This window comes from Cyphomyrmex costatus, unplaced genomic scaffold (assembly GCF_001594065.2).
Source record: "Cyphomyrmex costatus isolate MS0001 unplaced genomic scaffold, Ccosl1.0 scaffold142, whole genome shotgun sequence".
Lineage (NCBI taxonomy): Eukaryota > Metazoa > Arthropoda > Insecta > Hymenoptera > Formicidae > Cyphomyrmex > Cyphomyrmex costatus.
In genome coordinates, this window is record NW_017275413.1 from 626,674 (window position 1) to 698,762 (window position 72,089).

General features: G+C 35.8%; 1 protein-coding gene across 1 annotated transcript; it reads left to right on the forward strand.

The window, feature by feature from the left end:
* Positions 1-4,869: 4,869 nt before the first annotated feature.
* On the forward strand, positions 4,870-43,951 carry LOC108783146 (uncharacterized). The gene is made up of 5 exons (XM_018551637.1): positions 4,870-5,294; positions 39,443-39,586; positions 41,601-41,923; positions 42,635-42,909; positions 43,204-43,951. The coding sequence occupies exons 1-5, from the start codon at positions 4,982-4,984 to the stop codon at positions 43,949-43,951; spliced, it is 1,803 nt and encodes a 600-aa protein (XP_018407139.1). The 5' UTR covers positions 4,870-4,981.
* Positions 43,952-72,089: the final 28,138 nt, after the last annotated feature.

Genomic DNA, 72,089 nt, shown 5'->3' on the forward strand with positions numbered 1-72,089 from the left:
TAGAGTAAAAATAAAAATATAATTATATATATTCTAAAAATATGTTATATAATAATTTCAAAAATATGTTATATAATATAATTTTTAATTTAATTATGCATAAGTACGAAAATACGATCTATTTATGCATAAAAGTATAAAGCACAACAAATTTTACCAAAATTACCAAATTTACCAATAAATTATTATTTTATTGTAATTTTACCGTAAGTAATTGTAAAATTGAATTTGACAGTAATTTTGCATCTCTAGTCGTACGACAAGACTTTTCAAGCCTGTTGGTTGGTTGTAAAATAGAAAGGTTCTCGGATCTCTCTATTTTGTGGTCAATCAATGCGTTTAAAAAAGTTTAAAAAACAACTAAAAACGAACAATGCTTGCATTCGGTAAAGAAAACTAATCAGTTTTTCTAGTGATTTTTTAATGATTGATTCTTGCCTTTAATTAATTGCTAGATCTAACCAATCATATTATAAAATCGCTATACGCTAATTGATTAATTTTCTTTGCTGAACGCAGCCAATGTATAGAATAATGATCTCTAAAAGAAAAGCAGTCAAAAATACTAAATAGTCACTTGGTTAATTATTAGAATTTTTCACAAAGAAAACCAGTGCAAATCATAATGGTTCACATATTTTCAGTGTTGTTAATATATAATTTGATCTTTTCAAGATTATTGTGACAACAAAGAATATACCTATAATTAAAAGGAATAAATTATTTATTAACACTGAAAATATATGATTTGAATTCAATTACACTTAGAGTGAACCAGTTGCACTAGTTTTTCCAGTGAAAGATTCTTTATATCTTTTAAAAGCAAAGCAGCCATAGGTTGGTAATTATGTAGTCGAATCTTAAAAAATGTATAAACCAATCAGTGGCCGTTTGTATTTCAAGACCGTCTTAAATAATGTCTTAAGATTGTACTCAAGACAGTTCTTTAATTTAAGAATTTACTATAAATACCGGTTACAGAGCGATATTAGCATCTTAAGACATTACTTAAGACGGTTTAAAATAAAAACGGACTACGAACATCGATTATATTTATTGACAAAAAGGTTATACATAGTCTAGACACTCTAGACATTGTGATCGTTTTCTCGATAACCGTGATAGATACGGCTTCAACATTTAAGAACTTTCTCGTAGATCTTATCGAGAGGAATCAAAATAGTCCCATGGCATCTTGCCGTATTTGTCATCGTTTCCGAGATAATAGCACTTCTGTTCAGATCTGTGTGTAACTTTTTTTTATGAGAATAACAAAATGATAAAAGTATACTACACACTAAAATTTTGAACCATTTTCAAAAGATTAACTAATTGTAAGTTATTATTAAATTTTATTATGCGCTTTATTATATTTAGTTATATGTGCAAAATTTGGAACCTAAGTTACATTGTTTTAATTGTTAATTTATTTTGTTACACTTCGTAAACGTGTAAAATGTTAATTAGCAGCGATCAAGAATTTTCAATATTAGACTCTCGAACGATTTACTTTCACCGCTAAAGCAAATTGGATCAACTCACGGAAGGTGTTCTTATTAACTTATACACAAATTAAAATCTCTTGCTTTGTTTCTGGTATTTAATTAATCATCATATCATTAGAAAGTTGCGCGCAACGCAGAAACTTTCATAAGCTTGATTAAAATCGCTGGCAGGGTTACGTGCTTGGCGGCACGATAGGTCTTCTGTTAGGAAAATTACGTCAGGGATGTTCGCAATACACACAACGCGCGTGGAAACATAAAACATTTGCAGCTTAGAATAGCCACTAATGGGCGGAATTGCTAAATCTGCACTTTCACTTCGTACGATCTATTATGCACAGAAATGCGGCGAGGCTTTTTAGCTTAACTCTCCGTGAATATGGCTTAATTACTCGATATCGCGAATTCTCGCAATTCGTTTCTCGTCAGGTTTGCGTCTACTTACATCATGTTTGACAAAACGGACACTTTAACACTTAACTAACGTCTATCATACATGACGAACGTCATCTTTGAGTTGCAGACAATAGATAGGAGTCAGAGTCTATAGAGAGTGAAATCAAAAGTCTCGACAAAAGAGCTATTCTCGTCACAGTTTGTAGTCTCTTTGAAAATTTCGGTTGGAACGTAATTGTCCGTTATATACATACGTGTGTAGCAGTAAAGAAAAAACGCGATTTCTGAAAAAGATCTTGCACACGAACGGAATAGCAAATATTCGTTCACGTACAAAGTGCATACTTCGGTGCATACTAAATTGCGGGGGATCCATATGACAAACAAATGACGCAAGAAACATAGAAAAACGTTTGAAGATGCGTATACGCGTCATAACCGGCTACCGTAATAATTCACGATGCCTTCGTCACGGTCGTTTTAGTAGCAGGTAATTAAAACCCCATTACATGGCGATTACAGAAGTTTCACTGAGGGGGACATTCTATCGTAAATAACGAGGAAGAAGTCGCGGGTCGGGAGAAAAAAAAATTCCCCATTCTCATGCGTATTCATGACCGGAATCGTGGATAATGCCTGTAGTAGTCTCCTCCCGCATCATACCTTACATATGTAGAATATTAATTCTCGTCATTCGTATGCAATGTACGCAATATCGCCGCGAATGCGCGTAGCCGTGGAATGTCGCAGGTGCAAGTCACTCAAGAAAGTGCATTATGGACTATGTGTATGACAGCGAACATGAATAAATTATATTCCACGTCGCTCTCTCAGACCTGCTAACAGACACAAATCATCGTTCCTAATTACATGAAAATCCCGGAGATACAGAATCGGAGAGTGAATCGGATTAGAGGCAAAAATCTTTGTAGAGCTTAGAGAAAGTATACTGATTAAGCATATGAGTAATAGCTTTTAGGCGACTAATATTAATATGAATGAAATAGATCGAAACGAAAGCAAAACTGACACTTTTGTTTAGCGGTTTATCAAGATATCAATTAGAAAGATTAGGAAAATAATATTGAGTGAATATCGGATAGTGGTATATATATATATATATATATATACAGGATTAAAGCATTCAGCATTTATTTAATACATACCGTACGCAGTATCATCGTGTCTGATTTACGCGGTTTTTTATTTTCTAATTATCTTGTGGTATTAGATCAAATCTTGTAATAATGTAAAAACGAGTGTAAAAACTATATTTTTCCAGCTGTAGTTAATTACTAAATTGATAGTTTTGTAATGAATAATTTTTAAAGTTACCATAGCTATCATTTAGTGATTAATTATTGCTATATAATATTAAATGCTTTTTTAACTTTAGGCTTGTTCTTTTTAGCTGTACTTCTTTCGTACGGTTAATTTCTCCTCTTTGTCTTTTCATGCTGTAGAGAAAAAGAGAAAAGATGAACTGTGCACAAGAAACTAAAAAAAAACAGACGTCTTTACAAGACGGAAGAGTCACTGTAATAATGCTGAAACAGTGTCATATTTTGAAGCAAGGAATATAATAAAATAATAAATTATAACAAATTTTACTTAAGCCGATATGTAATCGTCTTATATTTGACTGTTTCAAATATACACAAGCATACATTAGCACCCCATTTTTAATTAAGTTAAAAAAAAATATCGGCCGATACATTATCACATTTACTTGTCTTAAAAAAAAAAATAGTTGTTAAGCAGAATTTCTATTATAAACTACAGGGAACTCTTAGTTTTTTCAAAAGAAAGCAGAAAATTTTATCAGATCTATTGTATTTAAAAATTAATTTTTCAAAAATTTTTTATTTTCTTTGGAGTGGGTCGGAATTTTTTTTAGTATCAGGAATTCTATTTATGAAATGAAGCTATTAAGCCATTCCGATTTCGAATTTCATTGAGAAGTTAGCACCCCATTTTTTTAAATTAAAAAGAAATAGTTATCTAGCAGAGCTCTTGTTCTGACCTACAGGGAACTTTTCCTCTCTTCGAAATCAAACGGGAACTCTAATCAGAACTATGGAATTTCAATATTGAGGTTCTTCACACACGTAAGATTTTATATCAAAAAATAGACCGCGCCGTCTCTAAACGTTAAATACCCTGTATAATGATATATAGGTCTGTTCTTTTTGGTTGAACTTTTTGCACCAGTTCATCTGTTTTCCTTTTTTCTTCTCCTGGAGAACCTTATAAGTTATCCTGGAAGACCTTATAAGTTATCCATTCACTCTGATGTATGTCGTCTTCTTTCTTATCGGCAATGCCGCATTTCTGCTGTTACGACTTCAAAGACGATAGGCGACATTTCGCAAGTAACAGAACGTCCCGCTTTACCATTCCGCCCACGTTTCTCCGCGACATAGAGCCGCTCATCTGAAAGACAAACACCGGTGGCGACACACTGGTATGTCACGGGAGATAATCATCGTCATAAATTTATCATCATCATCAAGACGCCCGGAGCGTAATCACTCACTTGTTTGCGCGATTCGCTGTTAACGCATTGTTAAGACTGTCATGCCTTACGAAATGACGAACGAATTCCATCGAAGATGGTAAAAATGACGAAAAGGGGAAAGAAAGTATACATTTTGTTCCGACAATTGTTGGAGAATAGAAAACAAGCTACTTATTGCGAGAATTGCTATACTTGCGTTATATCAATTTCTTGATATTCTTTTCATCACATTATATTATATAAATCGCTCTGAATTTATTAACGGTAAGAATTGTTTTGAATAAGATTAAAAATCTTTTTAAACGATTGACATAATACGATTGTTTTTTTTTTTTAATTTAAGATTTTACGAGTTATTTTCGTGTGATACAGTGTCCTGTCTTCATCAAGAATGCGGACAAAGAGTGATACATCTGATTTCTGATATTTGAAAAAAAAAAAACGAGCAGAATTGTTCGACAACGTGAAATGCATACATTCCATTGTGGGGACTGGTGAAATGTAAAAGAAACGAAAAAGCGAGTTTGGTGCAAACTCCTACTGTGAGAGATACTGTATCGCGATGTCGTCGACTGGTGAATTTTCGACGTTGTCGAGTGGCGAAGCTACCGGAACTGGTGAGGACTCATTGCCGAGCTCAAGAGAGGCTACTGCCGAGGCCGCGGGTTCCGGCGGTGGTTTCGTGCCATTGCGCGAGTTCCTGGACAGATTCTCACTGCCAAGAGTGGTCAGGGTCGAAGGTGCTGGTGGAAGGCCGATACTGCTGTATAAGCAACAGCAGAGATCGCTTAGAGTCACGGCTACACTGCTGATGCATCGTTACCGTCACGATGTTAAAGTGGGACCGGAAATAGTCATCCCGGAAGGTTATCCTGGTGAGTACAATCTCAGACAGTATGCTGTGGATTTGCTTATATTCTTTTAGGACTGGAACTAAAAGTTTTCCGTCTAAGTCCCTGCTCATAATAAAGGAAACTGGGTAAGATTATCAGATTTTGACCTGAACGTTGGAATCTTTCTTTCTTGTGTATGTTTTCTTATATTCTTTGATGTGCTAAATCATTTACAAAAGTTTATTTCAAACTGATATAATAAGAACATGTTGAAAATCGCATTAAAAATAGTACAATTTTATCGAGATCTGATTTTCAATTTTCGATACTTTTCCCATCAGTTTAGCTTGAAATTAACGTAAATGATTCATCATTCTATCATTTAGGTAAAAATCCGGTAATTTTACCCATCCTCCTTTGTATTAACCTAAAATGTTAATTTGACTACATATTCTTTCGTCAATTTCATAAGTCATAATAAAAGAGAAGAAAAACACGAATATAATTAAGAATATAAACATCTGTACAAGAAATAAAGAGTAAAATATATAAATGTATAGTTAAAGTCTTTTGTAATTGAAGGAATCTAATAGTAAGTAAATTTTGAATCCGTACATGAAAGAAAGACAGTGCGCTATGCCAAGCAAAGAAATATTCTACAGATTGCAAATTCAACCTGTATATATTTAATCTTGTATAGAAAAATCATTTTCATGCAGCTTATTATACTTTCGTGTAATCCCGCGCACGATCAAACACACGTGTTTATAGTCGCCTAGTGATTAATCCGTCCAGCGTATTATTGACTAATACCTTAACATAAATCGCTTGGTGCATGCAACAGGGTTGCATTGGGATTAAGGAAGGCTTCGTTAGTGAGCGATTGTGACTAAACACGGAGAATTATGACACAAACTCTGATAAAAAAGAATATGATAATAAAATGGCAGAATTTTTCATTAAAAAAAAATATATACCCGTACATCTAGATTGGGCAAAACGAAGCATAATTTTGCAATTTTTTAATGAAAAGACAGAAAATAGGGATCGTTAAAAAATTTTACTTTAAAAATTATTTTCTAATGTCCAGGAAAAATATAAAATTGTAAATCGATTAGTCGAGCCATCTTGAAAATATATGTTAATCACGCGTTATATTATATATAATATATTTAAAATTGTTTCTAAAAAACCGCGTTTGAAGCTTTACTTTCAGTTTACACAACATTTTAAAAGTTTTACACTTGAATCGTCTATTCCAGGGTTAATAAGACTTTGAAATGGTCTCTGTGAAGTTAGCACCTCAACTTTAAAAATCGGAAATTTTAATAACAGTACTGCTTGCACCCGCAATGGTTCTAGAGTTCCTGATAGGTTTCATCAATAGTACTGTTGATTTAGGCCAAAAATTTTAAAAAATAAAAATATGCGGTGCTAACTTCGCGTGGCACCGCAAAATTTGAAAAAGCCGATTTTTATGATGGAATCTTACAGTACTCGAAGAGTACTACAGTTCCTGATCGATTATAATAATAGTACCGGCCATTAAATATTTTTAAATAAATTTTTAAAAAAAGAGCTCGCACCTCAACTTTCAAAAAAATTTTTTTTTTTGCGCCATTTTGTAGTACTCGAAGAGTACTACAGTTCCTGATCGGTTTTAATGACACTACTCACCTTTTTAATATGTTCAAACAATTTTTCGATCCGCGCGCTGACACCGCACGTCAAGAGTAAAGTACCCCTAAACAGCCAGTACTGGCCGACTTTTCGACTTTTTCCGACAGTACTACAATAGTTCCGAAGAAATATGCAGGTGTCGACCCGAGTCCTCCTTGTTTAATATGTTTAAATAATTTTTTTATTTTTCCGCTGGCACTGCACGACAAGAGTATAATGCCTCTAAACAGCCAGTATTCACGTCGACACCTGCATATTTCTTCGGAACTATTGTAGTACTGTCGGAAAAAGTCGAAAAGTCGGCCAGTACTGGCCGTTTAGGGGGGCACTTTACTCTTGACGTGCGGTGCCAGAGCGCGGATCGAAAAATTGTTTAAACATATTAAAAAGGTGGGTAGTGTCTCTAAAACCGACCAGAAACTGTAGTACTCTTGGAGTACTACAAAATGGCGCAAAAAAAAATAATTTTTTTGAAAGTTGAGGTGCGAGCTCTTTTTTTAAAAATTTATTTAAAAATATTTAATGGCCGATATTATTGTTATAATCGATCAGGAACTGTAGTATTCTTCGAGTACTGTGAGATTCCTTCCTAAAAATCGGCTTTTTCAAATCTTGCGGTGCCACGCGGAGTTAGCACCGCATATTTTTATTTTTTAAAATTTTTTGCCTAAATCAACAGTACTATTGATGAAACCTATCAGGAACTCTAGAACTATTGCAGGTGCAAGCAGTACTGTTATTAAAATTTCCGATTTTTAAAGTTGAGGTGCTAACTTCACAGAGACTCGGGTGTGTTAAGTTAGCACCCCAACTATAGTACTCAGGAGTTCTGATTAGAGTTCCCACTTCTTTTTGACGAGACGAAGAGTTCCCTATAGTTAATAACAAGAGTTCCGCTTAATAAACATTAAAAAAAATTTTTTTTTAAATGGGATGTTAACTTTTATCGAATTTCGAGTTGGAATAGTTCTGAGTGGCTTAATAGCTTCAATTTGTGATTGCCTAGATTTCCTGATATGTAAAAAAAATTTTGGAATATTAAAAAAAAATTAAAAATTTTTGAAAAATTAATTTTTAGATAGGTACAGTAGTTCTGATGATAATTCCTGCTTCTTTTTGACGATACGAAAAGTTCTCTATGATTTTTAATGACATATGCGCTTAATCATTTTTTTATAATTTTTAAAAAACGGGATACTAACTTTTTAACGAAATTCAAGATCGCATAGTTCTGATCAGCTTAACAGGACTATTTTGTGAATACCTAGAGTTCTTGATATATAAAAACATTTTTGAAGAATTATTAAAAAATGATTATTAAGCGCATATGTCATTAAAAATCTTAGAGAACTCTTCGTATCGTCAAAAAGAAGCAGGAATTATCATCAGAATTATTGTATCTAAAAATTAATTTTTCAAAAATTTTTAATTTTTTTTTAATATTCCAAAATTTTTTTTACATATCAGGAACTCTAGTTAATCGCAAATTGAAGCTATTAAGCCGCTCAGAACTATTCCATCTCGAAATTCGATAAAAAGTTAGCACTCCATTATTTTTTAATTTAAAAAGAATGTTTATTAAGCGGAACTTTTGTTATTAACTATAGGGAACTTTTCGTCTTGTCAAAAGGAAGTGGGAACTCTAATCAGAACTTCTGAGCACTATAGTTGGGATGCTAACTTAACATACCCCTGTTGATCGATGGTTTGCTCAATTATTCGTATTTTTAAATATCAAAAATATCTTCGGTTAACAGCTTGACGCATTCGAACCTACTCGACTAGAATTAAATGTTTAAGAGTCTTACCGGCCCGTAGGATCTAACCTCTGACTAAGTATGGCTCGTGATCCGTCTTGACTCGTCTAAGCTCGTCACAGAATCAATCCCGAAATAGATATAAAAAAGGATAAAATCGCGGTCCTATGGCACGCCGAGCTAGGCTCATAAGATTATAATAGCTATGGTTTGGCGAGCCTTTACGCATAAGAACGAGGTGGAACTCGCTATTATTCGCCATGGGTCACGACTCGTGACTCGTGGCTCATCGGTGTCACTCCAGTGTATTTTACAAATTTGAGATCTTCATTCTCTGCTTCGGTTGTTTATTGCCTTTTTTTTTTTAAATAAAATAGTACTCAACTTTCGCTGTTGTCTTGCGCGAGCAAGCGAATTGCGCTTGTCAGCGTAATCTCGTCCCACGCCAATCCTTGCATTTGTAATTCACGGCGGCTCATTGAAAAAAGTATTGTCAGGCATTATGTTAATACGAGCGGGGTATTATTCACGGTCGTATGTCACTGACCACCTACCCGTTCCCGGTGTACCTGAATAATACGTTAACGCGTTGTTTGTCTCTTCTAACACGCGTTTTCCTGTGTCTTTCCTTTTTCTTCTTTGAACCAAGACCAGATTTTCTTTCTTTCTTTCTTTCTAATACTTTCCTCGTTGTCTATTTTGTTCGATGCATCGAAGAATCGTCGCTAGATTCGCGTACGTTTCTACGCACAGACATTATCACGAACGTACTCGCGTATTATTACAAGTCGGGACGATATTAAATTATAATTCGCGACACGCTCTGCCGCGTTACCTCATACTTTCCTTCACTATTTATAGGCCGATGCTCGCTCCGCTCGTTCGTTCGTACTTCTTGCCAGCGAGAGCTATGAACCGGCGCCGAGAGAGCACGCTAATACTCTCGCGAGTGCGATTACGGCCGTGAGAAATCGTTGCCGGTGTGGCAGATGCAACGTGTGTGGATACGCCGCACCCGAGAAAATTGAAACGTTCCTATGTAGATTATGCGCGAGGCTGCGTCTATTTCTACGCGTTGAGTAATACCTGCCCAACGATCCTTCTTGCTACATCATGTCGCATCTTCGAAGCATTTTATGACAATATTCAATATCTTTTCAAGAAAAAAACAGATAATATTATCAAAATTAAAAAAATTAAAATAAATCGCAAATGTTACATTTATTTAATTGACAAAATATATGATGGAAAAAAATGTTTATTCGTAAATTAATTAAATTATTCAATATGTATATTTTTTTCTGAATTCTTTTTACGTCAATGTTTATTACAAATCGTTGCTCAAACTCGCGTGCAGTTCCTATCTCTCAGAACAAACTTGGTTTCATTGTTAAATGCCACCCACAACCATCTGTTACTTTCTTTTTACGGGTTTAGGTTAAATCACCACTGTGCCTACTATAACTTGATTATATACGTAGTGAGACGTGAATAAATACGCGGATAAAAGCGCATGTGTATCTTTCGCCTTCTCAAACCATGAGGAAATGTCGATGTCATATATAGATATGTTACAAAAAATATGATTGTTCAATTTATCTTCTGATCGCTAGATAGAAATGCAATCGTGAATAAATTCGTTCGTTAAATAAATATAAATATTTTTAGAAGTGAAAAAAAAACGTTTAAATATCGCAGTTGTTTGCAAAGAAATCTGTTTCTAGTCAATCCATTAGTTGTAAGTTGTAACATACTGCACATGCTCTTATGCAACATAACGTAATCGTTTTAATCCAAGATTGAGTTTCCGATACAATTCCGCAAGCACAATCGATCATCATGATCGATACGCTGAGTCAAAGGCCGGAATGCGACGGATAGTTAATTCTATACAGCATCTTCGTGTACGATTTGCTGTTCATTAATCGCATTTTTCGTCCCGTATTGCAACGCAATGTATTTCGACCTTTTACTTTAATTTCCACCAATAAAGATTAACTTTAATCTCGGTTTAACTTACTGTTTATCTTTTTCTAATTTTTATAACTAGAAAAAGACAAAGAGTAAATTGAACCGAGATTAAAGTTATAATCTCCATTGGTGGAAATGAGCATTAATCAATTACATATTTTTTAAATGTACAAAGACAGGATTTTATTTCGTTTAGGCCAAAATCCGGCAATCCAGTCTCCTTTATTATGATCAGGGACTTAGACGGAAAACTTTTAGTTCCAGTCCTTCTATCGCAACGCTAGGTTTATGTTTATGTTACATCACATGCGAACGATACATGGAATTACCAATTTTCATGTTTCCATCTAATGTATTGTATATCAATGTATCTATCTTTTTCTATGTTTTGTTCGAACGTTCATGTACGTTGCTCTTCTCACGTGTTATAGACTTTGTTTCTTGCTTCGTTTTGCATCACGAAGGAATAACTTTACCGTCGCACTGTTAATTGATAATGAGTATTTATGTATAGAAGATAAAGGTTTGGTTTGGTACAGGCGATGCTGGAAGTCGATGAGATTATACCTTTAATCTCATGCCACCGACTTTAAGTCGGTTCAACACTACGCCTTCTTCGTCGTCCTGTTATTATTGAAATTTACACAAGCGGGATAGTCGCGTGATGTTGCCGTAACATCTGGTATTACTTGGCGCAATTTTATTAACACTTTTTGAGAAGAGGATTTCCGTGAGTAGAGCCACGACTAAACCTCTTTGACCCTTCGCTCGGGATCGTTTTCTTTCACGTCGTGCCGGATCGAGTTGTCTATCAGCTGCTCATAGACTTGACTTTATGCGCTCGAGTCTCCATCCGAGTTGCACGATGGAGAAAAAAACGGATGTATCTTTATGGCCGAGTAAATACATCGTGAAAGCGCGTTCGTGACTTCACCGTGACGTGGGAGTGCCCCGCTTCGAAAAAAAATATTAGATCGGCTATAGTTTACAGCGGTGATTTGAACGAAATTACGACAATTTTGCCAGCTAAACTTACGATACAGTAACAATATTCTTTTTAAAAATGATGTGAACTGATTTTTTTCTTTCTTTCGATTGTTCCGCTGCAGATCACTCTATTAAACAATCTCAATATATATTTTAATATCTGATTTTATTAACTCAAACTTGAGTAATTTATCTAAAATTACCAGGAATAAAATAAATTATGTTTTTATTCTAAATTATATAAGAATAATTATAATACAACACCAATCGCACGTGTGATTAATTTTCTAAAAATGTTTCTATATTGGCTAAAGACATACATTTACCATACAATAATAATTTAAATATTTGTAATAAAATTATGATTGTTGTTATATAATTTAAATACATTTTTTAAAGAAATTCTCACGACATGGAATCTCTTTCCACAAACTCTTATCGAGTGATGTTGCGTATGAACGCTTTAGTAACGCAGACTTAACGAGTTTATGGAGCTTCGAGCTACCTTTGCATGCTAATTAAACGCGTCTCGATAAATAACAACATAAAGAACAACATGGCCAATACTCTACAGTACTTCGCGGTCGGAGACCATTTGTCATGACCGAGCGATTACACGCAGCCTCGAGCGCGACTTAAGTCACTCGCAATGTCGGAGTTCAGTAGTGGGTGAAGAGGAACGTTGCAAATGCTAAACGTTGTCGGGCGGAAGTGGCGGCCGCGCTCTGTGCCTTCTCTATGCATAACTCGTTGATTTACAGCCAGAAATACGTCGCGAATGCGCGCAAACGCTCATATATATGGACTTCCATGCGAATCTTGGACTCATGTTCTCTCTCTTCCATTCTCTTTCCCTCCTTCTTTTACCCATACGTCTTTCGCGCACCACCTCCAAGATTTGCATAAATCTCGGAAACGCGAAGGAGGCGCGAAATCGAAAGTTCAGCATCGCCGTCCCGCCGGTATTAACCACGAGGGGCGTATTCCCGTGCCTTTTACGACCGCAAGCCGTGCCAAGGGAATTCCATCCGAGACGCAAAGACGATCGCTTCACGGCGGCGGCCACGAGGAAGCCAACGGCGCGGCGCGGTGTCGGAGCAGCGTGGAAGATGCGTTTTATAGCGAATAAAATCGAAGCTATTTGCGATTTTATTTCTGTTGTATATATATATATAGAAACAATGATCAGGCTACGATCTCGCGCGCAGTGAATCGTACCACGACTCTTACCGCTCGAATTTCGCGTGAGAATAGCATATACACTCGAGATGTATAACGAATATTTTACGGGCGGAACTAATTAATCGGACGTTAATCTCTCGATGTCCGGGGGTTTATAAACTTGCGATCTCAGGTATCGCCGGGTAAAAGTGCCCAATGCTGAATGCAGCCGAGCACGCACGCGGTGGAAGAGCAATCGTCGATTTTTATCAATTAGCGTATTAACGGATAGTGGGAAACCGCGGGTTTCCGCAATTGCCAAGGTATCTCGCGATGATGGGATTATAGCTGCCGCGGAAAAGTTAGCGGAGCATTAATTGTCGTTTACCTATACCTTGCATTAGTATCCTTCGATAACTGTCTTGCACGGCCAATGAAAATACTCTTGCCTCCACGATACCTATATGCAGACGATACGATACGCGCAAAACGGAAGGTCATGCTGGCTGCGTCGGCAGACTCAACAGTTGAATGAGCGCTCTCTGTTATTGGTGTGTTCTTTTAGATCATCAAATTTTAGATCCAATCAAATTTTAGATGTAGAAGAATCAATAGCAGCAGCGAGCATTGTTGAGTTAATTGTCGAGTCTACTGAATGCAGCCACTATTCGCACACAGACTTTTAATACGACGTAAATCATCGCGTAATTTGCGATCGGTAAAAGTTTATGAGAACTAAAAATTTATCGAAAAAGTGTATATACAAAATACGATACACTTAAATTACATTAATTACATCTTTTACTTGTTTTTATTTGGAAAACGATTTTCTTTCAGATCGCGTTTTATCTTTTTCGTTGACGCAATCACGCATATTTTATCGTTATCTTATTTAAATACTGAATGCGTGGTAGTTAGGCAAATAGCGAAAACCGCGGCGCGTTAATTGTCGCTTACGTATATTTCGCATTAGTCTTACCCCGATAAGCACTTTGCGCGCAATTCTCGCCTACGTTTTGTACTTGAACGGAGAGTTCCAATCTGTGTATGGAGCTTTTAGACGATATCTCGCGGAAGTATTACCTCGTTAAAAGACGACTCGGGTTCGTGGCTTTGCGCATAGCTTTGACTCGCCACTACTATCACAATCGCAATTGTGTTTCGCACAACTACAATTTTCCAAGCGATTAAATATACTTTTAATAGTTACGGTCTAAAAGATAGAGAAGAATTACGGGGTTTTTCGCTTTCATAACGATAACATTTACTTTACTGTGAGGTTTCGAGAGAAAAGTGTTTACCTTTTTGTAGTTTTTCACGGAAGAGTGAGCATCGCGTTGTGATGTCTGCAAATTATTGCGATGTCTTTCTTAATGATATACTGTTACTCTCGGCCAGTCAGCATCGCGGTTTATGCGACTGCGTGTCCACAGATTATAATTTTAATTGCTATAATCATCGCCCGTGAAGACAGCACTTTAGTGCCTTCATAGTATTTTATGACATTTATTAGCCGGATATCGCGACTTTTAGAACACTTAAATGCACTCTTCTTATACGTTACTCTTAATCCGCTTGCTTTGTTATCTCACGAGTGAGATTTTAATCATTACATGTTGAGATATTTATCGATAACGTCATCGATGTTCACGATACAACACACGACGTAACAACTTAGAAATGTGGCTTGCATACGAGGGTAATTTAAGTTACAAGTGTAAACACCGGTTTGAAAAGGGACAAGCATACATTGAACCCGTTTGATTGCAATGCAAAAGTCGAAGATTATGCTACTGAGAAAATCGAATGGCAGTTCTTGGAACACAAACGTGACAGCTGAACCTTGAAATACATACATCGAGCAATTGATTAATACTTTAATGTATTCATTATATGTATCCATTTAAATGAACGATTCTCTCTCTCACAAGAAATATTATGACAAAAGAAAGTCAAAACTAATTTATAAATGTGAAAAAGGACTTTTTTCATATTTAATTATATGAAAAATTGGATCGAAATAAAATTTAGTTAATTAATTAATTAATTTTTACGTTTAATGTAATTTACAATATAGCAAATAAAAAATTGTCATAGACACAAAACTCAATAATAATGTATAGATTTTGAACTATGATATATTAAAAGTGCTTTGAGCACATATATATAAGTTTTACTTTTAACAAATGATACTATAATTTAAAAACTAATATTGAGTCATGTTTCTAGATCATTTTTTGTTCACTACATTACATGAAAATTAATTTATTCCACCGAGATCCAATTTTTCATATGATTAATGCTAAGTCTTTTGTTCATTGCGTTTTCCCTCTAATTTCATTGCAACGCAACGTCTGAATTCTTCTTGATTCATTGATCGCGACGTAGTCGAAGCCAGTTTAATTAGCATTTGCAAATCGAATTAACACATTCGGCCTTCAAACAACTCAATTTGCGTTAATACGCATTTTCGGAACGCTTCCTGTGAGATGTTATCGAAAAAAATTTTAAAGATGAATAGCCGTACTCTTCGTCGACACAGAGCTATTGTGTCTATTGTGCCTCGTTCCTCATTCAAGGCGCGAAAAGAAGCTTTTCTACGTGAATTCTCGTGTGTGAGCAGTACTGTATTAGCGTGCCGCGACGTGCGCTAACATCGAGCTTATGTTCGCTGTTCGGTAAATGAATTATTGTGTCGAGTACACAAGAGGCGCGGCGTTAGTGTTGTGTAACGCGAAGAGAAGGCCATTCCGGCTTCTTAGAATTTTACAACTCGCCCGGTTCACGTCTTGGACCCTCTCCGCGGCAGTGCAGCAGCCTTTCATGATCGATTTTAATAGCCACACCCATGAATTTTTGAGACAGTCCTATCGTCCCATCGATATACGTAAGAGACCGATTTCCGACATCGAGAACGACCGAGTCTTTCGCAACAGCTATTTTCGACATCGGAGATGTCTATTTATAAAATTATATCCTGGATTCCGACGCAGAATTGCTAAAGCCAAAAATTAATAAGTCCACACGAATCAAACACTGAAGAAAAATGTAGAAATATGAAGAATCTCCTTTCTTTATATAAGATTTTGCAAAAAAAAACAAATAAGCTATATCAATTCTAAGTATCGTCAAACGTTCGCGATTTCCATTAACTAAACATCCAGATTAGGACACGATAACATACATATATCGCAGGACGCAATAAATCTCCATGTCCCTCCTTCGCTCATCTGTAACGGAGTGTTCCCGGAGGAACGATTAAGTTCCAGCTTCCGGCAAATGAAGTATTCGATCGCGACTTAACATCACGTGCTCCCACTGTGAAATTGGAGCGATCTTCCTCGCAGCAGGAAGAAGAATCACAGTAGAGATCCTGTTAACCCTATACGTGCATCGTGCAGATAGCTATTTTAGCGAAAAGCCTTCACCACTACTATAGATGAACGAGAATGAGCCCCGATTTAGAAAAGTTACGAATGTGGCTGTATTTTTGAAAAAATAATTTTCGAATCTTTACGATATATACTCTTCATAAAAGATTTTTATTTTTTTTTTTTATATAATTTTTTTCATTTTACAAAGAATATAAAATAATACCATAAGAATTTGTATATTGTTCTACTTATTTTTTTTTTAGACTTTATTTAATTATAAATTTATTTGGTGAGATATGTTTCGGACATCTTTCGTTTTTTTTTACAAATTTTTACATACGCGCGCGAAAAAATTTAGCAAAATTTATATATTAAAAGAACACACACAAAGGGCAATCTATAAAATAATAATTCCAAAAAAGTTTTATATTTTTTATTAAATTAATAGAGATCTTTTATAGAGAGAACCTGATCCGTCGTCTTCCGTGTGTCGTCATAATAGTTGAGAAAAATGCTGCCAAGCATGAAATCAATATTACTTGTGATAATCGAAGCGCAGTTCCCGCGCACGAGCGTTCGTTCCATGAATGCACGTTCCGTGAATTGCATTAATACTCCGGATACAGCGTTGAAAAGCCGCAGCGAAATACCTGGCTCATAATTTCTGCTGGGCGGAGGAAAAAGACGTTACGAGTCCGCGCGCGTGATAACAGACGGGCCGGTGAAGAAACTCAGCTTGGAAAATCGTACCGGTTCCTGTTAAAACTCCGTGCGCGTGTGCACATCGTCTCGAGATTGCTACCTTTACGTGCGCGAGCGCGTATTCCGCGATTCCGCCACCGCGGAGGGTTTCGCTCGCACACGAAACGCACACTGTATAATCCCAACGATAATTCTCAACGTACCTGGCGTTACAGCCGCGGTATTCGCCGCAGATGTAAATACCCCCGGGCTCCCGTGAGCCCTGCGGGTATTAAACATACGTTCCCCGGGTAGTCGACAAATTGCTCGCATGAACCAGAATAATTAGCATCCCTAGCCTCCGGTGGTGTATGCCTGCTCGCCTTCTCTTTTTCCTACTCTCCCTCCCCATCCCGTTTCCCGCTTCGTCCTCGCGTGTATCCTTTCTCCTTCTCCATATCTCTCCGACAACTCTTATACCGCTTGAATCAGGATGGCACGTCCGGGGAATACCCAGAACGACCGTCTTTCTGCTTCTCTCACTCTCTCTCCGTTCGTCTCATTGTACCGATGCACCACGTTCCGTGGTTGCGTTTAATCAGCCCCGCTGACTTGATGCGCGCCATACCGTCCGGTCCCTGGCGTGCGTGCCGGCTGCTTAAGAATGTAATTTAATATGCGACGTTACCGCGGGCCCCGCCGTGTCATATTTATAGGTATTTATGCATCAGCTTCGCGGGCACATTTGAGCCGCGCGTTGTGCGCGAGCTCATTGAAATTGCCTCCCGAGGAGGAGGTATTGCCGTACACGTATTCAGCTGGACTTTCATACTCTCGTACTGCGTAGGTGGGAGGAATTTATCGTTGTTTATCGCCGGTTAGCCTTACGCACCGCCGCCGCGCCGATTCTCTCCGCGACGTTCCGCTCTCGACGTGGAGGAGAGAAAGGTGGAAAGGGATAGTGAGAGAGATGCATCGTAGCTACACCTGCTGTTAACATAATTTATTCCAGCCCGCCGCACGCTGTGCTCGTCAACCTTATACATCAATCTCGAACCACGTGGATTTATTTTTGAACTGAACCTAGTCGCGATCCCTCTCGGTTACTCTCGGTTTCGCTCTCTTCGTGTGATATATACTAGCTCCACGTATTTCTTAACCCTTCAGAGACTCCAGCTGCATATATATACGCACACGTACGTAGCTGGCGTTGTCTTAGAAAGACTGACATTGAAAATTAGCATGTAAAATGGACGCATGCGAGTCAATTCTTTATGACTATCCCATCAACGTGACGTATAATGTTGGTCCGTACTGTATAATATCAATTATTAATAACTTCAGATTATAGCAGAAACCTGCCATAAAATAACTACAATACTTACTGTCTTGGAGGGATAAAGTGCATTAACATTCTGAGATACATGCGCGCCAAAGGCGATGAATTTATAGCAGAATAATGTATAATACGAAATAAATCTGATTAGATCGTTGAGCGCGAAGTGATTATCTAACCACGTTTTCACAACTCTGTGTGTATTATATTTAACGCGCAAAATTGCAGTTTGTTACTCTTCCAATTTATAGATGAAAATACGTAACAAGCGAAATGTGTCATTACGTAATGCTAAATATAATTTAGAAATTAATCCTGTGTGTACTAGTCAGAATCTAACATAGCGTCTATATCACACTTCGTTTAGATTTCACCGAGGATTTCACGGTGATGTGTGTGATAGAGAAATCTAATTTTTATTATAGCCGCGTATACGAGTTACAAAATGTATAAACTCGTCTGAGACACACGTGCATGAAAATGACGATGCAATCACGGCGAAATTACGTTCCTCGAGATGTCTCGCGGTGTCAGGTCGCAAGATGTAAGCGTAAGCTTCATTATTATCGTAACCATTTCCTTTTCTGGGACGATGGGGGCGTGAATACACATCGTATCGATACCGATATATTACATAAGATTAATCGATGTAATATCTACCATCGATACGCTCAAGGTGGGCGTCAAGGAAGACACGTACTGATGACACATTGTGTCTCGTATGATGAATACTAATGGTATGTTCCAAATTTACTATCAGCGCTGAAAATCTACTCTCTAAGTTCTTTAAAATGGAATCTCACTTTAAAGAGTAAAAATTGCCAGCCTTAAAAAAGAATGACTTAATTTTCAATCTTTAAGAGTGAAACTTTACTCTTCAGAGTGACAATTTATTCTAAAAGTTTTAATTGTCAATTTAATTTGTGCAGATATTACATAATCCAGCTTTGGGATTTGGGATTGTGTTTTAATCAATAATCGGCGCATAGTTTCTTTAAACCGAAGTTGTAAAATTTAGACAAAAATATTATTAAAAAAAAAAATTAGGCACCAAGATCCACTTTGACCCACTTTGAATATAGCTTCCTTCGCTTATCTGTACCGATAATTTATTTGATTAGCCCATTCGTCTTTAGATACTTGCGAACACTTCTTGAAATACTCATGGAAGAAGCCGCCGCGGTTATGGCATCTTTTCAGTGTCGTCGCGTGTTATTTATAAAGCAACCTGTTTTGTCGTGTGGTGCCACGAACATGCGAACGCGTCGCTAAGAATATAATTTTCCGCATTTTCCACGCGTTTTCTCGAGTACGAGCAGATTCACGCCGACGACGCGTCGACGCCGTCGGCAAAACGCCCTAATGATGCGCTATGCATGCGCGCGTATATTCGTCGTCCTGATCCTTGCATATGGTGTAATATTGTTGAAGTGTCGAGCCATGCCGAAGAGTAGGTATTGGTAAGAGAATCCTTCCCATTAGTTAACTCGCGTATTTGAGAGACTTTACTTCTGACAGAGATGGCGATAGCGAAATGAATATGAAATTGAAAACGTTTATCAATTGCCTGACTAAAGATTTCTATTCATATTTTCCGAAATAAGAAGGAAAACGTTAGTAGTTGTCTAATATAATAATAAGGAAAGAATGATTTTGTTAGAATATAAAAAAATTTAAATTGTCAGACTGTCAAAATAATTATATAAGAAATTGAGATATGATAAGTAATACGATAAAAAAATGTTGACATTATATCAATCAAATTGAACGTCTTATTTTGATGATTCAAAAATTTATTTTCATATCTGCGTCTATATAAATAAATTTTTAGATACTTTACCAAAATTTTCCACTGTAATTTTTCGCTTTTTAATTTAGAAAAAATGACAGATAAAAACGAATTTATTGAAAACTTCGTGAGCAGCTATTTCTTAAAGCTATATCATATATGTCACTACTTAAAAAAATAAAAAAATAAAAAAAAAAAGAGATCGCTGCCTATGGCAGACAATAAACGTTCAAGGACATTACTACTCGCTTGCCAAAAGGTAGGATATAGGCGATTTATAGCTATCGTCAGCACTAGAGGAAAAGGTTGAGAGAGACGTGCGCGCGCGGCGGAGGACGTTCGATTCGAGACCGAGATTGCTGGCGGAGCCTTGAGGCGCGATCGTAACTCATAATTGATGAGCGGCACGTCGAGGATCCAGATCTCCGTGGATCGGCGTTGCCTCGAAAAAAGTCGCCCGAGTCGGCACTGAGAATAGCACGCGTGCCCCCTTGCCCATGATGACTTTATAATGTCGTATCGAGGGGCTCCGACCGCGGGCAATTATTATCCGTTTCGGTCCGCACTTTTCCGCATCGGCATCGCGGCCGACAACGCTCGCGGCGGCAGCCTTAATTACAAGGATACCCCGAGACGGCAAAGGAGACCCCGCGCGAATTCCCGGGCGTACATTGTCGTTGCATCGCGAGGGATTACGTTGCAAATCTGCGGCGCGTCGATTCATATCCTGCTCTGGAGAGAAAAATAAAGAAAGAGAGAGAGAGAGAGACCCATCGTCAGTCGTAAACACAGCTGTATTATTGCGGTCGTAAAGAGGATACGATCGAGAGCGTGAGTTTCATCGTTTCTCACCGCCGGTAATAATTTCCAAGATTTTCGATAAATCGTTATAAAACAAAATCTTATCGCTCTATCGAAACGGACCCCCGTCTCTTTCTCTCTTTTTCTTTCTCGAACATCTAAGATAGACAGTATAGAAAGATCGACAAATATAGAAAAATGTTGACACTGCGTATCTTCATCTCCCAGTTTCTTCTTTTCCGATTACATATATGCGCGCATAGCAAACAGCGTATACTAAAGATGTATAGATATTTGTTATCTTGTTCTTTGATTCTACAATTTGAGAATTCTTCAATGTGAAACTCTAAAATCAATCATCAATCTTCTGATTTCTTTCGCGGACGCGTCGAACGAGGAATGTTTTGCCGAACACCTGCATTTTCACTGCCGACAAAATTATCAGGACATATCTGAGAATCATACGTATTCGAAGAAAGGTAGTATTACGACTCGCTTCTCTTTCTTTCGCGCGGAGTACGTGGGTGTATCGACACGGTTGCATAAAATCGCCAGCGGTTCTTGTCTCGCACTACCATGTTGTCTCGCGCGATTGAACTATTGGACTTTTCAATACAGCCTGTTCATGGATCTGAACGTGGCGCGTAGGTTTAGGATTTTTTCAATCTTGCCAGCTACGTATTATCATGTCAACTATGTTGATGCACCCACAGTTATACCGGCATAAGATAAGAGGAAAAATATCATTTCTTGTTTATCATCGATCAAATATAATAGTATTTTTTATCTCTATTTTTTATCTCTTTCTTTTTTATCTCTTTATTACTTTTAGCGATTCACAAGTTTAAAGAAACAGTTCTTTTGTTCTTTTAATATAATCGCTTTTTCGAAATTCCGCAGAAAATTTGATAATGATTCTCCATACTCCAAAATATAACGAATGGTACCATTGTATACTGTTTAACGTCGTACTTCATGTACCGCTACATGCAATCAGGAAGAATCAAGATCGCTACTGTCTTTAACTGCTGACTTGTTGAGAAGATCAGCAATGAAATCAACAAATCGATTAGTCATTAACTTGATGCAATCGTGCACCGAGAAAAGCTTATTTGTAAGAGAATTTCTATCCCACTTAATCTAGATGTTATAATTGATTAGAAATTAATTTTGAAACATAAATGAGAGAGAAACTTAAGATACACACAGCTATTAAATGTAGTTTATCCTATTTTATATCAAATAGAATGGTATATTGCGATGAAAACCGCATTGTGCGTTTTTATTGTAATTTGATCATTTCGTATTTTTATTCTTTTAATTTATACTACGAATGCACACTAAAATAACAAAATTTTCCAATTAACCGCCTCTGATTAAATCGCGCGGACGAAGCATTTGTTTCATCTGTTCAGGTTCAACGGCATCGCTATCTCGACGGCTATATGTATGGCTTGGCATAACGCCGCGTGTAATCCGGCAGAACTAAGAATCGGTGCGGTCATTTCCGAGTCGTTGATACAAAATGAGCGGCGGTAATGCTGACTTAATGCGATCAAACAAGTCCACTACCGCTGTTCGTAACACGTACGGGAGCGAGGCCGCCACGGCCAGCGTGATTACCGGTAGTGGGTCCGACCGAGAGACGAGTACGTGTGTACGCGATCGCGTACTTAGCGCGGATCGGCGAGCGACCGGCCGGTCTCGGCCGCGAGTCCGGTGTACGGCCAACGGTGCCTCCGATCACGTAATCTGACTAATCGTTTCCGGTTTCGCCGGCGCGAACTCGCTTCCAGTATTATGGCCACGCGAAGTAATGTTAGACCATCTCCGCCCGTTCATCGAGCAGGCGCTGATGATACGCCTCACTCGCCATACGTAAAGGCGAATCTACACGGTTCACTTGTGACGATCATCACGGAAAGATCGCGGTCGGAAAAGAAGAAAAAAATTTATCCGTAAACAATAGTTCGAAAAAAATGCATCCATCAATTAGGAACAAAATTGCAACAGTATGAGTAAATCGCTTTGTGAAAAAAGAATTTCTGAATTTAACGAGCTACTAATATCCGCAGTGAGATTGTAATCAAGTAATTAAACTCCGTCAATGAACAAAAATTCCGTTTATCCTTTGTATTCGCTTTTTTTTCGGATACTTGTGAGACGTAAATTCGTCTTAACCTGCTCGCGCGGTAAAGGAAGAAAGGAACTAGATGGATTGTGCGGATCCATTCTGAAAACCTACGGCACAGGTTAAACTGCGTGTTTAACCCCATCTCATGAGGGGGTCTCCTCGATTGTGTACGTAGCGGACGTAACACCACCGCGAAAACGATCGCCCGCGGTGGTTTGGCACATAGGAGAACGCGAACGATTTTACACGTCGATGAGAAGTTATTGCGCTCATCTAACACGAGGACGCGGTAAAGTGCAAAAGAACAGGGTCTGTTATTGATGACCAGCGTCCGCGTAATGGATGAACAACGGTCGCGAGACGTAAACGTAACACCTCTGACGTGCAGATTCTCGAAGAATCTGCGGCAAGTATCATATACAGGCAGAAAATCAGAAAATGTAAAATTTTATAGAATGTATAGAGTGGTATTATCCCTGAATTGAGATAAAAAATTTTTCTACATGGGCAATAATTTCCTGAGATATTTACTATTGATATTGAGAATTTTTATCAAGATAAAAATATTTTTAAATACCTCCTTTGAAAGTAACTGTAAAATGCAAGTTATCTTGGATTGCCTTAGAACTATCATTGTCCTTTTCTATGATTTCTCGCGATAAGTTGTAAGATAAATTCTTTTTAGAAAAATACCTGAATGCAAATTTTGTGTACCAACTTTTCTATTTTTAATTTCATTAAATTCTTTATCAACGTTCCATAACGTAATTTAATTTTTTTTAATATAATTAATATTTTTTAACGATTAAAAAAGATCTCGGCAAAACTAATTTTCGATAGTTTATAATCAAAGAACTAGTGATTTAATTGAAATGTTGAAATCATGAAATTAGCAATATTTTTTGAAAATATAATGTATCCCGTATAATTATCCACGTTGAGGAGTTCTAAGCTTTTCGCTTGGCCAACGCTCAATTCCTGATATTACGAGATCGCAAGGTCACGCTATGCTACAAGTAATAAGGGAAATATATAGAGTTGCGATTCTTTCCGGCAAACCGGTCACGAGGATCCCTGAGGGATATACACACTACGCGCATTGTGCTGCAATGTCAGAATGGTGCACGAGCTCACGCGCGTGCATTCCTTCGAAAGCGAACAAAGTACAGCGGTTAGGCGCTAACAATACTCGTATAGATATGCCAGCCATTCTATTAGCCATCTTCGGTTTCGTGGCGAAACGCAACAGGCGAAGTATACTAACGCCCGGCGGTCACAAGTCGACCGCGCATCGAGCCGCGCATTTCTAACAAACGCGTCGGGAGTATTAAGCTCGTCTTAAATTGGAAATGCATATATTTGCGGAGTTTGTTATATAAATATTTTTTATATAAATCTTTGCAGCATGGATATACATATATATTTGCATATTAAATGTATGACAAGATTATCATAACATCAACGAATAAAATGAGCATTTGATGTATGCATATGTATATTATTCCAAGCTTGTTAAAAAACCGAGATATTTTTGTTTAATGTTAATTAGAATTAAATAAGCAACTACATCTTTTCCATTTAATTACGCAGAAAATATGAAATGTGTCACAATGACGCGCTAAGAATTCTTCAAAAGATAATGTGAAAAGAAAAGGTGCACTACATCAGTCAGTAAACATCGATCAGGAGGCTTATCCGGAAGAAATCGAGAGTGCGTATGAGACGACGAGAGAGAAAGAGAGAGGGGGGGGGGGGGGGAGGGAGGGGGAGAGAGAGCCGAAACAAGGTCATAATCCCGCGGTTGGAAAGAAGAGAAAGCATTTAGCTCTTGAGTTGACTCCTCGAAAGTATCGGGCATTGCATAACCGCGTCCAATCATCGGTACCTGGGGCGACGAGCGAGGAATTGACTCTATATTTTCATTCCTTCGATATGCTTCTTATGGATCGAGAAACGTTACGAGACTATAGATATTGTGCCCCGATGCAAAGCTCAGATATCTCTCGCGTCCCACCGTGACACGTGATTCGGTACTTATCAGATTCGACAAGAGAGTAAGAGTGAGTAAGTGAGTGAGAGAGAAGAAAGAGAGGGAACTAATGGTCGGTCCAGAAGACTCACTCTCTCGTATGAACGCAAGCGTGGGATGCGAAGGTCGACGACCCGATACCGCGAGGATCCCGTCAAGGCCGCGCCGTGCGGTCGAGCGTCACGAATTTCGCGCGATTATGTGAACGTCGGGCTCGTTCGAGTCCGGAGTGCTTACAGTATCAATACTCCACGCTTACGTTCGGCCGCAAGATAGGGTAAAAATTTATAGGTATACTAATTCCATAATGGCTAAAGATATCGGATAGTAATTTTGTAATTCCACGATATTTAGAATATTAGTCTCAATCCTGATTTCTACTTAAGTTATCTCAGATCAAACCAAATGTAATAATAATGAAATATTAGATGTGAGAAATGTAGTCGATGAACATTTATGAAAGTATACTTTATAATAGATCGTGAAAGGGATTAGAAAGCTGTCGATTGAAATAAAACTTTGAAAAGTCAATTTCCATGTATGAATCTCTGATCGAAAAGATCTAGGACGTTTTCTGTGTCGACTAGCGGAGTGTCGCGATTGATAAATGATCGAGTCGATTCAAACGCAAATTACTGTTGTACGTTCTGGACGAGCCAGGCGTCTAGGACGTATCGGATTACGAAGGTCAAGAGCGATGATCGAACACCACCTATTTTGTTCAAGGATTGTTCGTTGAATAGAAACGCAAAGTATATGTTGAAACCGCAGCCGTCACACTAATCACGATCATTGTTGTTTTATATAGATATGAACGTTTCTCTTATATAAGCTTATTCTAATGGAAGATTAAAAATAAAATTCTATAGAAAGATTACTTAAAGAAGTGTTACTTAACAATTTTTCTTTAAATTTTTGTGAATTGCACGTGCGCCTAAGAATATTTTATATATAAATGTATTATGTTAACATACTATAATTATATATAATATTTCAGAAACTTTTTTTTATAAGCAGTACATGAATTTTTTTAAATTAAACGATAATTTTTTTTTGTTATTTTTTTGTTAATAGTTTTATCGACCCGAGTGTTAATTGCACGAGAAAGTACAATGAAACATAAATGTTAAATTGTCGGAAGTCGTATAGAAAGTCTACTGTCGACATTGTCGCACTCAACTTTGTAAGAGACAGCTTTAACCTTTCAAACAACTTCGTCTTAGAAATGCATCAATAGAAATCGATACAACGACAACAAACCGGTTACGATCCAGTCGGAAGTTTACTTGTTTTGCATTACATTGCACGCAATTCGTTCTCGTCTAAAAATAACAACTCGCTTACTAACTTACGATGTAGAATTTTCATAACACAAGTGCGCACGTTGTTTCTGTCATAAAATGTAAAATCTACGTAACAATAATTTTTAACTCTAAAATTATAATGGAACGTCGTTACACGAAAACGCGTCGTTACAGTTAGAGAGAAATGAAACATTTGTGTAATAAGTTATAAATTTTTATAGGTAATTATATTTTTAATTTACAATCTTCCAAAAGTCTACCCCTCTTTATATCATAAATGATTCTTTTGTTCATTGAGACGAAAATTGTTTATTTGGCTAATTTAATTGTCTATATTTAATTAAAATTATTCAATTGATTTAATTCGTATTTTAATTGTAATAAGCTGCAGGACGCAAAACGCAGGACACAGGAAGTTGAACTTCAACTTTCAACATCCTGCGTATTGCAGTCTGCCCATTATAATCTGAAATATGTTTCACTTGCGACCTGTAACCTGTGTTCTACGCACTATGTGTAGATCGGGCTTTACGCGTCTCGCGTGAATCTGCATCATGCAACAGGTTTTCATATTGTCTGCGACAATACGTTCGCCTTACGCGCACCTATAACGCTGCAACAAGTGGTTTCCGTCCTACGGCACGACACTATTTACATACCATAATTCACATTTTTGTGACCTCAACACTCCTCGATCATCTAAGAAAGTAACAGTGAGACTTATTACATAATTCGTTCATGTAAGACTTCCATTTCATTATCCAAAAAAAAAATAACGTCGTGACAAGTGTTTTTCAGGAAAATGGCATTAAAGGAAATTATGGCAAATGTTCGCGACAAAAACGTGAGACTTCCGACGGAATAACATGGTGATTGCACTTGCGAGCGTGAGACCCGTGTCGATCGAATATATTTTATATGATTGTTTTAAATAATTAAATATATTTTTTTTGCAAGCAACAAATTCGTAACTTTCAGATTTCAACAGCAACAAATTCCTGCATTTTTACATGGATCAATTTTATTCTATGTATATTGTTTCGCTTACTTAATCTTTTTTAGCGGAACATTATTTAAAAAAAAAACTAATAGAGCAATAAATTTTTTATTTTTGGCAACTTGTTAGCAACAAATAAGCAAAAATTTTAGTTAAAATCGATTCTGTTCACTTTGTTCCGCTAACTTATAAGACATTTAAAATTTACAAAAATAACATAAGAGAGCTTTTTCTGAACAATGTTCTAAACTCTCACTTTATTTACGCAAATATTGACTAGGAGGCGATTTTTTTTCTACGCAGTGACCGTGTGAAAGTTTTCATAGTTATTATATTCTCGAAAATTATGTAGGAAAAAATTGCACGCGATGCAAATTACACAGTTCTGAATATCGTTCATACATAAAATCTCATGAATATCTTTTCCTGAAAGTTTTCCGGAAAGTTCTTGATATCGTGACATTCATATAGCAGGTACAGACAATGCATTCGGTAAGAACTGTACGAAGCTCAATGTGCTCCCGTAAAAGAGAGACTCGGAACCTTCCTCCTCTTTCTCCTCGCGCTCTCTCTCTCTCTATCTCTTTCCTTTCCCCTATGCGTTTTCCCTCCATTCGCTGTACTCGGTCTACCGTGAGGTGGATAGGTTAACTAGGAAGCCCGGGTACGCGCGCACACGCACGCGAATATGTAATTACGTTTACGTGCGTGCGCGGTGCGTTGTGTAATCGCGTGTGCTGCGTGAACCGTATGTCACGCGTCGTGCCTACGCCTACGTACGTGTTATATGCACAATTCGCAATCCGATGAAGAAGTACACGGCGCGATACGTAGAAATTGCAAGAAGGGAAAGTTCGCGATATTGTTTTTTTCGATGCCATTGCGCGTGATAACGACTATATACGTGCGAACATATGGAATCCATGATGAACGTGCATCATTTCAGACAGATTTCGAATAGAATATTTTGATCGCAGAAAGGCAATGATTTTACATGATCTCTAATATTTGATCCAGCTAAATTACTGCCAGAAATATAACAAGTCTGTTAACATGCTATACTAACAGACTCTATCAACAAATACTGAACTTGATGCGGACACGGATTATCATAAATTTTCGGTGGGAGAATCAGATAGAATTTACTGCCAATTTGCCAGCAAACTGTCAGCATTTTTCTCTCTGTTAAATTCACTTAAATGAATCTTCTACTTGAATCTCTGTTTCTTTTTCTTGTTTGATTTTCTTTGGGAAAAAAGGAAGCGCTCTGTTACAATACCATTCGAATTCTTGTATATGCACTAGTATAGAACTCAATGGAAAGTGCTTTGCGGAAGCTTCCCTCGTGATGTGTAATGCACTTATCAGATTTGTGGTATCACATTGCGGTAATATACTGCTCTGAGAACTCGGCGAGGAAAGTATTATCCACTGATATAAATACGTATCTGATATACATATCAGTAGTTTTATCTGTGATACGTATGTATGCATCTATAGCACCAATAGAAATTTACATAGTAAGGTAATAAAAAATTGATGATACATAAGATTGTATAAGAATTATTACACTAATGCGCATAAATTTACAAAGAGAAAATTTGATTGCTCTGAAATTCTATTAAAATTATTGTATATATACATATTTAATGTTTTAATTATGATTCTTACATCATGATTTTAATTAACAAACAAGGAAAATCCGCATAAAGTTGCATCATTAAATAATAATTTATTTGCTGACATCTTTGTGTACATTATCCGTTATATCATAAAAATATGAATTAAACTTTTTGTGATGTGAAAATAATTTATATTGTTTATCTTTGAAAAAGAAAGATAAGAACATTTCTCTCTCTCATAAAGAACAATTAAAGAATCCGGGCAACATTTGATATTTTAAATACATTACGATACTTATGAAATTTAAAAAATTATGTGATAATTTTGGATAATAATGGATAACAAAGAGCTATTTGAGATAAGTGTAAATCATTTAAGAAAATGTACACGAGAATAGACCCGTGTGAAGCTGGCCCCCCAAGATTAAAAAATCGATTTTTTTCTTCATGCAAACGAAAATTCCAACTGAGCATTCGTGAGCAAACGAATGCATAAAGAAAAAAATCGATTTTTTAATATTGGGGGGCCAGCTTCACACGGGTCGAGAAGAGATTTTGCAAGCGTAATCGCAAGACATGTAAGCCGTTCAGTAACAAAAAAAACATGATTCAAAATTTGATATTGTGTTTATGCAATCGAAGGGTAATCAGAAATTGAGATGATGAAACAATGATAGAGATACTTGGGAATTATTTTTCTGACGCGTTCAATCTTCGCTTGTAACGAATGGCCGTACTAGATCGAGCGTTATTGACAGAGACAAATGACTTAGAAGAAAACAAAGATCAAAGTTGGACATGTCACTCATCAAGGAGAAAAGCACCATGTGCATTCCGTCATCGTGTTTGCGAGAAAGTCGCAATATAGTACTGTGATCATTTCTGGACCTAGAATGCATTTTCGAATACATTAGAAATCGATAGGCAGATTTCAATGTTACGAAATGCTACAAGTTGACATAAGATCCGAAAAGAACATTTAAAAATGTTGCATGATGACCGATCAGGACTTAAAGGTTTTGAAGTTCATACAAACTTCTGCTTCAAGACCGAGAGCGAAAGCAGGAATAAAAGCTTCTGATTTACGTTTTGTAGAATTAATTATGAATGGGAGATTTACACAACAGAAGAATTTTGCTAAAGTTTCAGTTGTAGGTGCAAAAATAGATACAGATTTGAAAATAATTGTATTGTAGAACGCTTAAACTAATTGCTAGAATGTTAATCCATTTTATTGTCATCACGCTTATATTCTGCATCATTATTTTTACGAACCAACAAAATTATTTTCAAATCTGTACTTAACAAAATTTTTTTCAGTACTTCAGCAAAACTGTGTTCTTTTTGTGTAACAATGTTCATCGATAAACTTTTTTAAAAACAGTTGACAAGCGCGTTTCTCGAAAGCATGGATCCAAAAAGAAATGTTATCAGAAGTTGAAACAGTTCCGTGCTTCGAGGGAAAGCTGAAAGCGAAGAGGAGTGACTCTACAGAAATCAGCATGACGTTTCAAAGAGAGCAAATATCGTACAAGATGTAATTGAAAAGTCGTCTACGGCGATTGAAAATGGTTACCCGTGTCAATCAAACACGCAGTTTATCATCAATTCGCGACACGTCGAATTTTACCCGAATGAAATTTCTGTGCAAACTACGGAAAGGGAGAAAACCAGGACAACCGTTGATCATCAGGATTGTCAATCGTTCGATTACATCCAGTATATACAGAACTCGTGAACTTGAGAATATTTTCTCGTCAACTGGGCAATTATTCACTCGATCTTGACAACGATCGCGCACATTTGCCGACAAATTGTCAACAATTGTGTGCTTGATCAGAGATAGCAATCGTAGGAAAAGTCGTCGGTGGCACAAGTAGAAAAAACGCAAATTCTCAAGGCGTGTACCAGGACGAAGATTATCTCTTTCTGATGTCGCTTCATCAACAAAATGCCGTTAGTGAGGAAAATGAAAGTGAAAGCGAAGATACATACGATATTTTACGAAGAACTGCGCGCGAGAATTTGCAATCCACACATGGTGGCGTGAGAACAGTCCTATACGTTATGCAGTTTTGCGAGGTGGAAAGAGAAAGCGCGTTGGATTATTATTAAAATATTCAATATACAATAAATAATTTTATACTTTTCAAGTATTTAACTTACGTGTATCCCTTACATACGTTCAATTAACTTGCTCTTGAGGCTACAGTTTTTATAATCTAAAGATTATCGTGCACGATACAAAATTTCTATTCACGTAATATATCTGTACCATATCTTTTAGTAAATTAATGCAGTGTGTATGCGTAAAATGTTGTAGTATAAGAACACGCAATACATGCGTGTATGTAACGAGCTATACATGCGCGTCAGGCTTGTGGAGAAAAAAAACAGAGTGAGAGAGAGAGAGAGAGAGAGAGAGAGAGAGAGAGAGAGAGAGAGAGAGAGAGAGAGAGAGAGAGAGAGCGCCTTCGTCATCGCGTAAAGAAAAATTACGCAGGGCGGTAATTTGCCCGTTGATCGTTATTTATTGTGATTCTCGTGGTACGCGGGCGGACGGCTGGATATTTGCATGCGAAATTGGCAATGGCATAAGGGCATGAATCTCCTCATGCACGGCCGGACGCACGAGCGGGACGCAAGCAGAAAATGGGGCTTGCCTTACGCAATTGTATACGTTGAATGGTGGTCAGGGATCTCGGCTGTCTCTTCGTGTTGGCACGTTGACACGTATCATTTATACCTCATCATGTCCGCGGAAGATCGGCCGCTTGAGCAAGCGAGCGAGCGAGTAGCTTGCGGAAAAAAAAAAAACGCAAGGCCCCGCCTCACTCTTCTTGTCCACCTTGCCATTCGCCGTTTTGCACGTCACTCGCGGCCAGAAACGCGGCAAATTGAACGTGTCAGTCGCGATGGAATATAGATCGGAGACCCATCCGCGTGCCCACCGTCGAGAGCGAAATTCCAACCGGCCAATTTTGCGAGAATCTTATGTATCTGCGTCGTGGAAGATCAATTCAGGGCTCGGTTAAACAGTACAGCGATATTTATTCGTTTAACAGATATTCGATCTAAACTAGCGCTTGTTTTTTGGATAATATCAGAATAAATTCTAATCTATCAACACACACAAATTGCTTAATTAGCTAGTGATTAAAATATACTTTCTAAATTCGTTCCAGTGAAATCTCACTCTAAAGAGTGAAAATTGTACCAGTCTTGAAAAAGAGTAATATAATTTTCGATCTTTAAAAATGAGGTTTCACTCTTCAGAACGAGTTGTTCACTCTAAAAATTTTAGAGAGTAGAGGAACGTATTGGATACACTTAGCGTATACACGCTCGTGAGTATCATTTTGTTCTTGTTTAATATTTAGTGAACAATGATGGAATAATACTCGCCAGTATTGCGAAAATTAAGTAGAATGTAAGATATAGCCAGCCGGAAGTGTATAAAGTATTTACGAACGCGTCACGAGTTAACCAAAGCATCCCACTTTGAGTTCCCCTCGCGTTATGTAGTGATGGACGACGTGATACGTGACGCGATCAGTGAAAACGCACCCTAATATAGATCGCATCTGTCCTAAATTAAAGTAAGAGAAAGAGAACGCGATGCGATTTCCTTACGAAGTGCTATGTCACGTCGAATTTTGAAAGAGTCTCAGGATAACGAGCCTCAGGATGAATCGTGCAAAGTCTTGAGTAACAAATGATAGATCTCGAGATAAAAAATAGGTCTTACAGTCTCGTATAGAGTTCGTATCGTCAGGATATTATGATTAATGTCTGAAATTAATTGATCGTTATTAACTCCAGTAGTATTCATGTTCAGTAAATCGCCAGTCAGCTCCGATATTTTGCGCACGTGGCTCTCGCCGCTACTTCACGACGTTAACGCATATTCGATCGAACGGTCATTCCATGTTGAAACTATAATATTAATCACATGTTAAATTTGTTTATTTTCTAAAAATGCGCGAGTTTTCTTTGCTAAGCTTCTATGGCTTCTACATCTTTGAACTTAATGTAGGAAAGAACGGCGGAATTTCAAGTTCCTAAGTGAAAAGTTACATAAAAGCGACAATTATTTTTATCAATTTGATTGGAAAAAAAAAATTGATTTTCAACTACAATAATTAACATTTATATACATTAATATAAACTTTAATTTTAAACAAAAAACAAAATTAATTCGCCAAACATTTTTTTTTAAATTCAGTTTAAAATACAAAAAGAATTTACATATCTTGTTAAGGAAATAAAAATAATTGTTCGTAAAAATAATAAAGAATACTTCACTGTAATTTTTTTGCCGATGAGACAATATAAAGGTCAGTTTTGCGGGCTGTAAAATGAGATACATACGTTCGCGAGGCTTAGCAATCGGATTATGATCTCGCAGAATCGTCGAAGCAAAGAACGAATAACGGTCGCAGCGACCGTGGTCTGTTATTACTTAATCAGCAATCTGCTCTAGTTTACAAACATTGCGACTGGCCTTAACGTCGGCAAATCGAACATGGTAGCGTGAACAAGAATTCTCAATCGCAGACGGATAATTTCATGCACCGAGTAGCGCGGTAGCCAAGAAACTCCAAGAGTCCCGGCGGGTCTAAACGAATTGTTCGTCGAGCGTTGTAAATCAACGAGCACACGCCGGTTATTACTCGCTCGTTGAGAAAACTAGCGTTACGGCCGTGACGTAACGCCGAGAACGATCGAGACGAGCGAAATGTTAATTGCGCGACAATGTCCCACGTCAAGTCTATCGGGCTCGCTTGTCACGATGATTGTGTCGTAGATCCTTTGTAAAGAACTCTCTTGCGATCAAGAATTAATGATCGCTTCTAGGATCGGATGCTGACTTTCTAGAATCGAAGTCAACATTTTTTAAGGATCCTTAGCAGGACATCTAAACGAAATGATATTTACTGTGTTAAAAATAAAATATTGATTTTAACTTAAAAACATAGTGGACATTTTGTACGTATAAAAATGTTAAAATTAACATTTCTTTTATACGAAAAATGTTAATTTTAACAATTAAGTTCCGCATAATTATTTTAATGATCCAATAAAATTATTTTTAGATGTATCTGGCTAAATTTTTAGATATTTTAGCAAAACCGTTCTTTCCGTATATATCTCCACTGTTTATGTTTTTGTGTGTGCCGTAGCTTTTATACCTGGCAAAAAGTCAGAAATTGATATGTCCGTATAGGTACATGTGCCGTTCAAAGGACGATTACGCAACGTGAAAGTTACCGATGGAATTCACTCTTACTTCGACTTCGCCCTGACCTCCGTTAAAATGAGAGCGATCCAAGTAATCTGATCGACACATATGTAATAAACGCGTAACCGCTTTAACGTCCATCAAATATGTTCCACTTTTTCCCTCTTAAAAGATTAGCATACGAATATGATTATTGCGCCAACTTTTATAAAATATGCAAATTAGATTATCTAGTGTTACTCGTACATTCTGTTAAAAAGATTGATCGATTGATGATATCATTGTATATGATTATACATCGTTTTTTAATAAAAAGGGTCGAGGAAGAATGAATAACAGCTATGAATATTTAATCAAAGCAGGTTTATCACGTATCGTATATGATTAATTATCTTGCCAAATATCACCGAGTACCAATTTGGATGTCTCATATAGCCGTAGTCTTTTAATGTTTTTGTTGATCGATGTTACATGTGAGCGCGTGTGATCAATCTTTCTTCCTATTATATCACCTTTGCGTTTTTCTCTAATTGACGGAAATTGGTTATCACGTAAGCCAACGATGTGTGATATGAAGATACCTTATAAGAAAAATTTTTTAATATCCATCCATTGCCGATATTATCTCAGACCGCAAAGGATTAACCTTCGATCAAGATTACATCCAACGAAGTCTTGATCGATTCAACAGCCAGACTTGTATATATCCTGATGCCGCGACGTGTTTGAGTAACGGTTCGTACCGAACCATGAAATTTCCAAGGCTGGCCATTCGTACGGTATCTCATAATAACTTAGAACCGTAATGGGAGACAGAGTTTTACATGTCTTTTCATTTAATAAATGACACGAATGTGCTTTGCACATTCTTTTTCACGTTCCGTTTTCTTCTGTACATATGTATATGTTGATTGTATCATTCAACAGGGAATAATACGCGTTCAACTGAAAACTAGAACAATTATTGACACAAGTTACTATCGACGCTCTCATAATGTTCTCTTCTCCTCTACCTTCTGATATAATCAGATCTAATAAATCGATTTCTCGTTCTTCATTCTCATTCATATCGTTTATTCCACTTGTTTCAATTATTATCAACAAGCGTCATAAATACTTGACACTGTGTATGTGTGTGTTCGAAATTAATAAATTTAAATATCATGTAACAGAAGCTTATAGTCATGAGATAATTGCAAATGATTGATTTAACTAAAAACTGAGTTAAGTCTCAAGTGTAATGATGAACACGTATTCAATTTTATGCGAATCCGCTTAAAATTTTATGGAAATTTTATGGATATTAAACTTTATAAAATTTTATGAAACTATATACTTTAAATTTTATGTATATGTATGTACACAAAAATATACTTTTCAGTTATAAATAAATTAAATTTTATGTAATGTCATAAAATTTAATTTAATTTGTGTAACTTTTAAAAGAACATTAAGTTTTATCATTTTTTAAATTAGTGTGTATTTTATGTTAAAATGTATCAAAATAAAAAGTATAAAATATCTTATAAACTATTCATTTTTTAATAATTCTACTTCATTTTTTGTACATACAGAGTAATCTGCAGAATAAAAAAAATTATACATATTTACTTCAAGAAATATCAATGATTTTCAAGTAGTCAATCTTGAAAAATCGGTCTTTTTCAAAATTGATTTTACTATTGTTTATTTTTTAAACCATATAATTTTCGTCTAAAACATTCTTTTTCTCGAAAATACTTTACTTCAATCGACTGTATATCACTTAAAATGAAACTCCTTGTATACACGCTTAATTACTTTCACAGTGTGAAACTTACATGTTTACGATGTTTGTTGATAATTAAAGCAATTGAAATAAACAAAATGAAAGAGAAAAAGGAGAACAAGAAATCGATTTATAGAAAGTAGAGAAGAATAGAACATTACGAAAGTGTCGACAGTAATGTCAATAAAATAATAATTTGCTCCAGTTTTCAGTTAATTATGTCGAATGCGTATTACTAATATTTTTCGAACCTGGCACCAAGTAGTAGATGATCCAGAGAAGCGGGATGTATAACACAAGTGAAATCGAGGTCGAGATTGATCAGCCAAGGCGAGCACGAGCTGGTGAATGAATCGGTTTGATAAGCGTTATAACAGTTATGTCCGTAATCGATTTCCCCGTAGACGTAGGCGATATGCGCGTTCTGCGAGAAAATCTCTCGATCAATTTGTATCGTGCGTCACGGAAGTCGCTGAGATACGCTAAGCATGCCTTTCTGCATGCATTTTATCGTTTCTATTACGCGGTGAAATTGCGGATACAGGACTATAAATCGCACGTAATGACAAGTGTACCATGATGATTGCGTAAACGATTTGACAATCAGTGGCTATAGTTATCGAGAATGATTTTATAATAATTTGTACTACAATAGTACCGTAACTCGATAGAAATGTCTGTGCCGTTAAACGCTGCTGGAATCATAACGATGGAGCCGTCGTTATGACTCGAGATACTTTCTCTTCATTCAGAAGTAGTCAGTTAATTGGAGAGCACTTATCTTACTGTACTTTCTTCATTTATAACGTTTTATACTTGTAATATTTTTTAGCTTGCACTTCATATTTTTGCAGTGAAAAACATACAAAGGTTTTATTACATCTGGAGCGATGAGTAGAACATGCGCGAATATAATTGTACTTAATGTCTTCCGAATTTTTGTCCCGAATTTATATCAGCAAAAAAAATGTGGAATAAAAAAACCTGTAGAACCTAATTAGCCGAACTTGAGAACAAAATTTAAATTTAAAATTTATCGCGCGCCATTAATTGTACGGCGCGCATTTATTTTTGCCTTCCGAAAGAAGACATTGCGATTTAATCTGGCTGGATCGCGCACCGTGAAGGTCGATTAACGATAAATCCGAAATTGGCTGTAAACGTCCGCATAGTCGAAAGCCGATAAAACATCCGCAATATCCGTTCGCGGAAAGAACGTTTCGTAAAAAAGACTGGATGATCATCGGGATTCGTGCAACAGGCTCATTGTGTAAATCAACTCGAAATGGCGGAAATGGCGGTGTATAAATCGTTTACGAAACGATTCGGCGATTTATATGCTCGTACTATAAATACCTTGCCATGAAGTGGGCACATTTATATTCGGCTATAAATTTCCGCACAATCCACACCGTGCCACAAATCGACAACGGATTATCGATTTAATCTGAACTCGTGATCCTCGGATTGTCGTCGAGTATTATTTCTACAGGTAATCCTCTCCATCGATCTTGTATAGATGAAAAGAAATTAAATCACATTCAAACTTGAATAATACACTTATTGCTTTATATAAGTATGCTTCAAAATTGTATAAATAATTAAAATCGTGCCATATAAAGATTAAGAGAAAGGAATAGCAGCAAAAAGTAGCTTCAGGCGGGTGTTACAATCAACAGATTTAATGAAAATCGCGATCGATCTCGATGTAGAGGCATAACTCGATCAGCGTTATACGGTGACTTGAGTTGTCTTTATGAAACTGGATCTTAAGATCTCGTTAGATCGAGCTATAAACGTCGATTGTTTCAAAACACGGAGAGCCGCCGTTCTCGTACTCGTGTCCGGTATTAACAAAGTGGGTCAAATTGACATTGTGATTTCGCAAAAGGATTATTAGTTGACCGCCGGTGATTTTAATAGCGCGCTGGAACGTAGGTTTATGAAACCAGTCTGCGCGCCGGCCGGTTTTTCTCCGCGCTATGCGAAAGCGTGCGCCGCAAAGTGGAACGAGTTTCCACACGGCGTGCGCGTGCAGCAACGGTAACGTTTGTCATGTTCCTCGCGCGGAATGGAGCTGGGGAGCGTTAACGAACGAGCCAAACGAAACGAGGCGAGGAACGACGTGCGACGTGTACAATCGACAACACGTGCCGCGTCATCTCGTGTCCTTCCACGAGAAAGCGAAATTCCACTGACGTCGATGAAATGTGTGGCTTCACGACAAGAATGCGTCTTCCACGGAAAACGTAAAACGTTTAACTCTAATCTTTTGTAAATGGAAACAATTTGTTATATTCTTATGAAGGAAACTCAAGCATTATATAAGCAATGTTACAAAAAATTTTGATATTTTAATAATTAGCTTGTATTAACATCTAACATAATTTTGATATTCAACAAAATTATACTTCCAGATCTGTATCTATTAAAATATTTACTTTTACTAGCAAAAGCATTCTTTTCGTGCTTTTCGTAATGCTTTTGATACTATTGTAAGATATTTGTAAGATAGTTAGGAATATGGTCGGAGCTATAAAGCAATGTCTTATAAAGTTTTCTACAATAAATCATTCTCTCAGCTTTAAGTTTCTAGCCGTAAGAAATTGACCAATCATAGTCGACTGTGATTGGTCAATTTCTTACGGCTTAATACTTAAAGCTTAGATAATGACTTATTGTAGAAAGCCTATTAAGGAATAGTAATTCTTAAATGATAAGAAATATTGACTATCACAGTCAATTATTCCTCTTAACATTCGATTGTATGATTAGTCAATTTCTTATAACTTACTACACGCTTAAGGTCGCGAGTGTTGTGAATTCCAAGTGGAAAGTACCCATTGTAAGATACAAAACAGGTTAAACTGTGAGATATTTACAAACTCGACAGCTCTAATATGTCACAAATAGCTATAATAACTTAGTAGGGGCGAGCGTGCCTTAAATTGAAGTAGAAGGGGAATATAATCTCCTTACGAAGCGTTGTCACGAAACAGTCTCAGAATAACGAGCTTCGGGATAAGTTGTACAAGTCTCGTCACAAATAAGTTTCGGAGTTGTTCTTACTCGCGTAGATTTCGTATTGCTCAGGACAATTAATATCTAGAATTAATCGTTTTTATTATTAATTTCCTAATATTCACATTATTCAGTGAATTGGAATGGCTTGCTCCAATATTTCACACTGTGCGCACGTGGCTTTTTCATCGCCACTCCATATTAACAAATTTCCAGTCAAACAGTCATTTCGTATTAAGATTATAGTAAAAGAAAAATGTTCAGTTTCTATAAATGCGCGAATATTTTTTGCTAAGTCTCTCAGCCACTTCTCATCTTCAATGTATACGTCAGATTATTTTTACACGTTTCTAATAAATAGACATTCACCGAGATAAGATACTTCACAGAATCTTCATCTTACTTTTGTAACTAGAAACATTCCTCAAAAAAAAGATGTAAAATTTTTTTTTTTTTTTAATTTTTGACACTTCGTAAATTATTTTTAATTACATCTTTTTTGTGATTATATCACATGTGTTTTTTTTATATTCCAGGCTGGTTCTCGGTAGTGTCCAGTAACAGTGGTACCGGAAATGCCAGAGTGTACAGAAGAGTCGGCGCCTTGGTGCGCGCCGGAGTGCCAGCGTTTTTGCTCGCGAAACCATTGCGGGCTTACACGTTGACGCATTCCAAAATGGGTAAGTTATTTTATCAACAATCTGTATTAAAACTATTTGCAATATATAGTATGTTTTAACGTCGGTGATGTAAATTTACAATCAAATCTCGTGAGATATTTCTTTGACTTAGCAATAAGACAAAGTTATTTTCATCATTTACATTTTTTTTCGCGTACGTTCTGGCGAGTTAACTGGGTGGAGATTACTCAAGTATCTCACGTCACATATCTATATCTGGCACCCGTTGAGTTTATTATCTTGACCAACCTAAGTCCGCATTTTCCACGAGCCAACTGTCACGGCTGTGGTTATCATCCGTTGCGATCTGCCTGTGGAAATACGGCCCGCTACGAGCCACACACCGTAGTTCGTGTAACCAACTTGTTAATAATGTAGATTCTTTCTTGAGACACGAGAAAATTCCTTTGTAATTTCTTGGGAAAGTAGTATTCGGAGAAATGGCGATTGTACAACCCAAGTAGGCGAGCAATTAAGACTCGACTTATATTTTTCTTTTGTTTAAATGTAACCTTTGGTTTTATTCTTTTGATCAGTATATTATTTTTGAGAGACTCTTTATCGCGAATATATGCTTTGAATACGCAGTTCTAGTGAAGTATCTAATGCTTAATCTGATATAAGAACAAACAATTAACGCGTAAGCTTTAAATAAAACTCATAAATTAAATATTAAAAAATATTCATTATTTATATAAATAAAATTTAATATTTTAATAAAAATATGATTTTTTATATAATCAAAAAATTTTATTTATACACACAAACACACATTTCAATTATTCGAATATATAAATTTAGATTTAAAATCTACTCTTTACTTATTACATTTGAAACAGTTCTTAATCGAAGTAATTAAAGTTTTGCCCAGATTTTCTATTGGAAGGTACGATTCGAATAGTTGATCACATATGTGTTCATTCCGTAAATTTAAATCACGTGACTAGAACAGCTGTGGATGCACTTCAACGGTTGCTTCTGCGGTATCATTATTTAGACGTAAAGACCTAACGTCTCACAATCTCACAATACGTGTGTTCATACTAGCGTGTGCACAAATCTCGCGGATTATTTCTCGATCTGCAACTGGCCGTGACATGAATGTCAATGTGTTCGTAATGTGTGGCTTTCGCGGTGTAGGCTCGTGCGCTTAAACATATAGGCAAGGCGAGGTTTACGCGCGACGAGAGCGCGTAACGTAATAGGCACGCGGCATGGTGAAAGCCGTCCTCACGGACGCGCGTGCATACACACCGATACAGCTCGCGGCGCGAGCATTATGCCATTACACACGCCGCTGTAACAATTATGGTCACAGCGGAAAAGGATTTTTGCGCGAGCGCATTCCTCTCGGTTCCTCCTTTCAACGAGATCCGGATAGGTCCCGCAAGTTCGTGGCGGCGACGTTGACTCGCGTCGGCGCGGCGTCCGTTATCCGACGCGTTTATTGTTGTTAATTGCTCGCCACCCCGCCTTTTGATCATACCTACGCATCAGCGCAACGGTACACGATCGATGCATGCGATTCATATGGAAATTCACTGGTATGTTCCTCGAGTTTCAAGATGATATCAAACCGGCCAGTTTAGACAGAGACGTGTTATTACATTAGAAGCGCGTGTAAAGGCTCTCGTGACGCGTGAGATGTGTATCCTTATAAAACCACATATCTACAGCAAAAGTAAGAAAAGATTTAGAAATAAAGTTAAAATTTTCAAAGATTATATCCCTGCAGTATCATGGAATATAATAAAAGTTTAAGATTTTAGAAAAATATATTAATTAGATAGAAAATAACAATCATATTGTATAATTTATATTATATTGATAATATAAAATAAGAAAAAAAAATTGTAACAATTCATTTTTGCAAACAGTAATTAAAGTCGACACAGGTTTGACTGATTCTTTGCTTTAAAAAAAAAAAAAAGAGTGAGTCGGTTAAATCCTAATTGAACTTTGTCATTTACGATAATAGTATTATGTATCAAGTTTAAGTTGATTTCTGTCGCAGAAAATGGAAATTTGCGAGCTCACTACACAAAGACGACGGTGCGCGCTGGTGAAGTTCTGCGACTTACCGCCGTTTTCCAGGACACTCGTCGCGCTCCGGTCGCCAGCGGCGTGTCTGGAATCGTCCCAGAAGGCAAATGTTCGAGATCCTCGGAACGGGATCAATATGCCCAGTGCTTGGACTCTCACGGGCATGAGTTGTTCGCGCCGCTTTCAGCTAGAGGCGAGTTCTACGCGACTTGTCAGAGCGGCAGTCTCGACACCGGCAGCGATGCAGTGCTTTACAGAGTTCATCAGCTCGCCAGGAGGGATCTACCTCTGAGGGTAAATCTCATATCTCTCACAAAACCTTAAGGTTAATTAATCATAGTTGTGCACTGTTAAATTCATAATGTAAAATTATACTTAATTTAAATTATTTTTAATTATTTCTATAAGTCGCTAGTGCTTCTACTATGTAGTATATCGTTAAACAATTTATCTCAAGGAAATGTATTAAGTTTAATTTAAATTTAATTTATTATTTATTAAGTGTGTACGTTAATATGAGCTTTATTTACTTTGAAATTAACCAAACAGAAATACATTAATTTAAATTTTGACACATTTAAATTAAAAATAACAAAATTTTGTTTAACTCAAGAGATTAGATGGCCATTGCTTCTTTGATATATTGAGTGTCCCGAATTTAAATGTTTAAACTTCGAGAGCGTGTAGAGAATCGATAAACTAAGAGAAAAGTCCTGTAGAGATATGCACGTTTTGCTTTGTTTTGGAGAAAATTGCAAAAAGAGTAGCAAAACAAAACGTAGTTGTTTCGTTTTTGCACTTCCTCTGAAGTATTATTGTCATTGAAATCGTGCACGAAAACAATAATAATTCCGTTTTCAGGTGAAAACTTTTTTTGTTTGTTTACATTTCTGCCTTTCTCTTATAAATTTGTCAGTTACTCGTCAGAAGCTATCGAATTGAATTACTTCTGTCACAATAATGTATATAATAATAGTGTATACAATTTGCGTGTATGATTCCCAGGTACGTCTAGTTGCTGGACCCTTGCCCATACCGTTGCCGCGAGATTATAGCGGTCTGATGCAGTTAGAGAACGCGAATAGAGGACCGATAGTTCTTGGCTGTGCGGTACCGCTGATGCCTGAAAGACCCTTACCCAATGCTACGGTGCCGGAACTCCTAGAGCTCGTCGCGACTGGTCCGACCGCGCCTCGGGTGAAAAGAGCACGACTGGGATGCCCTTCCGAGGCGAGATTGCTCGCCTCGCCGAAAATGCAACGATTACTTTCGGCTTGCAGGTAAGAATCTTAATTGCTTGAAAAGAAAACATAACTTTATAGGATGTAATTATTTAAATTATGCAATATTAAAGGTAGATATTTTAAAATGAAAAAATTTTCTTTCTTGCGTTAATTAATAATTAAGTTTCTTGCGTTTGCATTATTAATTTCAGTATAATAAAAATTATGTGCATTTGCGCACAATTTTTACTGTGATCGAGACATTTTTTTTTATTAATTATATTTTAAATGATTTATTTATAATATATATAAAATAAACAAGGGGGTCATCATACGTTTTGATACTTTTAGAAGAGCTTTAGATCAGAGAGCAACCGAACCTCGAGTCGCCCCACCAAAACCGGCTTCCAACAATAGTCAACTAAAAGAACTGCATTTAAAGGAAATTAAAGCGAAGCCTGAAGCAAAGCCGATACTGCAGAGCTTGAAAGAAGGTCTAGAGCATATCAAGAAGACAACGATTCGCGATCGAAGCAGCAATAGCCGCAATACCGGCAATAATCATAGCTTTCTCGACAGAATCTCGAGGATAGCGCAGGGTGGCAAAAGCAGAAATCCAGCAAAGAAATCGGCATCTTTCACATTTGCCGTACGACCAGAGATCGGCATGCGGTCACCAGAAAGGTACGCCAGTCTAGAATCAGAAACAAACTTGATACAGGCATCGCAGGCATCTAGGCAGCAAGTGCAGCGTTCGATTTCGACGAGCGTTCTTGAAGTACAGACCAGCAGTCCAGATATGGATCCACCGTACTCCAAAGTGAGAGACAGTCTCACGCCATTGCCTCCCACTCCGCCACCAAAACTGGAAGAGATCTACGCCGAAATTTGTGAACCCGGCAGCGGTAATGGTTCATCGCGGGATTCATCGCATGAGGAAAAATCGCCGCCGAGCAACGGAGGGAGCAACGGAGGGAGCAACGGCACTAGAGAACGAGATCGGGGCTATGTGAAGCTTGCACTGTCCCATTCCGAGATATCCGATGTATCAGCAAGTACTGGCGACGACGAAGAAGGTATTTATAATACTGTATGTTAAACGCGCACCTTTCGTTGCGGTAGATCCAACATTCACGGGAAATTGTGATAACTGATTCTAGGCTCGACCGGAACAAATAATGTTATTTGTATAGAGTCGAAAAGTCGTGGGAATTCTTTGATCCAGTATATCACTGTGGATATCGAATGTGTACAAACGCGTTCGTTGCGAAAGAATCGTTAAAAAATCTTTAAAACGTTAAAAATGTTAAAACGATTGAACCAGTATTATCATAATGTTCTTTGCAGTAAGAAATGCGATAGTATAAATACCAATTTTTTAGAATCTATTTTATTTTTATAAAATTTATACGTAAGATTTGGAAACTCTTCTCCAAACTACTACTTAGGAGTAGCCGCCGACTCTCGACTGTTAAAAAGATATCGTTATAACTTACGGGGATATCGTACGCTCTTCGGATTGGAGGAGAAATGCGGGAAGACGAAAATGATGTATCGATCACGTTCGCGAACGAGTTGACGAAGCTTGGGATTTACAGCTCGGACCACCGTCAAAGAAATTGCTATGCCAACAATTTCTTTTGCCGCGTGAGGACGCGAACGCGAACGTCATCCACAGAATATTGCGCGGAATGATTTACAAGGCTGTTGACCGAGGAAAATGATCTCGTAATTACGGGCCTGGTGCATGCTGCTGCAGCAGATGTAGCGGAGCATGCCGACTGGCGATAGCATGTAGCATCGCGTCTTCGTAGCTACCATCATTAGAGAATCTGTCGTCTTGCGAGAGGTGTGTTAGTAGTAGCGGGCTTTTAGCGCGATTATCTCAGCTACGACCGCTGAATAACATTGATGTGGAAAAAAACCCCCTATTGAGAATTAACGTAGCTCAGGAAACTATATCGTTTTGTTGATTCTTGATATTCACTTAATTATTAATTAAGACAATCTCAAGAATTAATAAAATTCACATATTTTGTTATGGAAAATTTTATTTATAATATAGTAATATTTAAATGTTGGAACATTTGTGTGATAATAATAATTTTTTTATTTAAAAAGATTTCGAAAACTATAAGAAAACACACGAAAGTCCTCGATTTTGATGAGTATATTATATATGTGTGTATATATATACAAAAGAACCATATACGCACAAAACATGTTAACACTATATAGCGTTAAACTGACATTGTATAATGTCAAATATAACCATTGTTTCAGTATAAAATAACGATATAATTGAATAGAGGAGCAGTGGCGACTTACTTTGTTAGGTTAACACGTCTGATTTCTTTACAACGTCTACCTATTCAACTACTGCTCTTCGCACCCTGAATATATATAAAAAATTAATTTGTATTAAAGCAAAAACATCCTTACAACATGAAAATAAATTGAAGCACACACACACTTGCACGCACACACACATATATATAAAATTAATGGATAACGTACGCAAGTTGATGTTTCTGAAGTTCCACAAAAAAGCTTTAGAAGCATGATCGTCAATTGTACGTAAGAGATGGTACAATTTTTTCATTCTCTCTTCAGCTGGTAATTGATAAGGTACTAGGCACGTATTTAGCAATCTTTCGAATGTAATAACCATGCAATTTTTTATCTTTTATCCAAATAACCGCCTTCTTTGTGGCTTGTGGTACATCCATAGACATAGATAGACCGAGTATGCGGCGGGAGACATGGCAGTCACGTGCAAAAAGAAGGGAACACAATTAGATTTTTCATTGTCTCTCTAACAGAAGAAAGTGGGAGTACGATGCAGCCCCCACTTTCTTCTGTTAGAGAGAGAACGAAAAATCTAATTGTGTTTTCTCCTTCTCGCACGCGCCAGCCATCGATATGTCCTTGTCTGGCATATGGCAATGCTCGGTCTATCTATACTATATCTATGGGTACATCAGTATCATTCAAATGTTTTTTCTATATCATATTTAAGATCGCCTCTCTTCGTATTTACCTTGTCTGGCATATGGCAATGCTCGGTCTATCTATACTATATCTATAGGTACATCAGTATCATTCAAATGTTTTTTCTATATCATATCTAAGATCGCCTCTCTTCGTATTTTAAACTGAAAAGATAATTATTAGAGAATTCAGGCTGTAAATCTATGAGCACTACAATTCAAACTCAAATTAACTTTAATATTCTACCTTTTTATCCAAAGTCCTTTCTTTGACAAATTCGAGCAAATCCTCAGTCTGACACAACTTTAAAGTCTCGTCTGACAATCGTCACGATAGCCATAACGACTTCATAGCGGACACTTTCATCAGCATTGTGTTGTCTCAGTTTCAAAGTATTTGTGATATCCTTTCTCAATTCAGGATGATTTAGCAAAAAATGCATTAAATACTGCACACACTTAATATGAATGGACACGCTAATATCGTTAAGGCGATGCTGGAGTGTCCTGTTTTATCATTACTTATTGTTAATTAAAGACTCGTTTCTCTTAATTGCATTTACGGATGGAAAAATCCTTTTGCATAACTAAAGTATCGACAAAAACGGAGGGTGCTAGTTACATTTCAATACGAAAAACGGAAAAAAAAAATAAAAATTTACAGTTTCGTTATCGGCAATTTACCATTTTTGCAGTTCAATGAAAATATCTTGTTTGGTTCTTTCAATCTCAATTCTGTAAAGTCAGTGTTGTTTGTTCACGTAATACGCCGGGTGATGTTGAATCATTTAGTCCATACAAGCAATAAAACTTGGTTATCAAGGAAATATTCTCGTCAGGTGACACATCTACGAGTTGAAAAAAAAATGTAAGTTTTTAACTTTTTTTCGATTTTAGCATATAATTCTCAACGCCACTAACTAATTTTGTATGTATATTAATCCTGTAAAGGGATTTCTCATTCCGTTCAGTCGTTTCGGAGATTTTCTTAAGACTGTAAAGATCCACAATTTCATGGGTCCAGCATCCCCTTAAATCGTCCCAAAAACGCTCTCCATAACTGTGTATGCTGTACAGCTAATTGTGAGTCCTTTTAAGGGGTATGGACAGGGTGAAATCCTGAAAAATCGGAGATTCTTTGGGAATTTTTTTTTTTTAATATAATAAAATCAAATAATTTTGTTTTATGGCGTCTTTATTGTATCAATTCTGAGGTACGTAAAAAATTTTGTTTTGTCTCGATTACTTATATATAGGCTGCTGTACAAAAGGGTAACCTTGAACAGTTACTTTTGTTTCGTTGATAGCAAATAAAAAAAATCTACTCGACCTATTGACTCGGTGTAAATTGCATTTTGTTCAGAAAACGAGGCAAAAGTAACTGTTCAAAGTTACCCTTTTGTACAGCAGCCTATATATAAGTAATCGAGACAAAAAAAATTGTTTTACGTACCTCAGAATTGATACAATAAAGACGCCATAAAACAAAATTACCTGATTTTATTATATTTAAAAAAAAAATTCCCAAAGAATCTCCGATTTTTCAGGCCTTCACCCTGTCCATACCCCTTAAGAAAACATTTTATGATATTTAACGACATCAGGGCTGCGTTCAGAATCATCATCTAAGTGCACCCAGGTATCGTGTTATCCTTGTTTATCATTCGTGAACAACAAGGATAAAAGAACATCTGGGTGCATCCGGACGACGATTCTGAACGCACCTCAGCGCTTTCAATTTGGAGACACGGACTACGTTTACATCAATGACATAAGGCCGGTATTCATAGTCAATTCTTATATTTAAAATCGTCTTAGGGTTGGATTATACTGGCCGTAATCTGTTAACTTATGCCGTAATCTGTAAAAATTGACCAATTATAATCGATTATTCCCCTCTCATTCGACTGTGATTGGTCAATTTTTACAGATTATGGCATAAGTTAACAGATTACGGCCAGTATAAATCAACCCTTAAGTACAGTCACAGTATAAGGATATACAGTAGGAACAAGGCCCCGTTTTTGGTTCAGCCGCGCAGATTTTGCTTGCGCAACGTAAAACGGCCATGTTTTTGGTAGCACCAATCCCGATCAAAGTAGAGAATCCATCGTATCTACGTTATAATAATGGAAAAACATAACCAAACTCAGTTAAGAGAATTCAGCCAATCAAGACAAAGCTGCTTTTTGTTAGAACTTCAACTTATTGCACTGTGGGCACAGTGCAGAGAACAAGAACAGGCCTATATTTTTTAAAATAATAAAGAGCATATTTAAAATGGAAAGTGCTGCAGTTTATTGCTGAGCCAATTAATTCTTTAGAAAAAGAATAAATTTTTTTCTACATATATATACGTTATATTTTAAACATAACATTATAATAATTTGTATTTAAATACTATTATATGCATAATAAATTTTCCATATATAATTACACGCATTATTGCTATACATTGCACGATAATATTTTTTACTTTTAATAAATATTGTACATTAATAAGTAATTGTGTTTTTGTGTTATACCAACCAATTGATTAAATTCATTATTTTATGTATAAAAATATTAAGGTACAATTGTTAAAAATAGTTTATAAAACATTTTATATCTGAATAAAATGTAACATATCTCGTAAAAACTATTAATATTTTGACAAAAGTCTATCTTAATTAGGGCTCTAATTTTATTCCGTTTTTCTTGTAATACGTGTAAACGTAAAACGTTTATCCGTTTATATATATTCGCTTTCAGAAAAACGTTTACTTGAAGGTAAAAACGTTTACACGTTTAATTAGCATATCCATTCATTAAAGAAACGGTTTTCCGAATATACGTGTTTACATATTTAAACGAAAATACATTTACATGTATATTTAACATATCTGCCTATGAAAACCATCTTTTCGAATATTTTGACGTTTTTTAATAAAATTAAAAATCGACTTTTTTGCATTTTCTTTAACTCGTTCACCTGAATTGTCCAGTTAGTCCAGATACTACAATAAATGAACAAATAACATAAGTATAAAGTTCTCTCATTAGTTTTAAATATAAAGTATTTTAAAACGAAAATTCTAATTGTAAGGTAATTGAATAAAATGTGGGTTAATTTAGCATATCATATTTAACATATAAATTAATACTACTAAAAAAATGCTTCTACGGTTTGTTTACTAACAATAAACAAACAAGAAGAAGGAAACCAATAACGGTCAAAGCTGGATCACAAATGCTTATTAAAATTATGTTTAAATTTTATATACTGTGCGTATGTAGTCCCCCTAATCGCGACGCAACACTAAACGACTACCGCAGTAATATCACTTTTAGTTAAATTTACAAGCAAATCTGTACAATTTTTTATTGAAGTTTTACGATAAATTAATTATCAAAATAAAAATTGAATTTATACAATAATAATTCATTATTATTATTAATTTATTACTATACGTGTGTGTGTGTGTGTGTGTGTGTGTGTGTGTGTGTGTGTGTGTGTGTGTGTGTGTGTGTGTGTGTGTGTGCGTGTGTGCGTGCGTGCGTGCGTGCGTGCGTGCGTGCGTGCGTGCGTGCGTGCGTGCGTGCGTGCGTGCGTGCGTGCGTGCGTGTGTGTGTGTGTGTGTGTGTGTGTGTGTGTGTGTGTATATACACATATATACTATATATGTATATTATATGTATACAATAATAAATAATGAATTATTACATGAATTCGCTATTTTAATTTATTTGAAATCGTACGAATATGGTAATTAATAAATGATAAGTAAATATACGAGTAAAAATGGAACGTCGTATATATTAACGTGTTCCCACTCATCAGCTGAAAACGGACAATCCACTCAAAAATACTCATAGCGGAAAAACGAGTATTGAAAACGGATGATTCACTCAAAAATACTCATGGTCGTACTCGCGTAGGCGTTTGTCGCCTATCAACGGAAAAACGAGTATTGAAAATGGGCAATCTCAAAAATACTCATACGTATACTCGTTTATACTCGTTATCGTTCCTTGCAATACATTGCGTGTGCTTGCGAGTGCAAGAAACGAGCAAGAATGTATTAAAAACGGACTAAAAACGGGCTAAAAACGGTCCATATGAGGTATAAAGACGGTGAAAAATTTTTATAAGGGCAGCCCCTCGGTGTTGATCTCGTTTCGTTGAATATTCATTAAAAGTCTTGTTCATCAACTTCTCAACTTGCTGGATATTTTCTTCATTGTCATCTTCATCTGAATTGGGACTCATCCGATTAACAAATTTGCGCAACATCTGAATTTTTTTGGTTCGCGCGCCTATCATTTTACGCTTCCGCGTCCTATTTTGAATTAACTCGATTAAACATTTTTCTTCCGCATTACTGTCGTATACCGTTTTTGCATAGATTTTGCTCGGTGACAGATTTTTGTCTTTATCCATTTTTAAATTATTTAATTCGGTTTATTTTCGGGGGACCCGTTGTTTCGATTATATGTTGCACCTTGTGAATAATTTGTTGGTGTGTGATCGACGTTCGGTAATTTCAGGAAACTTGCTTAAGATCTCTCTATATGTGAACAGTCTTCGGCCAATGCTGATGTACGAAGAGCGATTCGGTTGGCTAGCTAAGCGGAGATTTTGAGAGATGTTGCCGTCGATTAAACGCTTATTTCGTATGTCTGACAGTAAATTGAAATGCCCTAAAAAATCCGGACCAAAGATGAAGGTGTCCACATCAGCGACAATGAAGAACCATTGAAAAACGCAACGGAATTCTAAATCAAGCGTTAGTAACTTTTGTCCGTAAGTAGTGATGACTGTTCCATTTGCAGCGTAGAGCACACTGTCGTTCGCGTGAGTATGTTGGTGTCTCGAGACAGGAATAATCGAGATATCCGCTCCCGTATCTATTAAGAATTTGATGCCAGTGGTTTCTGACTATGAGGCGGCGCGCTGCTACGGTCAAACTATCTGGCGCCGGAGATAGCTGCTCGGCCTCTAGTTTTCCAGTTCGGTTTATTTCCGTTTAAACGTTATGGTCGGTTTTCTATATCGCTTATTTATCTCCACGAGTTATATTTTCGATCTTGAAGCTATTTTTCATTTTTTTATTTTCCGAATTTTCCGACATTTTTCTAAGCTTTTTAGGGTTAAAAAAAATTTTGCCCACAGAGCTCCCGTTGCGGCCTAGCCGGTCTTTTTCCTTTAACTCTTTCGACTAGTCCATTGGACCAGGGAGACGCTACCGCGACCAATTTATGCTTTATGATGGCATGTGTTTCAATAAAGGGTTATGTTGACAAAAAAAAATAATTTTTTTTTTATAAATTTTGGATGGAACGCATTTTGAAATTCTGCTCTTCAATTGTTTATACGGATATAAATGACAGTAGTCAATAACAATATGTGCTTACTTACTTTTTCTTTAAAATTATAGATTGCATCTGTTAACGTAAGACTTTTTCTATATAAATTGTTTTATTTTTTCGGAGTTTTTACTCATATTATTAGGTATACAGCGATATACATCCACATTACATTACTGCTTCCGCTGTTTTTTGTTGTACAATTTTTTTTTAGTCGGGATGTTTTTATCTGAATTTTCTTTGACGATCTCTTTCTCGAGCAGCATTTTTAAAATAATTTTTTCGTTTGATGTACCGTTTATTTTCTATATCTTTTTGGTATTCGCTCTGGTTTCTTTTATGCAACCTCTCAGGATCCTTTTTGTATTGATCACGTTCTCTCTGACATTTTATTTCAGAATCTTTCGTAGTGCTCTCACTCACCCTCTGACATTTTGTTTCAGGATCTTTTTTGTACTGATTACGTTCCCTTTGACGTTTTGTTTCAGTATCTTTTTTGTATTGATCTCGCATCTTCCGATATTTTGTTTCAGAATTCGTAACATATTTGCTTTGTGAGAAGAAACATTTTTTCCCATTCGTTTCAAACGCTGTTCTTCAATTTCCTTGCTACATGCAAGTCTTTTTCTCAGGCCCGCCTCTTGTTTTTTCAATGCTCCAATGGCAATAGCGTTAATAAAGTAGTTGAATCGAAGAGGTACGGAAAATGAGTTATTGTTTGTCTTGCAAACATTGTGGACAAATGAGATCTTAGCAAAAATCGATTATACGTCACGATCAATTTATGCCGAATAGAATCGATGTAGCAATCGCAACCGCCGATCACAATTATAACCATCGCTTTGTGATTGAACTTTAGGAAAAACTATTGGATTGTTTGAAAGTCATTAAAGAGAAGTAATCTATTCACAAAAATTTGAATTTCGCTATTCAAGTTTTGTATATTTGCATTACGGCTATCTTCATGAGAATCATAAATAATAACAGTTTTTGTATCGTAATGGCAAGCAACCCAATGTCCACCACCGAAATCTTTGTCGAAACAATATGTCGACTGTCCGCGAGGACGACTATCGTACACACTGTGCAGTATTTGCAAATGTTTCTTCTTCGAATTATCGAGTAGAACAATTTGGGTATCAATCATGTAACTTTTTATCTAGAGCAATATAGTCAATACCATACAGGTCGATGTACGTAATCAGAATTTCTTTCAAGTAGCGCATGGGAAATCAATCATTGTTTTTGTCATCTTCCGTCATTCTTCGGAAGCCAAAATATTTTTTTCTATATTAGAATTTGTGACACTGAGGATACATTTTTAGTTGGCATCTTTCTTGTGATGCAAATACCTACGACAGACCAAAATTCTACGCTATTGCAGCTAAAAACGCTATAATAGCGAATAATTTTAGTTTGAATCCAAAAGAAAATTAATTATTCTAATTGTAGGCGTTTTAGGCAAGTCAAAATTCAGCGCTATTAGCAGCTGATGCTTTAATTCAGCACTTATCGCAGTTATTATAACCAGTTGTTACGTCCGGGATTTTTATTGTCACGTGATTCGCGACGACCCGGGCGCGAGGGATCGATCGGTTAGCAACGATTGCGCGAGAAGACGTCGAAAGAGTAGTATTAGGAGGGGGATTATGGGGAAAGGATGGGAGAGATCAGAATGCGAAGAGCGACTGTGGGTCGAGCGGAAGCACCCGTCGTCTCTTGCTTCGATAAGTGATCCTCATAGGGCAGGCTGCCGCAAGTAAAAGTGAGGCGCCATTTATCAAGACTAATTACAGATCAAGATTAGATTATATACAGATATGCATATATACATATGTACAATTGGGGAGTGCGTCCCCCATCGAGGAGGAGGAGGAGTACGAGAGTAGTAGCACTTCTTTTACTTAAAATTATTTACATCTATATACAACTATTTACAACAAAACCTTTAGTTTCTTAACGCTGGAAGAGCCGGATGAAGCTTGATGTCCGCCATGAGACAGAATCCAAGAGAAGATATATCATTGTGCACAAAGAATCTAAGTGATTCGAATTAATAATTGTGACATCGCCCTGAAGGGGTAGTGCCATTGACTTCCTCAGATCTTATCGAGTTTCATCATGTCAAGGTAGTAGAAAGAAAGAGGAAGGAATAGGTCGTTAAAGAGAGGAGAAAGAGGAAGACAGAGAAGAGAAAAAAAAGGAAGAGGAAAGAAGAAAGAAGAGAAAAAAAAATATACGTTGAGCAGTTTATAATTTTGTTTTATTTTTATGGTGGTCCGGAGGATGGTGTCCGGAGGATGGTGGCCACTATTGCTCGATGGTGGCTCGAACACTTCTTCTTCGAAATTAAATGGTACAGATCATCGTCGACGAGGTTTAATTGGCCTGTCGTACAAGGCACAGTACAAAGCCGGCAACCAAAAATATTGTGGCTCTAACACGAGATTGAACGCGATATCATATTATTTTGTATTAATTGTTCAAATAGTACGTTTTACATTTGCACGGTACACCGAGATACGATTTATAAACAATATACAGAGAGGGGCATTTAAAACAGGTCACCTGAATCGCTTGTTTTTGACAATAGAAGAAAAAGTGTCAAACAAAAGTTGCTTGGTTTCGAGGGGCACATAATGTGATGTCAATAATTGTTTTTTTGTTTTTTTGGAGGTGCTAAAAAGATATGAAAGTCACCTCCACTTTTTTAAATGGAATTTTGTAATTTTTTTAGATAATGTGATTCCTCTAATTATTTTGCATATAAAAGTATTAAGGTAGAGATACCAAAAAACCAATAGTTTTCGAGATATTTTACACTTTATTTTGATACATATTGACACAAAATGTTAAATAACTCGTAAACTGTTGACTTTTTGATTATCGTACCTTAATACATTTGTGAACAGAATAATGAGATAAATCAAATGGTGTAAAGAAAACACATAGTTGCGTATTTAAAAAATTATCCATTTTGTATACATATTTTTTTTAAAGCAACTATGTGCCTCTCGAAACCAAGCAACTTTTGTTTAACACTTTTTCTTCTATTGTCAAAAACAAGCGAATTATTCAGGTGACCTGTTTTAAATGCCCCTCCCTGTATAACTCTGAACGTTTTGGAAAGTTGAAACATTTTTGCCAAGATCGAACAGTATTGAATTTTTCCTTCAATTTCTTGATCGTCTTCCATCTTTGTACCATAAACTTATTACCACGTTTTATGTAGTACTTTTTGTTATACAATTTTTTTGAATCGGGATGTTTTTTTCTGAATCTACTTTGGTAATCTTTTCACGGACAGCATTTTTTAAATAATTTTTTCTTTTAATGTACCGTTTATTTTCTAAATCTTTGGTATTCGCTTTAGTTTCTTTTACGTTACCTTTCAGGATCTTTTTTGTACCGATCAGGTTCTCTCTGACGTTTTGTTTTATAATCTTTCGTAGTTCTTTCACGCACCCTCTGACTTTTTGTTTCAGGATCTTTTTTGTACTGATTACGTTCCCTTTATCATTTTGTTTCAGGATCTTTTTTGTACTGATCACGTTTTTATAAAAAGATAATACAGGAGACAATTCAAACATTTTCAGATTGTTTTCTTCATAAAGTTTACATTACTAATATTATACGTATATGTATACTATGTTTGATAGTATAATCTTGCTTTAAGAAAATCTAACAAATGGATAACATTAAGAATGAAATAAGCTTTTAAAAGCTTTAAAAATTTATGTAAATTTCTATGAAACTACGAAATATATCATTGTTGGATATCTTGAACTATACACTTTCTGTAAATCAATTTAGACTAAATTATACAACATATTTACAGCTCTTATATAATTTATTTTAAAAAAATGCATTGTAATATAAAATTTAATGTTAAACTAATTAGTTTGAAACTCTCACGGTTTAAATAAGATTTGATATTGATTTAATGTTAATATTAAAGCCATCAGCGGATATTCGGCAATAAAAATACGAAAGTATCTTAAAGGCGATATTTCAAACAAGCGAAAATCTCTTTTCGAGTACTCTAATACATTCACCTGGGGAACACGATTCAACGTTATTGTCAGCTTTAATATTTCTTTATACATATAAGTGGATAATATTCTTTATATATATATATATATATAGTGTTACATCTTTTGATGTTATCATCATTATTTTGTATAATTTTCTTTCTTTCATTCCTAATTTTCTTACGTTGGTTGTTTTTGCGATTTTCCAATCTGTCAAAACACTCTGTCTTAATATTTTATTTATTTTTTTAAATATTTGAACAGTTTTTATACTTATAACGCACTATAGCCAACATTTCAAGTTCGAAACTATGATAGTTTTGTTCGGCTTGATTAGTGGTCTGGCTAAAGAAAGCTATCGGTTTCCAATCTCCGTTGTTTTATTTTTGTAAAAGAATCCCGTCTAAGCCCAATCGAGCTTGCATGTCTGACGAGCTGAGAAACCCCAATTCGAATCGGCAAAACCCACACCGAATATAGAATTAGTTCTTTTTTAATTATATAGAGAAAAGAGAGGACAAATATTAGAAAACTTATCTGATACGATATCGAAGAAATCTTTTAATAATTTCACGGTAATTCCATGAATCAGTAGCGTGCTTGGTAATTTTAAAATGATTTTAAAATGTGTGAATGTACCAAAAAGATATCAGGTCAGCAATCACATCAGACGGTTACATTAAGTCGGAAAGATTCATAATTCACTTCCTACTGTTTTGTAAAAATCAATTGAAATTGATCTATAAGTTTAAACAATTTTTGAAATCTTAATAAAATACGTAATATTTAATTATTAAGTTTATGTCAAGATTCGAGCGCTCGACTCGTCGCGACGCGTCGTCGAGCCGCCGGTGATCGGTAAGCGGAACTTCCACAAGCTCTCCTGGCCTCAATTTTCAACGAATCCAAACATGTCAGGACTCATTTTGTTCGTTTTTTAAAGCTCTACAACTTTTATTTGAACAAAAATTTCGTATCCACTAACAGACAAGAGCTACGCGCAAAAATACGCTATAAATTTTTTATTTTTCCCCTTCCACAGGCTGTAACTCGAAAAATAATCTACAAAATGAGAGGTCACTCGTTTATGTGCGATCAAAATTTACGGAGATATAGCAAAAAACCAAAATTTCACTCCCCCCCTCCCCTGAATCGCGCACAGGGTCTGGGGATACGAAAACTCAAAAATAAGCTTTTCTCGACACCCCCAACATAATCCACAAGGAGATTCAAAATTTGCATCACTGTTGAGCAGATGACTTTTTTTTGTCTAAATAAAATTCCTAAATTGACTGGGCTATGACATCCAGTGCATTGACTCGACTAGGCATTATTATTTCTTCTTTGATTTTTATCTCACGAGTCTATATAATTAATAATTTATTATATTATTTATATATATATACATTTTATTTAAATATATATATATTTTTTTATATGGTCTCCCCCCCGGCCTCTCCGGGGATTGGGCGTCGGCATCGGCAAGCCTTTAATTCTCGAAAATAAACGTGTCTATTATTCGCGTCAACTGATCGCTTCTCACTTTTTCAATTCGCACGCGCACACTACTGTGGAATAATGATCTGTCTCTCCGTTGTCTCGCGGATCATCGCATGACCCGTTTTCGGAGAATCTGTATATACTCGATATCTGGATCTTTCAATATAATTCCGTTGCCGGTTCTACCGAGCTGATACATTCTTAATTTAATTTTTGTTACTGAGTAGTGTACCGTGTTTGTTTAAGACTACATCGCATCCCGGCCTTCCGTTGCATTGACGCCTGCATAGAACGCATTTTTCACGCCATTTTTTATTTGTAAAATTATTTATATTTAAAGTAATTTCAGTGGCTCTTGCCTTTAAATCTTTGTGCTCGACCGCTATCTATTCTTTACATTTTTTCTCTAAAACAGCTGATCGGTCTCCTGTGTACATAGATTTAGACTCGTAAATATTACTTATACTGCTCGCGTAACATACTTTCGATACTTCGAATTTTACTATTTTAATTTTAATTTTTAACGCATTTTATATTATTGCGTTTGGGATAGTCGTGACTCGGTCACCACACAAGTAATTTTAGATTTTGTCGGAACATCTCTAACTAAAATAATTTCATGATTTTTATTTATTGGATCAATACTTTTACACAATTTATTCAATGTTTCTTCTAGAGGTAGTGGTAAATGAAATGTTCTACCTTTAACTTTTTGTATTATTCCCCTTTGAGGCCCTATTATGTTAATAACAGTTATCATGTTAATAATAGTTTGAAATGCTTTAGCTTTTTGTATAAACATTTTTTCGAATGGTTTAAGGAATGCTATTACATCGGGTACGTTATGTTGTGACCGGCCTAGATATATTAATTGTTAATTTCTGTGACTTACTACTTCGTAGAAAATATTTTTGATTGAAACGATCGCCACCTTGTTTCACTAAAACAAGGAAAAGGAATAATCCGTGAAGGAATCTTTGAGTCGTGACCCTCGAAGGTTCCCTCGTGAATCCTGGAAGTTCCCTATCGTATGCGAAGGGCAGGATAATTCAAAGAAAATATTCCAATTAACAGGAAAACAAACACTTTAATATTTCGTAAGAACAATTGGTCTTTGCCATATAACATTCACAAAATAAAATAACTCGCGACACTCGGTCGTCACAATTCGCGGTACGGTACTAACACAACATCTCAAAAAATTAATTAATCTATATTACGCGATTTTATACTCGCGAATCTTTAACGTACGAACCATTCGCTGAGAAAATAAATCTCATCTTAGCGCGATGTGACCCGCACGGAGTTTCTGGTAAAACTTAAAATTTATGATTATAACGTTTGCTTATTTTTAGGATGACTCTAACATCACACAGACCACGTATAAAATATAATATGTAAAAACTTTCGATATAAAATGTAACATCTTAAATATAATTCGCAAAGATACACTGAAAGAATTATATCTTAAAATTTACCCTAAAAATATGATAATTGTGGGACAACATTATATTTCGAAGAATTTTTATGTAAATCTCTCACATTCATTAATAAAACTACAATAAAATATAAAATAAGTATGATTAATTTTACTGAAGTGCATGGTAAAAATCTTTAAATTTATTGTATTGTACCATAATTACTGTATTTTCAGGGTAAATTTTAAGAAATCCTTCTCTCCGTGTAGGTTTTAACTGTTTATGGAGGGCTCTTGTAGTGTCTCCTCCTGGTTCGCAGTCCGGTTATCCTCATCGTCATCGTCAGATATCAGTCGTCTGATCTGTCAGTCGCTATTGGTGTCTGAATATTTTTTAATTATTTTTACTGAATAGTAGAACAAAAACCGAGGCGATTACGCACAACGAGTGAAATTCGTTGTCGGTAGCAATGTACATGTAGGTTATTTAAAACACTATACGCAGGCAAAACTCCGGCACAAAATTTTCGTTTATGATATTCATAAATATACTTTGGTTTAATATTACATTTCCCTATATACGCCATTAAATCTTTTAAAAATGGAGATTCATCCATTTGTACTTTAAACTTATTAAATTGAGACATATTTCTTTTATAACAAAGTCTCTCACAAGTTACACAAGTATATCGAGGCGTGTTCATGGAACGTTTGATGTAAGCTTTAAATGCATTCTTAAATGCGGAAAAAATTTCTTCCTCACTCAAACTAATATGAGTTTGCTCATGTCTGTACATACGTTTTGCTTTTTCTTCTGCCAAAGTTATAATTTCGTTCAATGTATATCTAAATCAGCAGAAGATAAAGCCTTCTCTAGATTCAACATCTGTCGATATAAATTTGTTATTTGATAAATTAACCGTTTGATATATCTAACTTTTGGGAAATGAGGAGATAATAAGTTAATAAGAAGGGACATTGCTTTGTAAAGAGTTATATCAATGCAACAACTATGCGTGTCACCCAACATCGTATTCGAATTTGTTTTTAATGTACATTCATGAATCTTTTGTAACAATTGTGGTATTTTCTTAAAAGTACATATACTTATCGCTTGAAGAACTTTTTCATAACAATCAATCAGAAATGGATCTATTTTACATAAGCTGTCGTCACATAACCATGATTTTTTTGCTTGTGCTTCTATTAAAGGTAATACATTCGTAATTTGACTTTCTATATTCATTACCAATATTTGTGATTAAGAAATATTATATGTACCATCGATAAAATAATTTTTAAATGAAGCTGTATGTTTTGATTTGCCACAAAGTGCACCTAATTTTTCATCAATGGTTATGCATTTAGTAGCAAGACTCAAGCACACTTCTGATTTCTTTTTAAGCAAAGCTAATGTTTTATACATATCGCGAACATAACTATCTCGAATTTGTGTACAACGATGTACAATTCTTTCGGCTTCCAATCGTTTTTCAACGTGATTTTTAGTGTCTAATTTGTTAAAAATGTTTTCAATTACTACGGGATTATGATATTTTATATAATTTTTAGACCAAAATTTTTCGTATTTTTTAATAATATTTTTAGCAATATTACAATTTTTTCCCCAAGGTTTGGTTTCAAATTCTTTTTCTCATACTATCGTTTATTATACATCCACTTACGATTACAATAAAATGTTTGTCTATCTCGTTCATGCTGAATATTTGTCAAGTAACGTATTCGTTTTTTAGTGCGATAATTTTCTAAATCGGCTTCATATTGGATACGTTTTTTACCACGATTACTTTCTAAATTCCTTTTATATTGTTGCACTTGTTTAGCGCGATTACTTTCCAAATCTCTTCTGTATCGCTGCATTTGTTTGGCGTGATTACTTTCCAAATCTTTTCTGTATCGCTGCATTTTTTTACGCGATTATTTAGTAAATTTTGTTGATACTGTTGACGTTTCACAAAAATATATAACGAAACTTAAACCTAATCCTATATATATAATCTAACGCATAACTATTACTATTAATATGTAACTATTGTGAGCGGAGTCGCGAGATGCGACCGTTCTTTTGCTGTGCTTTCTTTTAACCGTGACTTTTTCGTTGTGTTTTCTTTTGAGAGTGATTCATGTACTACACTTTCTGTGCAGACTGAGTCTTGTACTGTATTTTCTAACCCAATGCAAAAGCGATAAGGTTTTTTTTGGTCATTCCGATAGAGGTATTGAATCTGAATCTGTATCACTACTCAAGTGAGACGTATCCTCTGCCTTTTTAGCCTTTATCTCAGCATTAGCGAGAGTATCTATAGAAAAATAAAATCTTACAATTAATACTATATGTTAAATAATAAAGGTAAAAGACTAAATAGATATAAAATAAAATAATAATGTAACATTAAAAATACATATTAAAATTACATTCTGCTAGTAATTCTAAAAGTGATTTAAGTTAAAAATTAAAAAAAATTTTTTTTCTCATATTTTGTGTTGCAAATAGATGCAACACAAAATAAGAGATGTAAGTTCATTTTTTTTTAAATTTTTTACTTACAGTTAGACTGTCATAATTATCGGCGTAATTAAATTATATAGTAACGCGCGCTACAACAACAGTAATAAATATTTTGTAGAAAATTCTGCTAAATAATTACTAATTTATCCGAGTTTCTGTGTGATTTTGTATTAAATTTATATATCAATTTGCGCAATAATTACCCAAAATGTATTCCACATAAGTATAAATCCGATATTTCTTTAAAGTTGCACGAGACTCTGTGGAAGCATTGTTTTATAGCATCAGTTTTTATTTTAAAAAATCACATTATTTGCACTGTATCACTAATTTCTCTTAAAATTAGGATGTTTTATATCTTTGTTTGCTCTTATTTTATATGAGTATAATACTTAAAAAATGCGTAATATAAGTGAATTACTCAATAAAAATAAATAAACAGAAAATGAATATATACCTGCTTGTCCTAAAACTCTTATTCTGACAGAAGACCAATTGGGACTGGGTTCAGTAAGATTCTTTAGATATTTTTTTAAGACTGAAGGTTTTATGCCTTTAGGCCATAGAGCGTTATTATTATCGGGTAAAAGCCAAGAAGTAGGAACAACTTCGATTGTGCTCTCATCGATAAACTCTATTATTGAATAATTACTCATCTGTATTGTTGTACCTCTCGGTGCAACAAGATAATAATTTGGGATTCGATCCGCTCAAAGGGTTGGAACCCACGAGGAAAGACGAGGATAGTAAAAGGTCGTTGAACAAACACTCACTTCACCACACTTCTATTTAAAATAACCCTTTTTATTTAGCAATTTGATAGTTGATTACAAATGTTGTACCCCTTTATTTTATATAATTATTTATTACTAAAGATTACAATGCTTTTTAGTAACTGTAACTTTCATTTAATTAATACAGTTGTTTAGTTAAATGAATATATTTTAAAGTTATCGCTCGTGACTTATGAGTAAACCGGTCGGCGACGGTATCGCGGATGTTACTTGACTCGGTTCTCGCGACGCGCGTAACGTATCGTTACGTTTAGATTTCAAGACAAGACTCTGCGCTCGGCATTTAGGCGGTCGCTTATATTGAGTTTGATGATGTCGCTTTTGGTCTTCGATCGGACCATATATGGTAATATTCGTCGCGCTAGAGGCGCGATCGCGTGATTAAAGAATGTGCAATCTTGCACTTCCGCTGTCGGTTACCATGCCGAGTGCATTTAGGTATTTCGCGCGCTATGATCTTCGATCGACGCTTTGTCGCGCGCGGTTTAAAGAATGTGCAGACTTGCATTTCCGGTGCCGGTTGCTATGCCGGTTGAAATGAAATAATTGATAAAATAAGTGATAGCCATTCGGGCTATAACACCCTTCCCCCCGTTGGAAAAGAAAAACAGAGGGACGAAGTTTTTCGTTAAACATATTATTAGAATCGGGTGCTTTTGCTTCGTTTTTATATTGATTTTGGAAGTTCGAAAGTAATGTATATTTCTTCGTCTGCACGTTCCTTTTTATTGGGTTTGCTCCGTTTCTTTTTTCGTAGGATATAAGTTATTGCTATTATTATAATTATTAATACTAGTAATACTTATTTGATATCGTGGCATGAATGATTCTATTACTGTCTCGTGTAATATTTTTCGTGACTGTAGCGTTGTGTCTGACGTTATTAATTTACAATTCTCTATTAAGGAAATTTTTCCTGTGTTTTCGATTGTTTTCTTTATTTGTCCGTGGTCTTTACATTTTGGTCTTTACATGAATAACAATTGATCGTATTACATCTACTATCTCAATTACTATAATTCCTCATCAATATAAAGACATGTACAACATATGAATCAAACAAGCAACTTTTATATGATTATATTTTAAAAAATTTATACATTTCTAGAAATATGGTATACAAGTGATGAAAAAATATTATGATATGTACCATCGATAAAATAATTTTCAAATGAAGCTGTATGTTTTGATTTGCCGCAAAGTGCACCTAATTTTTCATCAATGGTTTTGCATTTAGTAGCAAGACTCAAGCACACTTCTGATTTCTTTTTAAGCAAAGCTAATGTTTCATACATATCGCGAACATAACTATCTCGAATTTGTGTACATCGACTTACAATTCTTTCGGCTTCCAATTGTTTTTCAACATGATTTTTAGTGTCTAATTTGTTAAAAATGTTTTCAGTTACTACAGGATTATGATATTTTATATAATTTTTAGACAAAAATTTTTCGTATTTCTTAATATTTTTAGCAATATTACAATTTTTTTCCCAAGATTTGGTTTCAAATTCTTTTTCTCATACTATCGTTTATTATACAACCACTTACGATCACAATAAAATTTTTGTCTATCTCGTTTATGCTGAATATTTGTCAAATAACGTATTCGTTTTTTAGTGCGATAATTTTCTAAATCGGCTTTATATTTGGTACGTTTTTTACCACGATTACTTTCTAAATTCCTTTTATATTGCTGCACTTGTTTAGCGCGATTACTTTCCAAATCTTTTCTGTATCGTTGCATTCCTTTTACGCGATTATTTAGTAAATTTTGTTGATAATGTTGACGTTTTTTAACAATATTGTATTCTAAATTCTCTTTATGTCTGCGACGTCTATTGTACGTGAGTACGGTCGCAAATTTTGGTGAGGACTTTCGTGCCTCAAACGGGGAGTCGAACCCAACGAATCCGCTGTATAATAGCGGTCAGGACCGTCCTGCTACGCACACCATCTTCATCTTTCAACTCTCATCAAAATAAAACAAAATAAATCACAATAAAATTATAGTACTTTTAAAGAAACATTCATTATTTAAACAAAACTTTAAACTTTTAAAAACCTTACAAACTAAAGTTTTAATCCATTGTTACAACAAAATAATAATATTGTTAAGGATACTATGTAAAACCTTACATTCTAAAATTTTAATCGATCAATAAAATAATTACAAGTGATTTTCAGTCCACACAATTGCAAATTTTTCGTCGAAACTGTCGCGGTTATAAATGCTAAACTTAGGCCAACTGATCAATATCAACAATATTAGTAATAGCACACAGTTTCGAGAATGCAACATCGAACGCTCTTTTAGCATCAGTTATATTTGACATACCCAAAATATCTCCAGGAACTCCACCAGTTCCTCGTTCCAACATTCTATCAGGAAGATCTATTACTTGTAATACTTGTTCTGTCTACACTCTGATAGAAGAGTTATCCAAATGCACATAAAACTCTTCCGGAAATCGACATGTTCTGGAATACGGAGCACCACCTTTTAAAGAACCATATGCATCCGCACAAGATGTAATTTTCGGCAACCTTCGCTTTTGTTTGCACCTCGTCCGGTGTTTTCGGTCGTGCACGATGCCTCTTGACACTTTCCAACTTCGCGTTACTTTTTCGTTTTTTGAACGGAACGAAGTCGTCTTTCGAAACGTCGTTGGACTCGTTATAGCTACGATTTTCTGAATCTGAGGACGAATGCTCTCCTCCTTTTTCATTGGACGCCGAAGAGGAGGAAGAACACGTCGAACATGATGAAGACGAGTCCTTCTTCTCGTCCCGTGAGTCATTGTTATTGCCAACGTTTGTATTTCCGTCGTCGACAGATTTAGAGATATTCTCTCTTTTATCAAGCGTCGCCGTCGATTCCGCTACGTCTTCCGCCGGGTCGAATACCTCTGTCTTCTTTTTCACCGTTTCGCTGCCTATTAGCTTTAACGTGAAAACCTACATGTTGATAATCGTGTACAAAGTCCACTAAATCGTCAAAAGTACAAAATCGATGACGAGTCATCAAATTTGCACTCACAGTATACGGATCATACATATTAAATGATTCCCTTATGTCTCTTTATGTCTGCGACGTCTATTAGCACGTTTATTTCTTAAAATCTGTTTGTTTAAACAACACTTTTTATCGGGATTATTTTTGGAATCTACTTGACATACATTTTCAGAATATTTATTATTATGTATATCATTATTTTGCTCAAACTGCGTGTTAATCTGGGTGACTAATTTTTTTATTATAATTTCCTGCGAAATGCTTTGTGTTAATTGTACTCTTCCCCCTCTCCAATTTCATCTTCCTCTTTCATAATAATGGTTGGTGTCGCTCATTGCAAACAAGAAATGAAAAAAGTTCTTTCCTTTGCGATGACTCCCTGTTTGGTTCCTCTTTTTTATTACAACCTCTTTTATATTACAATTTTTTTGGTTCATATTATAGTATATATATATTTTTTTTTATCGTTTCTGATTATTTTCTGTACTGGAATGTGTGGATTGTTCGTAGTTGATAGAGTAGCTAAATTATTGTTTGAAGCAGTGGAAGATTTCGCAGGAGGATCCGAAGTGGTGTAAGATTTCGCAGGAAGATCCAAAGTAGTGGAAGGTTTCGCAGGAGAATCCGAAGCAGTGGAAGGTTTTGCAGGAAGGTCATCAAATAAATCGTTTAGATCTATAGACATCTGAAAATATAATTTAATACAATAAGAAAATTTGCAAGAATAGATTTTTGCCATCGTAATTGGTTGTGAAATTGGCACTATCTACGTGAAGTTATACTTATTTCATCTTTCTCTTTTTCTGTCATTATGTTGAATGGAAGCTAGAATATATCATTTTTTTTATGAGGTTTATTATTTTAATTTTTATTTTGCTTCATATTATAGTATATATTTTTTTATGGTTTCCGATTATTTTCTGTACTCTTCTCCCTCTCCAATTTCCTCTTCCTCTTCCATAATAATGATTGGTGTAGTTGTCGCTCATTGCAAACAAGAAATGGAAAAAGTTTTTTCCTTTGCGGTGACTCTCCTGTCTTGGTTTCTCTTTTTTATTACAACCTCTTTTGTATTACAACAATTTATTTTGCTTCATATTATAGTATATATTTTTTTATTCTGTTCATCTAAGCAACGCTTCTTTGATACTTTTTTTAAATCTTCTTGACATACATTTTCAGAATATTTATTGTTACAAGTATCATTATTTTATTCACTCTGAGTATTAATGTGTGTGACTAGTTGTTTTATTATAAATTCCTGCGAATTACTTTGCATTAAGTGTATATATTACAATTATTTTTTAAATCCTCTTCATATAGTTTTTCAAAATGTTCATTTTGTACAACAATTTGAGTGTTGTTGACTAATTCTGTCACAGTTTCTTTCGAAGTGTTTTGCGTAATTTGTATTTCGTTTGAAATGCATTGAGATTGAGCAATATATTGTGGATAGTGAGGGAAATGTTCAATAACATTTGTTTCAAGATTTTTTATCAAATGCGAACGCATTAACTTATGATCATATCTGATTTTGTCAGGTTTAAAGTTAAATAATAATATATAATTGAATGATGATGTACATAACTACATACGCGGTACATAATTTCACACAATTATAATCAACATTAACATCCTGTTACAATGACTCGAGTAGGCATTGTCACTTTCCATGATTTTAAATAATAATGACGTCGCAGAGGCTATGCCAAAAATACCACAATCATTACAATTCGGTTGACGTTGCACCTTAGGAAATTTGACAGGATTTTTGTGAAAGTCATATGTTGGAAATAATCTTTTAAAAAAATAACTCATGTTGTTTGTGCAAAGTTTTATTTTTTAAAGAATCGTATATGAATATATTTTTCATATCATAAAAGCTACATACCCAATGTCCATCTGACAAACCTGATGAACTGTGTAATATTTGCACATGTTTTACGTTACTTGATACAGGTTGGATTGTATTTAATAATTATATCCGCCATGTTTCAACAGGTCTGTAATCAAAACAACTTGCTAAAAGTCGTTGGAAATGATCCATATGAACGTCCGTAAGCCAATCGCCATGATCAATTATATCTTTATTGGCAGACGTTAAAATGGTATCTCTTGCTTTAGTAGACATTTTATTAACATTATTGACTACGTTCATAATTTTCCCTGAATCATTTTGCGTTAACTGTACCTATTTTCTTCATTGTATAATAATTATTCTAACTTTTATTCTTTCCTTTGGAGTTTCGGGTCCTTCAATAACTATATAATTTTCAATATAGGTATCAATCATTTGATCAAGAGAGCATTTTTGATTCTTAATATTACCTCCTAATCCAGTATAACCTATCAAAGTTCTTTCTCCGTTGATCTTAACCAGTAGCTCTCTTGCTACATAACCAATTGATTTATATAAAGTTGATCGACATGCTTGTAAATCTCTCTTAAAACCATAATATAAATTGTTACCAATAATTCTTCTAGCATGTTTGCAAGATCGTTTTTCATTCACAGCTCGTCACATCACATTAAATTTTTCGTAAAATATATGTACATATATGCCATACTCCTTTCTCTCTCTTCGATCCTAAATAATATTACACAAAGAATCTGTGCGGGCACGAGTGAAGAATGCGCCACAACGCTGTTCATGCGTTGGCTGCTAGTACAGTCCTTTTATAAAGGGTCGGCGTCGAAATAATAGACCAAATAATGCGACCAATTAAACTCCCAATGAGTTACCAACAGTCTTTTATTAAATAGAACTGAACTTTGAACAATCTGGTGACGCTGTAACAAGCGTCTTAAGCACACAATCTACTTGAAGTCTGATAGAGACCGAGCGGATTCATGAACAAGACATTAATGCTTTGTATATTCGAAAGCGGTAAATACGACGAGCTCTATGTCGCGAAAACTGTTGTCTTGCCGATGGTTGGAGACGGAATGTGAATAGCTGTGCCGGAACAGCTGATTTCGGCGAACGCTTGGTTTTTTTTGTCGAGGACTAAACAGTCGCGAAAATTGACGACAATAATAACGCGCTTGGCGATCGCAACGCTTTCTCCGAGAATTCTAAGTGGATTTAAATCTAATCGCTCGGATTCCTGAACAGAATCGATTTATAAATTACAAAGAATTTAAAAAAATAGATTAATGTAAAGATTATAAAACTTATCTGATTATGGGACAATTTTTGAGAAGATCTTGAGTCTTTGTATTGCAACGCAATACAATCCCGCTTTACACGTACGTCACATCAAGATGACCGATACATTTCGAGTATCGATTTATCATCTCCTTTTTATAATAGGATAATTATCACAGTGTTTTGTTAATAATTGATTCAATTTCTGTTCTTTTGTCTGATATTGACGTACTATACGTTTACCAACTGCTTCAGTTTCTTTTGCTCTTATTACTGCTCATGGATGTACTTTTTGCACAATATATTGTGTATCTTGAGGGAAATGTTCAATTTGTTTCAAGAATTTTTATCAAATGCGAACGCATTAACTTGTGTTTATATGTCACTTTATCAGGCTTAATGTTGAATAATAATGAAGTCGCAAAAGCTATAGCAAAAACACCACAATCGTTATTCGGTTGACTGTGCACTTTAGGAAATTTAACAGGATTTTTGTTAAAGTCATATGTTGAAAATAATTTTTCCTAGAATTGCTTATGCTGATTATGCAATGTTTTCCTATTCATCGAATTATATAGTATATATGGCCACGTATGTGTACGTGCATGTGCATTGTTCGTCCAGTATATACGCCAATTTATTTACCCTTATTAAAATTCAAACGGATTGTAATTGGCAATCTTTTTAACGCAGAATTAATAAGCCGGTTCTTTGTCGGAATTACTGCTATTTCCCGTGCAATCGTTATTTGACCTCGTCCGAAGTACTATATTACTGTGACCGGCCAAAACGGTCGTTTACTTAATAATTAGCACTTACTACTTGCTGAAAAATGTTTATTTCCCGATTGGTCGCCACCTCGTTTAACCAGGATACGAGGAAGGTTGAATAATCCACAGATCCACGGAACGTCTCGCCTCTAGGATCCGGTTGAGTGCCGCTGTGTTGTCCCAAGTAATCCCAAGGATAGGGTATCGCACAAATAAATGTGACACAATTTAAAAACAATAACAAATTTATTGAAATTAAATTAAACAACAGCACTTGACGTATAATCGCCGGTTTTACACACAGGGACAAAACTTAACTATCGCCACTATCGTGGTCTTACACTGAGTATAATATTCTATAATAAAACTTAAACACTAACGCGACGGTATTACTAAACTATTAATCACGGCGCTGAACATTAATTACTTTACATAAAATGTAAAAATTTTTACATAAAATGAATTAATTTTCAGTGCAAAAATGAAAATAAGAGGAACTGTAACTTTAAGCCGTATAACTCGAAAAGTACTTCATGAAAAAAAAGTTTTCAGTAAATGTTTCGATTAGGGGACCCCCCCCCCCATGACTTTGACCTTGACATATGTTGTCAAGGTCATGACCCTGAGTAACCTCCAACAGGTTTTAATCGTCGCTTGTCCTTCGTTACAAAGTTATTAACAATCATAGTTTTAAAATAAACGTATTATTTCTGCTATACATGTATGATATTTAAACTATTCTACTTTTTTCCCTGTTCATAAACGTTAAACTGTCCACGCGAGGTAACTTTCACCCCCCTCCCCCTGCTGCAAAGAGGCACACGTCTTCTATGATTGTACTGTTGCTATAATTGTACTGTTGGGGGAGATCTCTACCTACGGGGAGGGTGTGGGAGGGGGCGGGTCGGCCGCCCCTCTTGCATCCGCCCCTTGTGTGTGTGTGTGAAACATCAAATAACGTCTTATTTTGTGACACACACACATACACAGATTGTACACGCGCATCTCGCGTTCCTACGAAGCCGTCGGCATTGTACATAATTTCACTTCGCATACATTCACTTGTACATAGACTGTCTATACAGAACAAATAAAGCTGACTTTTTCTTTAATAGCAACACATCTGAGATTTTGCTTTGCACTCTTCCCCCGCTCGAGCCTCTTTCGAATCCTGTGTCGCGTAATCCGACGAGCTGCATCCGCGCATTCGAAAGTTAGGTCGTTACAAACTGAGACTCGTATGTCAGTGCAAAAATTGTTCTTCGTTAACGCAGGGACCGGGTGGTAACAGGGAGTATCCTGATTCCACCACGGATCCGCGAATACTCTCGGATCGAAGGCAACCTTGTAGGCTCTGTATCATGGTAATATGCGAGTACCGAATGGCACTCCAGCGAGTCGCGCACCAACCACCGCAAGAGGCCCTATTCTGTAACTCTTAACGACAGTGTCGATATCGTTGCAGTGTCGTTGCGCAGATATTTCATACACGGAAAGAATTACATCTTAAAATTTACCCTGAAAATATGGTAATCGTGGGACAATATTATATTTTGAAGAATTTTAATGTAAATCTTTCACATTCATTAATAAAACTACAATAAAATATAAAATAAGTATGATAAATTTTACTGAAGTGCATGGTAAAAATCTTTAAATTTATTGTATTGTACCATAATTACTATATTTTCAGGGTAAATTTTAAGAAATCCTCTCCGTGTACGATAAAAAAATTGCGCAACGACACTGTAACGATATCGACGCTGTCGTTAAGAGTTACAGAATACAGGCACAGGCCAGCAAACACCCTCGAATCGAATGGTGCGATATGCGTTGGAATCTGATTAATAAGTCGACTTCTATATTCCATACATATTTCATTAGGACTTTTTTTCGTCGGTAAAATCTTGGTGAACTGCTTCACGGCAAAGAGAACGGAATCTCGTAATAAGTGTAATGCTTCACACGATATTTATTTAATGTATATTTTGAAATTGAAAGAGGACGTTTTTTTCGTGTGTTTTCTTATCAGATATTTTGTTATCGAAAATTCTACAATATTAAAAATTGATTGTTCCGCCTTTGAACAAACATATAAAACATATAAGAACATATAAAACAATATAATTGTTTTTTAAATCTAAAAAATTTAAATGCACATTTTGAACAGGTCCTGAGGTGCCACCTATTGTTGCGCTATTACTATTCGAGGTTTGAGCTAAGGCACCGTAAAACCTATCGCATATGAAATGCATAACAGTGCATAAATGTAACATAAGACCACTGGACCAATGAGCATCTTATCTTAATTAATATGGCAACCTTATGCTGGATGTTTATTGGTCCAACAGTTTTATGTTTGCTCATGTTCTATGTTGTGCATTTCATGTGCGATAGGCTTAATTTGGTGCCTGTCATGCGTAATTGCATATGACTTTGTACTAAGGATAGGGGTTACTGCGCTAATATTTTAAATATCGATATTTTTAAAAAATAGATGAGATAGTACAGAACTCTTCAATATTCAAAACTTGTAGTGTTTTTCAGTTTTTGAACATGGCCGGAGAACACTACCGCGTCTCCTGATACAAAAATGTATAAATATAGGGCATATAAGAGTCAAAGAATAAAAATTATATAATATATATATTTTAAAAAACCAACAATCATACAATTGACAACATTAACTTCATATATAGGCCTGCTACATGTTTCGGTTTATTATTAAGTCCTTTTCAGATACAAAAAATATTATTACGCAAAACATAGTCGATGATTTTTGAGAAAAATCGGATGAATGTTAAAACACAGAGACACGGAAATTGCTTATCAAGCGGTTGGTTGACCGAATGCGAAAATTTCTCGTTAGTCTCGAATTACAATTGATCAATTACCATGTTACATGATAAAATTATTAAACAACTAAATCAGATTAAAAATATCATGTTGTATGGCAAAAAAAAATTGTATAAACTATTTTATATGTTATATTTAAGATTACTTGGTATCTATTCTTTTTAAAATAATGAAGAATCGTAAACTGCGTAACATATTTTAAAATTATTGAAATTTACTATACTCTTTAGTAAGATTAATAAAATATATATCTTATTATGATATAATATATATTAATAAATCAAAGAAACTCACATGTAATTCTTTGAAATACTATGTTGTCCCACGCAATTATTATGATTTTCAGGTTAAATTCTAAGAGAAGATTCTCTCCATGTAGGAGGAAATTTATATTTGTTAAAACAAAGTTATTTATTCCTTTTTGTTTATACACTTTACTTGGCCTGGATCCGACTTAACAATGTAAGAATAGAATGGACGAATGAAATGTTTTGACTGATATGGATGACGATCGCTCATAAATGGGATTATACAGGAAGGAAACGTGAAGGGGGTCGTTAAACGCTAAATTTTCCGAACACGTTCGTAACCAGTGTGTATCGCGAAGCGCACAACCGACGCGGCACGGAGAAATCGACTGTAGAATGTAAACGAGCCGGTCGGCGGCTTCTAGGAAGAGTAAATTACCGACGTCCTTCGAAGGTCTAGGTCATCATTGGTATCGTTTGAAGCTCGAACGAGGCAGTAGCGACTTAGTCGCCGAGTCGAGCCATGTTCGCTCAACTCGCTCGGCTGGCCAGAGCGATATTTTGTAACGATTAATCCATTAGCTCGTCATG

Bases quoted from the DNA above. Each gene is read 5' to 3' on its own strand.
- LOC108783146 (XM_018551637.1), top strand. From the start codon at position 4,982: ATGTCGTCGACTGGTGAATTTTCGACGTTGTCGAGTGGCGAAGCTACC. The intron at 39,587-41,600 runs GTAAGTTATTTT...TTTCTGTCGCAG, and splicing joins GTTGACGCATTCCAAAATGG to AAAATGGAAATTTGCGAGCT. The intron at 42,910-43,203 runs GTAAGAATCTTA...TGATACTTTTAG, and splicing joins CGATTACTTTCGGCTTGCAG to AAGAGCTTTAGATCAGAGAG.